This window comes from Botrytis sinoallii (assembly GCF_014898435.1).
Source record: "Botrytis sinoallii strain Bc 23 chromosome Unknown BSIN_001, whole genome shotgun sequence".
Lineage (NCBI taxonomy): Eukaryota > Fungi > Ascomycota > Leotiomycetes > Helotiales > Sclerotiniaceae > Botrytis > Botrytis sinoallii.
The window spans coordinates 4,264,880-4,336,968 of record NW_024066028.1 but is presented as its reverse complement, the minus strand read 5'-3'; the positions used below and the strand labels follow the sequence as shown (position 1 = coordinate 4,336,968).

General features: G+C 37.2%; 12 protein-coding genes across 12 annotated transcripts; 3 read left to right on the top strand and 9 right to left on the bottom strand.

Annotated features, from left to right (window-relative positions):
• Positions 1-32,016: 32,016 nt before the first annotated feature.
• On the top strand, positions 32,017-32,862 carry EAF02_000973 (uncharacterized protein; the record flags this gene model as incomplete). Its single annotated transcript, XM_038897021.1, has 1 exon — positions 32,017-32,862. One exon carries the CDS (start codon positions 32,017-32,019, stop codon positions 32,860-32,862), a length of 846 nt encoding a protein of 281 aa, XP_038763880.1.
• Positions 32,863-35,325: 2,463 nt separating this feature from the next.
• On the bottom strand, positions 35,326-36,354 carry EAF02_000972 (uncharacterized protein; the record flags this gene model as incomplete). Its single annotated transcript, XM_038897020.1, has 1 exon — positions 35,326-36,354. One exon carries the CDS (start codon positions 36,352-36,354, stop codon positions 35,326-35,328), a length of 1,029 nt encoding a protein of 342 aa, XP_038763879.1.
• Positions 36,355-37,059: 705 nt separating this feature from the next.
• Positions 37,060-37,708, bottom strand: EAF02_000971 (uncharacterized protein; the record flags this gene model as incomplete). The annotated part of the gene is made up of 2 exons (XM_038897019.1): positions 37,060-37,238; positions 37,318-37,708. The coding sequence occupies 2 exons, from the start codon at positions 37,706-37,708 to the stop codon at positions 37,060-37,062; spliced, it is 570 nt and encodes a 189-aa protein (XP_038763878.1).
• A 1,041-nt stretch (positions 37,709-38,749) lies between these two features.
• EAF02_000970 (uncharacterized protein) lies at positions 38,750-39,493 on the bottom strand (the record flags this gene model as incomplete). The annotated part of the gene is made up of 1 exon (XM_038897018.1): positions 38,750-39,493. The coding sequence occupies one exon, from the start codon at positions 39,491-39,493 to the stop codon at positions 38,750-38,752; it is 744 nt and encodes a 247-aa protein (XP_038763877.1).
• Positions 39,494-39,628: 135 nt separating this feature from the next.
• EAF02_000969 (uncharacterized protein) lies at positions 39,629-40,565 on the bottom strand (the record flags this gene model as incomplete). Its single annotated transcript, XM_038897017.1, has 3 exons — positions 39,629-40,111; positions 40,187-40,453; positions 40,521-40,565. 3 exons carry the CDS (start codon positions 40,563-40,565, stop codon positions 39,629-39,631), a joined length of 795 nt encoding a protein of 264 aa, XP_038763876.1.
• Positions 40,566-46,598: 6,033 nt separating this feature from the next.
• On the bottom strand, positions 46,599-46,967 carry EAF02_000968 (uncharacterized protein; the record flags this gene model as incomplete). Its single annotated transcript, XM_038897016.1, has 1 exon — positions 46,599-46,967. One exon carries the CDS (start codon positions 46,965-46,967, stop codon positions 46,599-46,601), a length of 369 nt encoding a protein of 122 aa, XP_038763875.1.
• Positions 46,968-47,609: 642 nt separating this feature from the next.
• On the bottom strand, positions 47,610-49,659 carry EAF02_000967 (uncharacterized protein). The gene is made up of 2 exons (XM_038897015.1): positions 49,262-49,659; positions 47,610-49,212 (listed from the first exon to the last, which is right to left on the bottom strand). Exons 1-2 carry the CDS (start codon positions 49,605-49,607, stop codon positions 47,966-47,968), a joined length of 1,593 nt encoding a protein of 530 aa, XP_038763874.1. The 5' UTR covers positions 49,608-49,659; the 3' UTR covers positions 47,610-47,965.
• A 1,990-nt stretch (positions 49,660-51,649) lies between these two features.
• Positions 51,650-53,603, top strand: EAF02_000966 (uncharacterized protein; the record flags this gene model as incomplete). The annotated part of the gene is made up of 3 exons (XM_038897014.1): positions 51,650-51,835; positions 52,139-52,799; positions 52,915-53,603. The coding sequence occupies 3 exons, from the start codon at positions 51,650-51,652 to the stop codon at positions 53,601-53,603; spliced, it is 1,536 nt and encodes a 511-aa protein (XP_038763873.1).
• Positions 53,604-54,292: 689 nt separating this feature from the next.
• On the bottom strand, positions 54,293-55,207 carry EAF02_000965 (uncharacterized protein; the record flags this gene model as incomplete). The annotated part of the gene is made up of 2 exons (XM_038897013.1): positions 54,293-54,946; positions 55,052-55,207. The coding sequence occupies 2 exons, from the start codon at positions 55,205-55,207 to the stop codon at positions 54,293-54,295; spliced, it is 810 nt and encodes a 269-aa protein (XP_038763872.1).
• Positions 55,208-55,975: 768 nt separating this feature from the next.
• On the bottom strand, positions 55,976-64,061 carry EAF02_000964 (uncharacterized protein). Its single transcript, XM_038897012.1, has 5 exons — positions 63,794-64,061; positions 63,667-63,731; positions 62,660-63,608; positions 56,829-62,607; positions 55,976-56,782 (listed from the first exon to the last, which is right to left on the bottom strand). The coding sequence occupies exons 1-5, from the start codon at positions 63,856-63,858 to the stop codon at positions 56,345-56,347; spliced, it is 7,296 nt and encodes a 2,431-aa protein (XP_038763871.1). The 5' UTR covers positions 63,859-64,061; the 3' UTR covers positions 55,976-56,344.
• A 332-nt stretch (positions 64,062-64,393) lies between these two features.
• Positions 64,394-65,386, top strand: EAF02_000963 (uncharacterized protein; the record flags this gene model as incomplete). Its single annotated transcript, XM_038897011.1, has 1 exon — positions 64,394-65,386. The coding sequence occupies one exon, from the start codon at positions 64,394-64,396 to the stop codon at positions 65,384-65,386; it is 993 nt and encodes a 330-aa protein (XP_038763870.1).
• A 1,048-nt stretch (positions 65,387-66,434) lies between these two features.
• Positions 66,435-66,947, bottom strand: EAF02_000962 (uncharacterized protein; the record flags this gene model as incomplete). Its single annotated transcript, XM_038897010.1, has 1 exon — positions 66,435-66,947. The coding sequence occupies one exon, from the start codon at positions 66,945-66,947 to the stop codon at positions 66,435-66,437; it is 513 nt and encodes a 170-aa protein (XP_038763869.1).
• Between the last annotated feature and the right edge of the window lie 5,142 nt (positions 66,948-72,089).

Genomic DNA, 72,089 nt, shown 5'->3' with positions numbered 1-72,089 from the left:
CCCAATCGTCTTACAAATAGACTACATACAACCAAAAATATTGTTCCAGCATCGCATTAGCCCTCTCGATTTGTCCATCAGTTTTAGAATAATAAGCGATTGAAAGCTTAACAGCTACACCCAAACGCTTACAGATATATTTCCAGAATTCAGAGACGAATTGAGCTCCACAATCAAATATAATGATCAGGGGTAAACCGTGGAGCTTCCAGATATTCTTCCGGAATAGGTAGGTAACCTTTTCGAAATTGCAGATATTATAATAGGGTAAGAAATGTTTCATTTTTGTTAATCAATTGACTACTACCATAATAGTATCGAAACCAATACTTTCAAACAAATACATAATGAAATCTATTGAGATATCTTGTCAAGCTCTCTACAGGATTGGGAACAAACAAAGAACTCCCTCCTGGCCTTTGCAATTCGGGGCAGTGCAATAGTAACTATAACAGTTACAGACTCATTATATAATATAATTGTAATATCCAGGCCAATAATAGTTTCAGGATAGTAATTCGAAGGTTCGGGTATGATGCAAATAACCAGCAGCAGACAATTCGTAATACAAACAAAGCAGATAGATTTTCAGAAGATTGTGATCGGGAATGTATAGTTTCTCTTGATAGTACAACAGATTATTGTTTTCGGTATACTCAGCAAAAATGATTTTCGGGTATTTCGAGAATCCCTCTCGTAGGGATTTCAGAACAGATTCAAATACAGGGTCGGCTTGATAGTTTTTGTGGAATAGGGTAAGCAAATCAGCAGGAAGATTTAGAGAGTTTTCTGGATTCTCTAGTTGTATCGCAAGGTTGGGTATAGATATGGCATATGGAATTACAGACTTTATAACTTTGTTATTTTTTAGTAAAGTTATGGTATTATCGGAATCCAAATGGTTGGTGGTATCGATAGAATTGGGATTTCTCTGACTACAAGTAATTATAGCAAAGCATACTTTCTTGGTAATCTTGGGTTCGATTAGAGTAACAGTAGCGGAAAACAAATCAGGATCCAGATTCTCTTGTTTCAGGATAATACAGCTTTGATACAGAAGACATTTATCCCCCTCCTTAGGAAGATCTTTTGATCTCCTAATCAGCACATCAAGTTTAGCACCTAACTTTCCAGGGTGATAAGTAATTCAGAAATTAAATCGAGATAGAAATTCAAATTAGTAGGCTTGATGGCAATTCAATAGCTTTATTATAATAAAGTATTCCAGATTCCTATAATCAGTGATTACTTGAATTGGTGATGTGGCGCTTTCCAATTCAGAACGCTATTCTTTAAAGCAACGGATAATAGCTAGCAATTCTTTATCGTAAATCTCATAGTTACATTCAGTTGCCGAGTGTTTTTTAAAGAAAAATACAATAGATCTAAATATTCTATCATTGTTGTATTGAGAGAGTACTTTAGCAGATACATAATCAGAGGTATTGGTTTTTACAATCATTTCCTTTTTCCAATCGAAAGAAACCAGGATAGATACTTCAGTAAACATTCGTTTCAATCAGTCGAACGCTTCTTAACAGACAAGGCTCCACAGGAACAGAACATTCTTTCTGGTCAGATCTACCATCGGGTTAATGATCTTCGAAAAATCTCTAATAAATTATTGGTAAAAGTTCGAAAATCTAATAAATACTTGAACATTAATTACACTAACAGGTAATTTCTAATTTACAATTGTTTGGATTTTCTCTAGATTCATTTGGATACTATCGCTTTCTATAATAAGGCCTAGAAACTTGGTTTCGGATTTCAGGAATTCGCACTTTTCGAATTTAGTGAACAAGCCGATTTCCCTTAATACTTGTAGGACCTTCTAGACATAACAAACATATTCCTCTCAAGTTTAACTATATATTAGAATATTGTTTAGATAAGCAGTGTAAAATATATTCAGGTATCCTTATAAGGAATTATTAATAAACCTCTAAAAGATTGTGGGAGCCTTTATCAGTTCGAACAGTATAACTAAGGATTCGAATAATCCGAATCGGATATGGAATGCAATCAGATATTCCTGCTCTTCTTTCATTTTTATATTATTGAAAATAGAGATGATATCGATCTTACTAAAATACTTCATTCCTTTCAGATTGTTCAAAGATTCTTTTGTTAATAGCAAAGGGTATCGATTCTTGACCAATAAGTTGTTCAAAGTATGATAATCTATATAAAACTGGAGGCCTCTATTAGCCTTCTTGACAAATAAGATAAGAAAAGTAATAGAAAAAGAGTTCAGCTAAATGAATCCTTTTTTAAGATTCTTTTCCAGCTATTCTTTTAGAGCTTCTAATTCAGGACAGGATATAAAGTACAAGACACTGAAAGGAGGAACAGCTTCTTTTTTGAAATAGATCTTATAGTTATACAGTTGATAAGGAAATAGCTTCTCTATATTCTTTGAGGAGAAGATATCTTTTCAATTTCGGAATTCGGATAATAGATCTTTGGGGTCGAATATTTTCTTCTTTTTATTTAGAATATCATCGATTTGTTCAATCGATATCTAGAACATTTCATATTTCCAGCAGGCATAAGTCGAATAGGCTTTCAGAGAGATTACAACTATATCCTTATTCTTTAACCCTTCAGGACGGGCAGACAGATATACAAATCAAGCTTTTGAAGGAATATCTAATAGAGCTTTTATACAGAATAAGTGGGATAGAATATTACAAAATTCATAATAAAACAAATTATCGAACTGAAACGAGTTTGTTGCGAAATCGATACAGAGATTATATTTCTTAAGCCAAGTTATCCCTAACATAATAGGATAATAGGCTAGCTCGGTTATATACAAAACAATCTTCTTTTCAATATAATCATTAATTCTGAATCCTATTTAAATATAAAAGATAACTCGATTATCGAGTAAAATATTTCCATCGAATCCTATAACTTCGAATACCGTAGATAGTTGGTATACTGGTATTTTCTGGAAAAACACTTAACTTCAATCTACAAAGGCAATTCCTTTGTATCCGCTATCGATTATAGTGTATATCGAAAGAGTGTCTTTTTCCAAAAGCAGGGTAACGAATAGAATTATTAGATTTGTACGATTGTTTAGTTTATTTTCCAAAGGAAGGCTATGAGTAGCAGCAGTAGATAAGCGGAGGGTACACGGAGGATCGTCCTGATCGCGGTTTAGATTAAACATATCCTGTTTTCCGAATTGATTGAGCTGATTAGCGAGCGGAAAGGAAAGCGAGGTGGAAAACGGATAGGGACTCAGTCCTTCGAAGGACTATTCGATATAGAGCTAGTTCTCATAGAGCTGATTGTAATAATGATAATTCGAAATTGAACAGAACAGGTATCAGGATACGGGTAATCTCGTATCAGATAGCTGGTAGAGTTGTAGTGATAGTATTCGCCACATTCCCATTGCGAACCCAGATTCCTAGCAATGTATTCCTTTTTTCCTAAGCTCAGATCCATTGGGTCTCCAGGAGTAGACTTTGGGTTAGCGAGTTGTAAAGACGGAGTAGCGATTATTCTCCGGGGTGAAGTTTCAAAAGCGATAGGATGAATATAATGGACTTATTATTAGTGTTGACAGAATCGGTTATCAAGTTATTATAGGTGGTTAGCATATTAACGAAATTTATAGGTCAAAGCGAAGTTATACAACAGTATATCTTATAATTCGCAAGAGATTCCTTGAAATAAAAGCGAGATTAGAATATTATCAGATATCTTTTCTTTTAAAACGAGTCTCTGGAATTCCACAAAGAAGGTGCTAAAATCGAGGTGTCTTTGCTTCAATACATATAGTTTGTTCTGTATGTTTTGTATTCGATTAAAATCCTCAAAGACGGTTTCAAGATATTTGAAGAGTGTGGTATAGTCGGTGAACTAAGAAATCCTATAAGAGATTTTAGATAATATAAGCTTGTATACCTTTCTAATAAGTTTTCTAGTAGTGTAAGTCAAGTGGGTAGAAGTTATTGGGAATCTATCATTATTCGCATTCAATTTTCCGTATATCTGTTGAACAAATCTGTGCAGATCGAAGCAGGTGCTATCAAACTCTTTCGGATCGGGAATGTACTTATTTAATTGAATGGTTAGAGCAGGTATAATGGATTCAGGAATAAAATCAACAGAAGTTTTGGGGGATACAGTTTCCAAATAAGCAGGTATAGTAGGTGTGGATTCAGCAAGGCGATCAAATAGACAGGCATTTTGAGTAGCAATCTGCTTGTGCAAAACGGCTTGAATACGTTTGCGGACTAGGAATTCGGAAATTTCGTGTTCGAGCGATCTGTTGATCTCCTCTAGCTTGGTATAATACGCAGATGCCAATTGGAGGTATTGATACCAAACCTGGGGGTCCTCCGATACGGAAGCGCCAAATTCTGAGGAGTCCCTAGGCCGGCCAGGTGAGTGCGGAGTAGTTATCGCGAAAGCGATATTTTAATGGGTAGGAGCTACGTAGTATTACGGGGTAGGCGGGCGGGATAGGGTTTTAATAACTTTGCCCTAATCTGGCAAGGTTATACTGATTCGGGTGATAGGTTCAGATTGAGGATTAAGATGTAGCTCAAAGAGCTATGATACAGGATCTTCCAAGTTGAAGATATACAGGATTTTGCTAAGCGAGCTAGCCCGATCGGGCCCTAGCTCACTTGCGCTCCGGCGCGAGCGCCCAATTCGGTCCCCTCCGAGGGGACCAATATGTCACGTGATCTCACACCGTGACATGTGGCAATAATATTTATCCAAACTGGATAGGTAATTATAGTTTTCCTAAAAGCCTGTATAGTTCTTCTTGCAAATAAGTAATAGGCTATAGCAATTACTAAAACTATAAATCTTGTAATTAATAAGCTATGATATATATATATAGTATCAGAAATCCTGATAATCATTATCAATCTTTTAGAAATACCTATAGAGATTGGGGAAAAACAAATGAGGAAAGAAATCTGATATCAAATAGAATTATATTTAATATGAATAGCGAGATCCAAACTCAAAGTAGATAAGTAGAATCGGATTATCTAAATATTATCCTTTTAGGAGTAGTTATTTTATTATAATCTATTTAATGAGATTCGAATATTTCTAATAAATAAAAGATAAGCCTTGGGAAGATATAATCTAGGATATTAGTAATATTATAAAAGCTGGAAATGTAAAAGAGAAGTGGTATGTAGAAAGTGTGTATACCTATTATCTATTTATAAGTTAATTAAGAATTGTAATTATTCAATACAATATATAGGATATTTATTTATTTATTTATAGTGATTAACGTCTTGTAGAGGACCTCCCGAGGGGTATGAAAGACGTGGCTAGATCTAGAGTTACAAATACAGAAAGGCGCTGATGCGCACGCTAGTAAAACCTCACAGGGTAAACCCAGTTCCTTCTATATATCCTAAACAAGCCAGTGTAATGATCGCAAATAGGGCCGTTTGATTGGCCCCATATTCCTAGTGCTTCCTTCTGCTCATGGAGAGGAGCGCTCTGATTGTACAATTACTTCTGTCATAGAACCATGTTTTATGGACAGGAGCGGTGTGTACAGGTGTGCCGCTTCAAAGAAGCGGGTGTGTGTGTGATGGTGCTCCAGAGGAGCGGAGGGTTCGGCTATTGGGCCGCTCGAGAGGAGCAGCCGGAACGATGGTTCCGCTGAGTAGCGGAATGGCGCATAGGCGCAGTGGTGGCGGCTGGAGGGGGGATCAGTTCCCCCTCAGCATTCGATCGATCGCTTTTGCGGCCCATAATAGAAAAGCTCTATTAGGGTTAGCGGTAGATTGTCGGAGCTCAGTGGAGCTGTGTCAAGAGGTCCACACTAAGGTGGCCTATGAGGCGGCATATAGGGTGGATCCATGTGGATCAGATCGCTATAGCCTTAAGTCGTAGAACAGTGGGAGAGTGGCCCGATCACTCTACCACTGAACCAGCCGGGCTCCTTGCGGAGGACAATGGTCTTTTTGTCCAATATATAGGATACTATAAGCTCTTTCCAGCGGATTATAACAATTACCCTATCAAGTTTTAGTAGATAAATGGTAAGACAGTGCGCCCGAATCGAAAGCAGATCCAGATCATTCGACAAGTAGGGGAGATTAGTACTATTATTGCTTCAATACTAGTAATAATAGTTCAAATATCAATAATAGTATAAGAAAGGAAAGGAAATCTAGGATAAATATAGTCTCCTGATATAAAGATAACAGTAATTTGGAAAGCGATATTGGAAGAAAGCAAGCAAATAATATCTTGGGGAGCTTAATAAATAAAGAGCAGGATATATAAGATTAATATATCATTTGTAATTATCACGGTGCAAGGGATAGGTACTAGATTGGATATATGATATTCTACAAAGAGGTTGAAAGTGGTACGATGTAACTTTGCCATATAATGGCAAAGATGACTAAGCATTCACTATGCTAATATACTACGCTAGTGAACCTGTAATAGTACCCCCCTCTTTAAGACTTGCTTGTTTTAAGCAAGCTGAGAGAAAGTATACTATGTAAACTATACTTTCTTTTATCGTAATGAACACCTTCACTCTCCAAATTCTTTTGCAACTTCTTGTTCAGGGATCGAAATTGCCTTAGCCTCCGGGTTTTCTAGTATCCATTTTGGTGGATCTAATTTTTTTGGGTATAAGTAATAGTAATAAGCTATAATCTTTTCATTACCCTTAAGATTTGAGGCTAATTATTAAGTTAGAGTATAATATCTCTATTTAACTAAGTAGTAATATCCATCCTTATTATAATTATCTAAAATGCCTTCGAATATCTACTTTTAGATTAATTCCTTTTCATTGTCTTTCCTTTCAAGGACTCTATTCCATATAGTAATAGTTTCTGCTTTATTGATTTGGGATTATATTGAAAACTGTTTGTTGTTATATATTGATAGGAGTAAAGAGTAATGAAAGATAGGGAAGATTTGTATATTCTTTGATAATTGAATAAAACAAGATTGTGAGTAAACTTTAATAACTTTGTAAAATCCAATCCATTTATTATCTAGTTTTTTCGCTTTTCGAGAAATCTTCATATTCTTTATATTAACGAATACTTTCTGTTCTATACAATATCGGGGTAAGTCAGTTTAATATCGATTTGCATACTCTTTGTATATATCTATAGCTTGTTTAGCAAATGCTTAAAGTTAATTCAAAATCCTCTCTATTCTATCCGTCGTTTTATTACCCTTAAAGAATTTATGTTTTTAAACTAATATTATTTCTAATAGGCAGGGTTTACTTGACTTTATATTAATGTTTGGGTTAAAACTATAATTAGCAAAAAATAGAGAATATTCTATAATTTCCGAAACCATATTATTAAAGGCAAATTCTATTAATAGTAATTATTCTATCCAATCATCTTGATAGAAGTTGACAAAAGCATATAGATATTACTCAAAAACTGAGTTGATATGCTTTATTTACCTATCCGTTTATAAATAAAAGGCTGAAAAGTGTTTTAAAGTCATTACTAGTTTTTTCGATAATTGCACCCAGAATCCTGATACAAACTGTATGCCTTGATCCGAAATAATATTATCTGATATATTATATAGAATATATATCTAACTAATAAATACATTAACTAGTTCTTCTATAATCAAGATTCTTATATCAATAAAATAACACATCTTTTGTCACGGGATCACTTCTGGGAGTATTCAGAAGCTTTACCGCTGAGCTAAACGCCCAAAAGACTAGGAGGTAGAACTGGAAGTTCTACCTTACTCTCACATATATAGCAGGACAGGACAGGACAGAAAGGGCTTAGTGTCACCCCGTGACACCACCCCCCTCCCTAAGGTATGGTCTCCATACCATCACCTACTAGGAGGTTTCAGGATTCTGGATTCTAATGCCTCAGGCATTCAGACAGGCAGACAGGATCTATATATGCTAGCCCCCAAACCAATGAAGGCTTGTAAGCTATAAGTGGGCCCCCCACACAGCTCCACTTATAACCAAGGGTAGTTCTACCTAATGTCACGGGATCACTTCTGGGAGTATTCAGAAGCTTTACCGCTGAGCTAAACGCCCAAAAGACTAGGAGGTAGAACTGGAAGTTCTACCTTACTCTCACATATATAGCAGGACAGGACAGGACAGAAAGGGCTTAGTGTCACCCCGTGACATCTTTATCAATCTATATACCATTACCAGAATGTACTTATATATCGAGTCATAGTATTTACTCTCTGAAAAAAGTATAATATAATCGATTAATATATCAGACTATACTCAAAATAGGATTGGGAAAAATCTTAAGAACTCTGGTGGAACTGATTTTGATGATTTAGTACAAATATATAACATATATGCTTATATATATACATCAATCTCCTGATATATGTTTGATCACTAATAGATTCGAGAGATGATATTGATAGTCTTAATATATTCAGGATAATCAACCGGACCGGAAGAGTACATCCTATAAATAATTTGTACTTTCAGCTCATCATCAGACAATATTCAAAGCTTGTTATAATAATATATCCTATTATTGAATACTCTATAGTCCTGTATAGTGATTCTTATAGTCTTTCAGAATTCTGCTAGCCATTTTCGTATATACAGATCTTTAATTGCTATTAACAATTGTTATGTCATATCGGATTTCGTATAGGCATTGTTAATCAATTTGTTAATAAGCTTGTTTTCTATAGATATTATTAAATTCATAAGTATTAGTATTACTTCCCCTATTAATTCTTTATATAGATCAATATCGAATCTTTATATTAATAAGACTATTCTTTTTCTATTCTTCAGCTGCTCATTGTCAGGATTCGAAAGATCTGGTTTGTTTTCCTGCTTATAGCTCAAGGTATCTGGATGAATAGCTTTAGTACCTGGTTTGTATATAATACAGAAATTGTATTGAGATAGAAACTCGGATTATCTAATTTGTTATTGATTGAGGGCCTTTGTTGTAATAAAATATTCTAAATTCTTGTAATCTATAAGAACCTCGAACTCCTATTACAAATTTTGAAGTTCAGATTGTTATTCTTTTATTGATTTGATTATTGCTAGAAGCTCTTTATTATAGATTTCATAATTATACTCTACTATTAAATATTTCGATAAAAAATAGATTATTGATCGCAAAATATTCTTATTATTATATTGAAAAAGCATTTCTCTAAAAGCTTAATTTAAAGCATTAGTCTTTAAAACTGTATATTTGTTATAATCAAAATATATAAAAACAGATGCGATTATAAAAGCCTGTTTTAGTATTTCAAAAGCATCCTTATATATTTGATTCTATACCCATGTCACGGGGTGACACTAAGCCCTTTCTGTCCTGTCCTGTCCTGTCCTGCTATATATGTGAGAGTAAGGTAGAACTTCCAGTTCTACCTCCTAGTCTTTTGGGCGTTTAGCTCAGCGGTAAAGCTTCTGAATACTCCCAGAAGTGATCCCGTGACAACCCAAAAGATATTCTTGTATAACAAGTTATTTAAAGGATAATAAATCTTCAAAAAGTCTTTTATAAATTGTTAATAGAAATTAGCAAATCCTAGAAAATACTATAGATCCTTTACCGAGAAGGATTGCTCCCAAGATATAATCGCTTTGACTTTATTGATATTTATTTTGATATTGTTTGTAGTAATAATTAGATCTAGATACTATATAAATATTATCTCGAATTTGTATTTACTAATGTCGATCTGTAGGCCTATATCAATGAGTTTTTGGATAATTATTTGTATATATTCTTGTATTTTGTTTTATTATTGAAATAAATAAGAATATCATCAAGATATACTATACAGTATTTGTTGAGTTTATTGAAAAGTATATAGTTGATGTAATACTGGAAAAAATGCTGGTGTATTGTATAATCTAAAGGGTATAATAAGGGATTCAAATAATTCAAACGTATAATGAAAGCTGTTTTCTATTCATCTCCTTTTATAATATATAGTTTATTGAAGGTAGCGATAATATTCAGTTTGAAGTAAACCTTAGTATTGTATAATATATTAAGAATCTTTTGTATAATAAGTAGAAGGTAATAGTTCTTTATTATAACATTATTTAATCCTCAATAATCTTGACAAATACAGATTCCACCTTCTGGCTTTACTGTCAAAAAGAGTAATACTATACTACAAGATCTTGATTCCCGAATAAATCCTTTAGAAAGATTGTTATCAATCCACTTCCGAACTATTTCGAATTCCAATAGTAATAATAACCGGTTTTTGAAATAAAATGATTCTTTGTTTAGCATTAGTTTGATTTTGTAGTCCCAAGCTTATTGTAATAATAATATCTCAATATTTCGAGGAAGAAAAGCTGGTAATTTATTTCGAAGCCAATTAAAAAATGTATTTTATATCTCTTTATTACTGAGATCTGGTTTTCCTACTAAAAACTTTAATATATCAATCTCAGAGATCCTTTATAAGTAAATTAGTTTATAGTAATTTCAAACAAAGTTATATAAATATAATAGCATTATAGAAAGTGCTTTTGTCAGGCTATTATATTCCTGAAGTATATCTTTATAACTTTGCTTATTTTTGGCAAAGTTGTCTATAGAGATATAATCGAGCTTATATTTAGGTGCTATAGCCTGATCTAACTCGTTTTAGGTGATTTATATTACACGAATATTATTTTGTTAATAGAAAGAAACAAAACTCGAGGTATGTAATTATCGAATATCCTTCATGTTTGAGCTTGTTTTGTATTCTCGAACTGTTAATAATAATATCAAAAGGGATAATAATAATTCTTTTGTTAGGTTTGGTTTTTTTTTGTTTTTGTTCTACAATCTTGTTCACTATTATTAAATATATCTTCGGCTGGTTTTGTATTATTTGTATTTGTATATCTATATTCCCATTATAGACTCTTGTACAATAATAGTTTGTATTAGAGATAAGCATTGCTTCAATAAACATATCTTGTTCTATATCAGAGTCTTCAGATCCATAACCATTATCAAGTTCATTATTATCCTCTATATATAATAATTAATAATCTTTCATTTTATAAGCTTTTTAGAAAATAATCTTTAATAACAATAACATATCCAAAACCCTTTTAGTCTTTAAATCAATACTTTGAAGAATTGAGATATTATCAAATTGTTACTGGATCGATTTGATTATAGATACTTGAGGATACAAGCTCCCCTTGCGATAACATTGTGTTATATAATATCGAGAAGTAAAAGAAAGTGTTATATTCGCCCAATCTATATACAGATTGTAGCGTTGTAATTATAGCAAGCCAAAAATGACTGATATATCGAGAAAGAGTTTCGTAATAAAGAATATCCAGGTTTCTAAATATAATCCTATTACTAGATATAGTAAAGTATTCCATAATGATATCTACTATATTACCATCAGTTAAACAAAGCTATTAGTGATAGAATAAGAATTGGATATAAATTTTATATTAATTAATAAATAATCGATTAGCAAATACTTTATTGGAGTATTCGCTATCAATCAGACTGGTTATATTAAAGAGGGAAGTGTGCATTAAAAACATAGTAGTTTGGATAAATAGAGATTTGCTATTTATAAAGCTGAGTTGTAATAGTTTAATACTATTTATAGTGTATCTTATTTATTTCTTATTTCTTAATAACCTCTATAGTCGACTTATTGCGGAGGTGATACATTTCCCGGGAACTCGTATGTATTGTTGAACAATGATGGTGATGTTGTATTGTTATATGGAGAGATATTAGAGGCACTTTCCAAAAGTACTAAAAAACCATTCTCGATATAGCCATGGACTATATTAAGCTATTATTGTATATAGGGTTGTTGTTGATGGCTATATTCCTGAAAGTCATTCTGATTGTAATTGCTATTGCTTCGATATTGTCCACCTCAACTAAATTATTGATTTCCTTTTCCGGTATTACTGTGACTGTATCCTGATATCCCTTTTAGGGGTTCTGTATTATATTCTCTGGTTACTTGCTGTATATCAGCTTGTTTTTTCGTATTGCAATTCTAAACAGAGTAACCTGGTTTCTTGTAGTAATAGTAAAGGCCGAGACGGCGCTCCTTCTTGTATTGTTATACCTTGTTTTGGAATTTGACTGTATCAAGCTCCATAGGGTTACTATATGGAGCGATGATAAGTGTAAAGGGGGTTGTATTGAATCGAGATTGATTGTGGTTGTTTTTTGATAGACCTATATTGTAATAATCATTCTCCCGGCAATTCTAGTTTCAAATTGTGAATTTCTTTTTTTACTTTTCGATATCATCTAGTATATAGGGGCTTGAGTTTATATGAATTATAAGTTTTAATTCTTTAGAGATTTTTTGTTTTAAAGCAAGAATTATTTTTTGGTTAGATTTGTAACATTGATTACCTAAATATTCTAACTATATATAGAATATTATAAAGGCCTGTTTTTTCAGCATTTTAAGTTTATCAAACTGAATCATTGTTTTCTGCTTGGAATTGATTGTAATATAAAGGCTATCAAGCTTTTTAAGAAACAAATTAATGGTTATATGGATTGAGTTATTTTATAAAATGTTGTTAATATCTTTTAATTGTTCTTGATATGCATATCCTCCGATAAGGAAGGCTATATGCAAAAGTTTCTTCTTTTCAGTATTAAATACAGTGATATCAGATATCCAGCAGATTTGTAATCCTTGTTTTCAAGCTAGATACTTATTCTATTATGCTATTATATCAGTTTTCTTTCCTTTAAAGATTTCCAGGTTTTTGGAGATTTGTTGCCAAGCACCAGCAGATGAGTTGAAGGTTTGGGCTAATATGTTTTACAATAGTTGGGAAAGCTGGTTTTGTAATACTATATTCAGTTATATTTGGATTTGTAAATGGATTTGTATATCGGCCAGGGCTGTACGCTCGTTGCTTAGATCTGTGTTTATTCTAATCTGTATGTTATGAAATGACTCTAATGAATTATTAATAATACTATATAAATAGTGTAAATATAATTGTTTGTTCTCAGAAAGGCTGAGCGCTGGGTTTCGAAAATCAGGGTTGAAGATGCTTGAAAGTTCACTCGCAAGCTATTGCTATTCAGCAAAGACAGTTCGAATACTTATTCTAAGATTATCGAGTGTTTGAACTTTGTTTTCTGCAGACAACGAACCAGATATATCCATCATTTTAAAGGTGAAAACAAAAATAAGGATAAAGATGAAGACGAAAACGAAAACGAAAACAAGAACGAAAACAAGAGCAAAGATGAAATCTCTATCAGAGTATTGTTGTCAAGATTGGATTGCTATTGATGTATAGCAATGGGATCTTTAAGAAGATAGAATATACTATTACAGTATAAGGGATAGGTATTAGATTGGATATATGATATTCTACAAAGAGGTTGAAAGTGATACAATGTAACTTTACCATATAATGGCAAAGATGACTAAGCATCCACTACGCTAATATACTACGCTAGTGAACCCGTGACAGTAATAGGGTAGTAAAGATTAATAAGAATCTCAACCTTGAAGTTTTAAATAATCAGGCTATAATTAGAGGATATGATATAATAATGGAAGATTTATATGAATAAATCGAATCTATTATCTATTGTCTAAATAAATATATGAAAAAGCCTCACACTATATGTAATAGTAACCAGTATTTGTTTTCACCTCCCCCATTATTTCATTCCCATTGTGTATTTCAAAAGTTATCCGCTAGCGCCCTTATGGCCTAGCCGTCTTATATAGTCATGGACTGAAGCGGGACGTTAAATTAAATCAATCAATCAATCAATATGTAATAGTATTACAATAAACGTTTAAGGAAAAGATTAATATAATATATATATAAAAGCTCTGGGTATTCAATATATATATTCAAATATATAATGAATATCAATACCTATCCCCAATGACCTTTTGAAGAGTGAATAGGATGTACAAGGAAGGGTAGGGATGTTTATGAGTAATAATATATATTAGAATTGAGACTAAATTATAAGTATTATAATTAGTAGGAGAGGAGTATAGAGATTATATATAGCTTTCTATAAACGGAATTAAACTATTAAACCTATATAGGGAACCGAATACCTCAGGAGTTCTGGAGATGATCCTTGATCTAATACCAACTAGGGATACAATTATTAGGGGAGATTTCAATGCTCACTATACATTATTCGAGCTAGGTATAAATATAGTATATAATAGTAATCGGCTTACAAAATAATCCAGCAATAGAGGCCTCAAGTTCACGAATATTCTAGGTCAAGCGATATACAGAGCAGGATATATGATTGATCTAGTCTTTTTCAATATCCCAGAAATATATATAGAAATAAGGGCTGATATATATTTATTTATTTATTTATTTATTTATTTTAATTTACATCCAGGGGGCAAGCCGCAGGGGCTCGCCACGACCTCCCAGGGGGTACTAGGGATGGACTATGCTAGCGGGGGTGCCGGCATAGCCACGCGTTCCGTTCTTCTACGGCTGTGATGCAGGCTGGGGGAGAAGCGGCCAGGGGTGCTGTGCACGCTTCTACTGTTTGTCTCCCGCTTGCAATATCGGTGCTATTCAACTCACTTTATGTTGAATAGCTTAGGTTTGCGGCTGGCTAGAGGGCCCTATATTGTTAGTTTTTGTTTGATGCAGTTTGTATATGGCGATGGAGGGGGGAAAGCAGCTCCAAAGGGGAGTGCAGTCCCGGTTGGTAATATGAAAGTGGGAGATCAGAGGATCTCCGGAGAGATTAAGCGTAATTGCTCGAAGTGATTGATGATCGTTAGGAAGATTGCGAAGTCTGTTGGGGTCTTCAGAAGAAGAGAGAGATAGTCGATTGCACTCTTTGTGTCTCGCGGAATTGAGCCGGGTTTGTTTGGCCAGTTGTCGAATTGGGTGCGAGAGTGTCGGCAGAGCACCAGGTGCTCAGGCTCTTTGCTGTATCCGCAGGAGCATTCGGCTGATATATATTACGGATTCGATTATAATACCCTCCTTATTATTATACAAAAAGCGAGCTTAGTATTGAAATCCTAATACACATATTACATCAGAAAGGAAAATCTATTTCTATTTCAAAGAATAGTATCAACTAATATAATAAGAATCAAACAGGAGGTACAGATAGCAGTTATAAGTATAGCTCTGGATCGAGCTGTCGAAAATATGTAGAAGGTACTATAATAGGTAATCAGAACAACAGAAAGATTGGATTGGAAGACAGGAAAATCGGTTTCCTGATGGATATCTGATTGCACAATCGCTCGAGATGTATATCTCCAAAGCCATACAACCAATAGCAATTACTCTACAAAATATAAAGTATTCTTATCGTATATATAATAAGCCAAAAAAGGATACTGAAGAAAATTCCTTAATAAAATGAAATCAGATCAAGATCTGTATAGAGTAATCGGATGATACAACCTAAACCCTATATATCGCTCTTCATTAATTATAATAAACAAATATATTATTATATCAAATAAAGAAAAGGTTAAGTTGCTATACTTAAAGATTTTACAGCACTTCAAAACTATCAATAATCTTCTGGATTCCGGATATAATCAAAATAGGGAAAAACTATTCTGGGAGGAGTCTATCTTTATAAAGAAAGTGAAACATAACATTATAGAAATCTTGAATATATCCTTGGGGATAGACCGGATTATAGTGAGATTACTGAAAGCTATCTGAACAGAAATAGGCTTAATTCTATATATCATTTTTATCGTAGGTCATGAGCTAGTATATGAGTATATAGTATATAAGAGGGAATAGACTAATATTAGTCTATTATGGGAAGCTGGCTCGTATTAACAACTAAATAGCTATGAAACACGTGATTTTCATGAAACAGTATATTGATATTCTTTTTTTCTTTTTCTATATTCGAGGGGAAAAGGCCTTATTTTATGCTTTTTCCTACTAATCTAGCTTTCCACTTTCGTTTATTTCTCGTAGATCTCTTCCTAATCCGGCCATTCCATCAAATAAAGCTTTTCTTTCTTATTCCTTATTCGATTTCGCTAGTACTATGTCGATCTTACTACGAATGGATTGAAAGAACTAATAAAGAGCTAATAAAGAATTGATTTTCAGGCCGTTCTAGGCTAAGAGCTCTCTTAAGCGACGATCATGTGATCTGATCATGTGATATTGTGATTTGCTCTTAGTATACTATATGAATATAGAACTATATATATATATAAAAAGATATATTATTATATTATTTTTTATATAAAAACAATAATTTTCAATAAATGTTTATAGCTTAATCACTTCCCTATAGTATGAAAGTAAGCAAAGATAGTTATACTACCAAAAATGGGGAAGACAGATCGAACGTCCTTACGATCATAGTGGCCTATCGCTCTCCTCTCCTATATTGAAAAAAACCTTAAAAGAATTATAATAAGATGTTTAGTGTGGATAGCCTTAATACAAGAAATACTCAGCCTATAACATTACAATGCCCTTCCGAAATGATTGGCTATAAACTTAATAATATCGATGGGATGCGAAGACTCAATATCTGTACGCGGTGCATCCTATGAACTTCCAGCTCTTTCTTGAGAGTTTGCAGAGCTAAGATTGAGTTACAAATGGAATTGGAAGAATTAAAAGAAAAGAGGTTCAGAGATATAGCGAAGAATTATATTACGATTTTACAACAACAATATCTACAAAAAGTTGAATACCAGCTTTAGATGTGGATATAAAGATTATAAAAATTCCGATTAGATTCAATATCTATTATTGATTACTATTTCAAATATAGAAATATGATATACAATAGGTCTCTTCTTTTAGAAGAGTCTTTTCGATATAAAGCTTGCCGCTGCTTTACTCGTACTACAACCCTTTTTTATACCCTTTGGCTTTCAATTATTCAAATACTACAACAATATAATATAAAGAATGCCATTACTTTCAAATTAATATTATACTCTGGACATCAATATAATATAATGTTTTTCTTTTAATTTTCAAATTTTCGAATTTTCCGAATTGATTTATATATAGGCAATAGGGCTTAGGATTCAGCCCTGCCCCACTATTTTCAACAGTTTCGACTATACACATCTAATAAAAACTGGAGGATATCAAGCTTATAAAGATATACAAGAGATTAGTTTAAAAGAGATAAAGATAAAGAAGAATGATGCCTTCTTCTACTATCTTACTAGCAAAAGGACTTTTTGCTATATTGAAGACAATTCGGGAGGGGATAACTCTTGCTTTTTATAGAAAGAGAGGAATAACAAATTGGATTTAGGATTTTAAAAAGAGAAATTGGATATTAGGATACTTTAATTGGATTAAGGGTAGGGGAAAAGTAAGGAAGGAAATATCTCAAAGGATGAAGACTATTTAATCTCTATTTGCATTCCGAATAGAAATCGGGTATAGCACCCCAGCATTCGTTTTTACTCCCCCAAATTGAATATATCTACTATAGATATCTACTAGCAGTTATTAGGTTCTTAAAGCCTAGCCATCCTAAATAGTCTTGGACTGAGAAAAGGACGTTAATTAAATCAATCAATCAATCAATTAATAATATCGTTTATTTATAATACAAAAGTAGTACTCAATAAAGACTATGAGATTACAATAATTATATTAGATATACAAAGAGTGTTTGATATTCTACTTAAAATAAATTTCTGAAATGAATGAGGGGATAGAGGTTTCTATAGAACCTGATTGCTCTAATCGACTCCTTTTTAATCCAAAGGCAATTCAGGATTAGACTTAATAAAGCAATAACTAGTTATAGCATAATAGAATACAATACCCTACAAGGCTTATTCCTTTTGCTAGTTCTGTATATACTTTATCTTACAAAGCTACTTTAGCAAAACCCTAAACTCCAATTCAGATATACAGATGATATTTATCTATACCAATTATCGATAAGCATTCAATAAAACATCGTAATGCTAGCAAAAAATGTAAAAAGCATATTCTACTAAAAAACTAGGGGATACGATGACTCTCACCTGTACGTGGTGTATCCTACGAACCTTCGATCATGCGATCGGAGAGCTAAATAGAGTTAGCTGGAGCTGGATGGTGGTTGTATATTAATCGGAGGTTGTACTGGAAGCGAAGGTATACGTAGCTGATTACTAGAAGGTGATTACAAAGATGCTCGAAATAGAGAACTATCAGCAAAATGGAGATGAAAATTATTCAATAGTAGAAGAGAGATAAAAGCGGGATTGATATGGAACCATACCTTTACAAATCTGTATAGAAAGCAGAGCCAGAGTATATCGTGGTAGAGTATTTGCGAAGCGGAATTAGTCCTTGAAACAGCAAATAATAAAGCTTTTATAATATAGCTAAATCTAACTGAAGCTTATATTGGAAGCAAAGCCGATATCCTTAACTTGACAAACGAAAATCGATAAAACATTTTTGGGGTGCTAGTGTGTAGAGTTTTTACAATCCAACAATATATACGATCTGTAAATATACTAAATCGGATATTTACAAATGATAAAGGAAATAATAGGAAGTATATAAAGATTAGAACAATATCTATTAAAACCAACGGGAGTATATATAGAGTAGGAAAAGGGATGTTTTTAATATCTTATTTTCAAGTGCATAAAAACAGTATAGCGGCAGAGGAGCTCCAATATAGGAAGAACACTTTTAGCAAACCACATTCAATAATGCTCGATCAATATTATAGCAACAGAAAATCTCAAATAGAAACTAATCCTACAATATACATATGTAATACATTCCTAACACTCTACTTTCGACTACAAACTATACATTAGAGGAATAGATTTTACAAGCAGAGCTTTGGTTAGTGGGTTGGAAACACTATAGAAAGATTGCCTAACTAGAAATCTGAAATAACAAGCCTGTGAGATATAATCGGCCTTGTTATATAGGAAAGATTCGACAAGATAACACAAAATAACTATTAGCTGTAAGGTATAGTATATAATGATAATAACAGTAATACTGTTTATATAGCTCGAGAGGATAGATATATATATCAATCTATAATTGAATACTATAGAGCAGAGAGCATAATAAAGATATTAAATAGACTTAAAAAGTAAACAGGAATAAAGGCATAAAGGAATAGTTTTGATTCTAACCAGAATTTCCGAAGATAATCATACAATAGATAATTTAATATAGTTAGAAGATTCTACAGAAGCCTAATACTAATAGCTTTATCACAAATAAGCTAAGAAAACATCTATAGGTATAGCAAACCTACTTTATATTATAATATATTCTAGAAAGTAATTATAATATAATTCATTTCTGCTTGAAACAGCGGATAATGAAGCTTCTATAATATAGCTGAATCTAACTGAAGCCTATGTTGGAAGCAAAGCCGATATCCTTAACTTGACAAACGAAATCGACAAAACACCTCTAGGGCACTAGCGTACAGAGTTTCACAACCCAACAATACATACGATCTGCGGGTATACTGGATCGGATATTTACAAATGATAAGGGAAATAATAAGAAGTATATAAAGACTAAGACAGTATTTATTAAAACTGGTAGGAATATATATGGAATAGAAAGAGGGACGTTTTTAGCACCTTATCTCTAAATACACAGAAGCAACATAGTAGCAAAGAAGCTCTGGTATAAGAAGGATACTTTTAGCAAGCTACACTTGACAATACTTGATCAATATTACAACAACAAAGGATCTCAGGTAGAAGCCAATCCTACAATATACATATACAACATGTTTCTAGTGCTTTACTTTCGATTACAAACTATATATTAAGGAAATAGATTTTACAAGCAAAGCTTTAGTTAGTAGATTGGAAACACTATAGAAAGACTACCTAACTAAAAATCTGAAATAGCAAGCCTACAAGATATAGTCGGTTTTATTATATAGAAAAGATTTGACAAAGTAATGTGAAACAGTTACTAGCCGCGAAGTGTAATATATAATAACAGCGATAGCGATATTGTTTATATAGCTCAAAAGGATAGATGTGTGTGTCAATCTATAATTGGATATTATAGAGCAGAGAATATAATAGAGATATTAGATAGACTTAAAGAGTAAATAAAAATAAAAGCATAAAAAAATGGTTTTAATTTTGACCAAAACTTCCAAAGGTAATCATACAATAAATAGTTTAATATAGTCAGAAGATTCTATAGAAACCTAGTATTAATAGCTTTATCACAAGTAAGCCAGAAAAGCGTCTATAGATATAGCGAACCTACTTTGTATTATAATATATTCTAGAAAGTAGTTATAATATAATTCATTTCTGCCTACGCGGACATCACAAAGACCCCGAAAAACTCGAGCACATCTACAAACGCGAACGTGTATATGCAAGGGCAGGTCAACAAGTGGAGATCAATCAAACCCCGGAAAACCAGAGTGGATATCTATCTATTAGCAACAGGAATTGTTGTATCGATAATAAACTGCTCAAACGTCTATATATTAAGAAAAACAATCGATAAAGCTATCTTTAGTCTGAAAGTAATCGATATAGTAGCTATTACCTTTATAGTTATTGGTTGGGCAGTATATATTGTTAGTGGTGTTATATATAATAAACTTTTCGAAGTTGAGAATACGGAAAAGATTAAGAAGATTCTGAATTATAATAATCTAGAACAATCTATAATCTGGTATCATTATATATTAGAAAGAATTCCAACTTTTTTTGATAATCTAAATAGAAATAGAATACTTATCATTAAGAAAATAATAGCCGAGAAAGTATCAATACAAACAAACACTTCTTTGATCGATTATCGAATTATTATCCGAATAGTTGATTTCTATAAGCAGATCTAGATTATTAGTTTATTGAGAGAAATCTCTTTCTTCAAACTCTTTGATAGTTTCAAACAAGCTTAGTATATTAAGCCAAAACAGCGTATCACTTATTATAATCTAGAGTGTTAAGGTTTCTGTAATCCAATAATATACAAAAGTATCCCGAAATACAATAACTACAATATCCTATAAACGAATCACAATAGCTCATTTAAGTCTAAATATAAGATTAAGACTGAATACACAAACTGTGCAGGATCGTTCCAGACCGGATACAACAACTATCCCGCGATGCCACACCGAGTCAATAAGAAAGTTATACACCTTACAAAATCGGAAATCCACGAGATTAAGAAATATAGCCGAAAAACTCATCTAATTACTGAAATACTAGCTAACAAAATACCTGCCTCGATTGTGATAGTTCCTCGGAGTATTATAATAGAGATCCCCCTTTCGATCTGCAGAAAACACATTATTACATATAAAAATCTGAATAGCTCCCAATATACCCCTCAGAACACCTTCCCGACTAATAGCTTACCCGAGAACCTTTACTGTTTTAAAAGAAAACGCCCAAATGAGAGTAGCCTGAATAAAAAGATGCTCTTCAATATTATGCTATCACAATATATCAGTATAGATATCGATATCAACCTGAATAAGTAGCCACTCCTTTCAGCATTATAGCACCAACCGCTAGATAATTGTAGCCCAATCCATATAGATCGATTAGGCAAATATATAGAAAAAGATAGAAACGCATATCGCAATACTACAAATAATATATAAACAAGACTTAAAGATCCTATATATATAGGAACTCTCCATATACCCTGAAACTCGAACCTAGAACTATCTGGAATATAATCTCTTTGTATCAACGGATAGCTGAAACAGTTTGAACAGCCTTGAAAGAGAAAAGGAGAGATTAAAAACAATAATGTATATACGTAAAAATAAGTGATTATATATTTAATAAAAATATATTCAATTATATTAAAATCTTTTCTGAATAAAAATAAATGATATATAGATTATTAATATATATTAATAACCAGGTATTAGGGAGATAATGGATCTAATAGTTTTTATAGTATTCCCCAATCACATAGTAGTAAGCGGCAACTTCAATATCAAGTATAATCTATTCGAATCTAATATAACTTCAGCCAATCAAAAAGCTTTTCTTACAGAATAATCCATTTCGAATAAGATAGATTTTATCAAAACCCCAGGAATCCCTACCCACAAAGTAGGTCACATAATTGATCTGACCTTCTCTAATATCCCTTTCGCTAATACTATTGTTAATACTAATCTGAAAAGCAGCTCCGATTATAAAATACAAATAACTATAATCCCAAACCTTATCTTATCCATTATCAAGCCCTTTAGTTATATAATCAACAAGAAAGGCTTTTCAGTCTTTTAGGGAATTATAAAAAACGGAATTTCCCACTTTTCAAACTTAGCAAATATATTTGCCGGATAGATTAATAAATTAATAGGAATACTGGATTCTTTATTTGAATTAATAATTTGCTTAATAAGAAAGGAGAAAGACGCTTTTGGATATTTTGCCTTTTAATAAACAAGCAAATATAGAATGGTATATCAAAACTATAAAACAACCAGAACTAAGGATACCAATCAGGTGGAATAATAACGATAGAGATTAATAATTATAATTAGAAAAGCGAAATGCTAATATTAACATAGGATTATTGATAGGATAAGCTATAACAAAGATCTATACAAAATGATTGGTTGGCATAAGCTCGCTATCAATCTTAGAGTATTACCTTTGATTATCGATAGTGTAGCGATTAAAGATATTGCGGAAAAAGCCTGAGTTTTATAAAAGGAGGTTTTCGAGTACTTCAATAACAGTAATAATTTCATAACGAATCTATTCTGACTAGATTGTATATCTAATAAACTCTTATGGAGTACAAAAGTATTCTTTGAAAAAGTGGAAAAGAGTATTATAGGAGTTTCGAGTATCTCATTGGGGTTCGACTAGATTATTGTTTGCTTTCTAAAGGCTTGCTAGGATTTTATTGAATTAGTAATTATTGGGATTTTTAATAAATACCTGTAATTTAGTTACTTTTCAAACAAATAAAGATGGGCAAAGATAATAATAATCTTTAAGATCAGAAAGAAAAACAAATCGTTAATACGATCCTAACAATCGATAGCTCTACTTTCATATATCTCAAAGGGTTTGGAATATATAATCGCTCAACGCATCTTATAGATCACAATGATAGCAGATATACTCAGCCCCCAATATAATGAAGCACTCCCCAAGCAAGCAATAATGAATCTAATCACTTTGTTTACATACAATATCGAAAAGGCCTTTACCTACAAACAAGAAATCACAATAATTATACTGGATGTACAAAGCGCGTTCGATATATTCCTGCCAAACAAGCTACTGGAATATATGTGTTAACAAAAGTAGCCCCGCTCCCTTCTATAATTAGTCTAAGCCTTTCTGAATAACTATTTAATAAGAGTTCGGCTGGAAAATGTAATTATAGAATATAGCTGTATTAAGTACAGTATTCTGTAGGGTTTCCTATTTTCACTTATACTATACATTCTATACCTTACTGAGCTTTTGAATCAAGATACTAAGTTGCATTTCGGATATACTGATAATATTTATATCTACCGTATATCTAAGAATATTTATAAGAATATTAATCTCCTTAAATACAATCTCTATTAGATTTTCCAGTAGAATAAACGAAACCGTATAATATTTGTATCGGAAAAGCTAGAGATAATATACCTTTTCCGAAGAAGAGAGATATATACCCTGTACCTGGAAATGAATGATAAGATAACGATCTGCTTAATCAATAAGACGGGTAATGAAATTGTTCAACCAGTCTTACATTAACTAAAGTTTGATTTAATTAGAAGTTCTCTTTTAAAAGATATATAGCAAAACGAAAAGCGAAAGCTTGTAAGGTCGCGAAGTATATCAAAGGACTTGTACAAATATATTACAGCTTGCTAACTACAGTGCTACATAAAAGGATAATCATCTGTATCCTTTCCTTTGCTTTTTATAGATTCAAGATATAATATATAAGCTGAATAAAGCCAAATCAAGTAGGGGAAGCTGTTTGTAGTATAATGATAAGTATAAGGTTAAGTAATTATATTATTAAAATTGATTGAGCGATTATTCTAATAACAAAAAAGTTCTATCTGCTTGATACACAACTCCGATTATTATGATCCTAAAAGACTTTGGATTACCGCCTAATAAGCTAGTATTTGAATAGATACGAATAAGATTCGCACTCCGATTCTATAAGGTAAACGAAAATTATTTATTAATAATTTGTTTAATATGGATACTTCAACACAAGATGAATAATACCAATCTCTACAGACTAGCCGAATTGATTCTGAAAGCATTAAGACCAATACTTTTCCTACTACACTTCTCTACAAGGAGCCACAACAATCCTACAGAAAATATAAAGAAAAAAGCAGCCGTGCTTGAATTCATACAATAGTGAAACTATCTGCCTGATAATCATATCATAGTCTTCTCGGATAATACTGAACAGTATCACCGAGAGCAAAAGATAATCGGCTATGATTATGCAATCTACCAGAAACAATTTCCAGTGGCATTCAGTTATAAAGCGATCAATCTGCTTTTGTATATCTTTGATACTAAGGTAATAAGTACTCTAAAAGGTTTAGAGCATACTATTCGACTGGAGCTAGCTAGACAGATCACTATATATATCAACAGTATCTCAGTTATTTGGTATATTAGGGACAACACTTTCGACTCATTCCAATAAGCGTTTCTATATTATTATGAGATTATAAGGAACAGATAAATAGCGATCCGATAATTACCTGGATATACTGGAATCCTTGGAAACGAGAAGGCCGATCAGCTTGCCGATCTGGATGCTCGCAGCAATTGCATCGAAAACGATAACTTATTGCTTCCCATTATCAGTAGGATAAGCTTAATAATCAAAACCCTCAGACAAAGGGCAGAACAGAGATGGTGGAAGTGAAATGAGGTTACCTTTACCAGCCAATACCGTTGCTAACACCTCAACTGTCAAGTCAAGGAATCTGAGGAATTTACTCTCCCCCACCCTATTCTTTAACAATTGGTAATACTCAGAACCGAATACAGGAACTTTACATCCTATCATCAACACTTTTAGCACAATAATGCTATCTTAAAATGCTCTTGCGGATACAGCAAAGAGTCTAAACACCTAATGCTTTACCAATACTCTCGTATTTAATTCAATAATTAACTGAACAAATCTAATTCAATTCTGTAAGATATAAAGAGTGCAATCGATTATTTTTCTCTTTTTCTGAAGACCCCAACAGACTTTGCAATCTTTCTAATAATTATCAATCACTTCGAATAACTATATTCAGTCTTTCCAAAGATCTTTTAATCTTTTATTTTCATATTGCCAATCAAGACTGCACCCCCTCTGAAACTGTTTTCCCCCCTCCACTACTGTATACAAAGTGCATCAAATAAAAACTGACAATATAGAGCCCTTTAGCTAACCACAAATCTAAACTACTTAGTATAAAGTAGATTAAACAATACTGATATTATAAGCAAAAGATAAACGGCAGAAGTATATATAGTATCCCTAGTTGCTTCTCTTTCGGCCTGTATTACAGCTATAGAAGAACAGAATGTATAACTATGCCAGCACCCCCGCTAGCATAATCCATCCCTAATACCCCCTGAGAGATCGTGGCGAACCCCTGCGGCTTGCCCTCTGGATGTAAATTAAAATAAATAAATAAATAAATAAATACTAAAAAACTAGAAACAAAATAATCTTTGTATTTGAAAAGATAAAGATAATCTATATAACATAGTATAAGCATTCTATCAACCTGTTACAACGGATTAGTAACAGACTGTAGAATCACTGACTTATAGGCTATAATGGTATTATAGGCCTCAGTGATTCAGCTACAGTATACCGGGGGATACTAAACACCCAAGAAAAGCCTCAAGTATGTATATAGTATTAGTTATAGGATATCCTAGAAACCTAGAATATAGTTCCCAGGACAGTAGGTCCTAGGAAAAACAGAATATAGTAAGCAAGAAGGCTTCATTAGGATTAGTAATGTCCCAGGGGATTAAATCCTAGGACAAAAGGACAAGCTAGGATAATAGGAATCACGGGACAAATATCATGTGATCAAAAGTCGATCGATTTATCGATCGACTTGCTAGTCGATTTGTTGGTCGACTTCAGAACGAAGGTCTATATAGGGAATGGGTTTCATTACAATATAAAGCTTCATGCTCAAGAACAATCATTAATTTCATCACTATAGTTACGAGAATTGCAACCAATTACAACCTTATTGAATTCCTATTTGAAGTTTAGTCTAAACCACCTCGAGAGATCTCTAGCTACTTCCACGTGACCCTAGAGGCAGCTCCCGTAACACATATGCTTTTCAATAAACTCGACAAATACTGTATAGTATATCTTGATGATGTTCTTATTTATTTCAGTAATAAGACGGAATATAGGGAGCATATACAAATAATTATTCAAAAACTTGCTGATACAAATCTATAGATTGATATTAGTAAATACGAATTCGAAATAATATTTATATAGTATTTAGGTCTGATTATTATTACAAATAATATCAAAATGAATACTAATAAAATCAAAGTGATTATATCTTGAAAGTAATCCTTTTTGATAAAGGATCTACAATGTTTTCTAGAATTTGCTAATTTCTATTAATGATTTATAAAAGACTTCTCGAAGATTTATTATTCTTTAAATGATTTGTTATACAAGAATATTTTTTGGGTATAAAATCAAATATATAAGAATGCTTTTGAAATATTAAAATAGATTTTTATAATTATATTTATCCTTATGTATTTTGATTATAATAAATATATAGTTTTAGAGACTGATATTTTGGATTGAGTTTCTGGGGGAGTGCTTTCTCAATATAATAATAAGAATATTTTGTAATTAATAATCTATTTTTTATCAAAATACTTAGTAGTAGAGTATAATTACAAAATCTATAATAAAGAACTTCTAGCAATAATCAAATCAATAAAAGAATAGTGATCTGAATTTCAGGGTTTACAATAGAAATTCGAGATTCTCACAAATCACAAGAACTTAGAATATTTTATTATAACAAAGGCTCTCAATCAATAATAAGTTAGATAATCCGAGTTTCTATTTTAATATAATTTTTGTATTATATATAGATTAAATATTAAAGTTATTTATCCGGATGCTTTAAGCTGCAAGCGGAAAGATAGACTAGATTTTTCGAATCCTAATGATAAGTGGCTAAAGAATAGAGAAAGAATAGTTTTATTAATATAAAGATTCGATATTGATCTGTATAAAGAATTAATAGGGGAAGTAATACTGGCATCTATAGATTTAACAATATCTATAGAAAACAAGCCTATCAACGAATTGATTAACAATACCTATACGAAATTCAATATGGCATAATAATTATTAATAGCAATTAGAGATCTATATATACAAAAATGGCTAGTAGAATTCCGAAAGACTATGAGAATTGCTATATAGGACTATGGAGTATTTAATAATAGAATATATTATCATAATAAGTTTTGGATATCGCCTGATAATGAACTGAAAATATAAATTATTTACAGGATATACTTTTCCGGTCCGATTGGTTATCCTAGATATACCAAGATTATCGATATTATCTCCCAAATCTATTAATAGTTAAATATATATTAAAAGATTGATATATATATATAAGCATATATATTATATATTTATACTAAATTATCAAAGTCAGTTTCACCAAGATTCTTAAGGCCTCTCCTAGTTCCATTTCGAGTATAGTCTGATATATTAATCGACTATATTACACTTCTTTTAGAAAATAAATATTATAATTTGATATATAAACATATCCTGATAATAGTATATAGATTGACAAAGATACATCACTTTATTGGTATAAGAATCTTGACTATAGAAAAAACTGGTTAATGTATTTATTAATTGGATATATATCCTATATAATATATCAAATAATATTATCTCAAATCAAAATATACAATTCATATCAGGATTCTGGATATAATTATTAAAAAGACTAGCAATAACTTTAAAACACTTTTCAGCCTTTTATCTACAAACGAATAAGCAAACAGAGTATATCAACTCAATTTTCAAGTAATACCTATACACTTTCATCAATTTCCACCAAAATGATTGGATGGAATAGCTACTATTAATAAAGTTTGCCTCTAACAATATGATTTTGGAAATTACAGGATATTCTCTATTCTTTATTAATTACAGTTTTAATCCAAATATTGATATAAAGCCAAGCAAACCCTATCTATTAGAAATAATACTAGCTCAAAAACGTGAATTCTTTAAGAGCAATAAAACAGTGAATAGAATAGAGAGGATTCTGAATCAACTTCAAATATTTGCTAGACAAGCTATAAATATATATGAGGAGTATACAAATCGATATCAAACCGATTCACTTCGATATTATATAGAACAAAAAGTATTCGTTAATATAAAGAATATAAAGATTTTTCAAAAAACAAAGAAACTAAATAATAAATAGATTAGACCTTACAAAATCATTAAAATTTACTTACAATCTTATTTTATTTAATTATTAGAGAATATACAAATCTTCTCTATCTTTTATCATTTTTTACTTTTATTAATATATAATAATAAATAGTTTTCAATATAATTCTAGATTAATAAAGCAGAAGCTATTACTATACAGAATAGAGTTCTTGAAAGGGAAAACAGCGAAGAGGAGCTAGTTCAGAAGTGGGTATTCAAAGGTATTTTAGATAATTATAATAAGGATGAATATTATTACTTAATTAAACTTGGTATCTTTTTTGATCAACGCCTAACATTCCTACAACATATCAAAACGCACACCGCGAAAGCTATGCGTATTACGTCCCATATCCGATCAATAGCTTATATAGCCTATGGACTATTTGCAGTCTACTTGCGAAAAGCGATCATTATCTGTATACTTCTTGTTGCCCTCTTCGGCTTCGAAATATAATTCGATAAGCTATACAAATAATGCCCAAATGTAGATTATATTCCGGTTGGTATTAAGATCAAAAAATATGTTGATTTAGTTAGTAAAACGATTTACAGTATAGTACGGGGAGCTTTACCTATCTACAAGACAACCCCGACGACCGCACTCCTCGTAGAAGCTGGCCTCCCAGTTGGAATTGTTACATTAGAGCAAGCTAGATTGAGATTCGCGTTTCGGTTTCAGATAGTGGATATACAATATTTACTTGTAAATCGATTGAAATTGTGTATCAGGAAGAGAGAACGAGGCATAGGTATTCTGAAAGGTCTCAATACAAAACTGTAAAGAATGGGACAGGCAATCCCTGCCACTGAGTGCCTCAGACTCTTACAGCCTCACTTCTCTCCCGAATACTGCACCAATCCAACGAATAATATAAATAAAGAGAATATTATGAAAGTATTTAAAGAATAATAGGATTTAATCTTTTAAGAAGATTACTTTGTGTTTTCAGATGGGTCTGAATAATACGACGAATATAGTTACTACATGGGGTACAGCTTTGTAATCTATTGCAATAAGTAATAGATTAATAGCGACTACAACTATATATACAAATAGTCGCATATTTTTGATATTGAGGCGATCAGCGCGTAGCAGGGACTAGAATACTTTCTGAGTATTATTGATTGCTTTTACCAAGAATGAATATAGTTATGTATTGATAATACCTCAGTAATCTGAGGAATGTAAGGAAGCGCTATTATCTCCTCTCAATGGGCATACCACAAATATCATCAAGTAATATAATACTATAATATTGTAACCAAGTAGTCCCCTAGGCATATTGAGATTAAGGGCAATGAGGTAGTTAATCGCTTTACTGATTAGGGCACGGCTAGGCTGCTTGATTCTGGCCCATCCTGTTTCCCCATAGTCAATAGCTCTTGTTTTGTTTTATATATTAAATATCAACACTCCAAGAGTAGATGGTGGAAGGAAAAAAGGGGCCTGATCTCCGAAACGTATGATACATGGAAACCGGTATATAATACCTCGAAGCTGGAAAGCCTCAAGCTTTTTTGTAGGGTACTATACAGACTTATAGCGATGCGAACCGGATATAATAACTTTGCAGTCTATTATATTAGATTCAATCACAAAAATAATACGAATACCTGTATATATGGGATTGAGAAAAGCCCATTACACTTCTTTCAATATTCAATCAATAATCAGATACATAGCGACTAGCTGCTTACACCAAATCGACTTCAAACCGAATAGAATGTAATAGCATATATCAATCGTATTCTGTGAATACAATATAGCTTTACTGACCTTCTCATTAGATCCAAATTCTATATTAGGATATGCTCAAACTATACGAAACTATACGAATTCCAACCTGCTCCAATATCCCGAAAATAAACTCTTCACTCCAATCAACCTAAAACCCACACCGAATAGTTATAAACACTCCAAGCGCTCTCCCGATCAATAGCGATTGATCTGATCATCCGCCGACACCCGGATAGCATACGAAACAAGGCTCTCTGAAACAGGACCACAAACCCTTAAACAAAACAGCTACAAGATTGCCATAAGCAATACTAAACAGGGGAATATCAGAGGCAACAAGCCTTTGATTAGCTAACATTACACTACTATGAGCGGCTAGAATGCTAGCGGCCCGTAGGCCCGCTCCTTAGTACATCTAGAATACCCCTTGGGAGATCAGATATTAGACATTAATCACTATAAATAAATAAATAAATTACTTAATTAAATAAAAACATTATACTTTAACTTAACAATCAACTTTAGATTTTAAAAGTAATAAAAAGATTATAGCTTATTATTATTATTTATACTCAGAGAAATCAGATTTATTGAAATGAATACTAGAAAACCTAAAGGTTAAGGTAATTTTGATCCCTAAACAAAAAGCTACAAAAGAACTTGAAAAGCAAAGGTGTTCATTACAACAAAAGAAAATGCGATTTGTATAATATATTTTCTCTCAGCTTGTTTGGAATAAACAAATCTTAAAGGGAGGGATACTATCACGGGTTCACTAGTGTAATATATTAGCATAGTGAATGCTTAGTCATCTTTGCCATTATATGGCAAAGTTACATCGTACCACTTTCAACCTCTTTGTAGAATATCATATATCCAATCTAGTACCTATCCCTTGCACCGTGATAGGTAGAAAGTGATATTCTGCTTCGAATATAATAAAGATTAATGGGTTTTTCCAAGAAAATCTTTCCTTGGTTTTTTCGTGTTTTTCATTTGAATTATTATATATTTATAAATATATAGAATAAAGCATGGTTTTGATAAGGAAATTCACTTAAATTTTAGCCCGACATTTATCAAAAACACGCTCTTATAGTTAAATAATAATAGTTTAAATTCTTCATTACTAGATAGTTTATATTTGAAATTATTCGAAATTATAATTATTAAATAATAAAATTTTAAAAATATAATATTAAAGATTTTGTTATATGAAAAACGCGAAATATGTATCTCGGCTCTTATTTTTTGTAGGTTACTATAGAATACAATTAGATATTTAGAAGCTACGAATACGTGGATGCTACGTCTTCCGTATCCTTCTTAAATCAATAATTAGTTCTTGGAGATGCTGAAGCAAAAGAAGAATAAGTATTGAAGAGTTAGATAAACTAGGTTTCTTATTTTTCCAGACCGGTCATCTAAAATAAGTTATATATTTCTGATACTGCTTTACATCCGAAACTATGTTATCGCTTATTATATAAACCGTTTCTGTATCAATGGAAGACAGAAGGGAGAGTTCGAGTCTCCATAAAATCTAGTTACGAAGTTTGTAGCCATCAGAATGTGCAATTTAGAGTCATCGTAAGCCTTGCTTTCCGTGTGTAAAGATGGATCGCTCACGTGATACTTTGAGACCTGAAAAGCCGCCATGATTTATAAGCGCAAATGGCCATGCACATCTGCCTTGATTTGTGCTGTTCAATATCCGGATGTAAATTGTTACATCGTGAAAATATCGAAGCTTTTCTCCACTTGCACGAAACAAACAGTACTTTATTCAGCAATCATGACTACAACAACCGACGTCTCCCCTCTTTGCGACTCTTTCAATACACAAGCCTCAGCCTATGAGCGACGACTCGGGGGTAGTACTCGTAGAGTCATTGAATACGCTATTTCTCTTCTATCTGACTTACCTGAAAACCCAAAGATACTCGACAGTGCCTGTGGACCAGGTATGGTGACAGAAGCCATTTTAAAGGCATATCCCAATGCCCAAGTTCACGCCGCAGACATTGCACCAGGCATGATAGCTTTGCTTGATAATCTTATCAATAAGAATGGCTGGCAGGATCGAGTTAAGACGGGTGTTATGGACGGTGTGAGTTTAAGCTACGCCAATGAGATCTTTGATGTTTCTATAACAAATTTCGGGATTTTCTTCTACTCTGATCCCATTATTGGTGCAAAAGAGTTGCATCGCACTTTGAAACCCGGTGGAAAGGCGGTTGTTACATGTTGGAAGGAAGTACCATTTTATCCAATTCTTCACGCAGTCCAGGCGATAATCAGACCCGGTACCGAGCCTGTCGCCATGTCCACACTCGATCGCTGGACTCAAAGAGAAACGATGGAATTGACGCTAAAGTCTGGAGAATTCCACGACGTGGAAATCTACGAGAAGGAGGTTATGTGGTGGAATGAAGGTGTTCACGAGGCAGCTAAAGGATTTACAGATAATTTCATGAACATGGTAGGGGATCAGTGGCCAGAGGAAGAAAAGAATCAGCTCCTTGGGGCCACAGAACTTGTTCTGAAAGATAATAAGAACGATTTTATAGTGAGGTCTGGCGATAAGATTGGCTTTCGCATGGTTGCTTGGGTAGCCATTGCAACCAAAACTGTGTTGTAAGATGGTTGAAACACATATTGGTCAGCTACTTATCCTAGTTTCTATATTGACTTCATATGTACATGTGGCAATCAATTATTGGAAGATTCATGCACATCGACGATTTAGTCTATACTCTTGATTCACTGCTATCAATTATCACACAAGTCGGTGCATACATAATTGTATCTCAACTTCCTATTACAATGGACCTCTATGATACTTTGGCAAGGTGATGTCTAAATACTGAGGCAAAATACTTTCTACGATGGTGATGTTTGGAAATAACATGCCATCTATGGAACTGTTCCTATTACTCTCCTGCTTTCCCATAAAATACAACAGCTCTGATCTCAACACTCTCTCGGGGTCTTGCGTTGGCAACATCGCCACAATCAAAGGAAGCATGGGGACAAACTATGAAAAATAGTTGTTAGCACAATTTCACAGGAAAGATTCACAGAACAAGTACCTACATCGAGATACGGAGTCATCCGAATCAAAGATTTTGAAAAGCAACATTTCGTCCGTCTTTTGCCCATCCAAAAATTACCATTTATGCTAGGTATTCTGGAAGACTTGTAACGTCGCTGACACTGTTTCGGGAAATACGCTGTCTGATGGAATAAGATCTCCTTCAAGGTTGATTGAGCGACTGTCGCATAGTGCTAGTGGCCAGTCATTAAATCATCGAAGAGAGGACGCCATGTACTTCAAAGTCTGAATTAGCTTGCAGGCGTGTGATAGATTGTGGTTGAAACCTACTTAATTATCTGTATTCTGCCCTCGAGACGTGCTCGCTCAGCTGGTGTATCACAGATATAAACAGCGCGCTCAATGGCGCTTGTTGGCGAGGAATCTATTCGGCATTTTCGTCAGTCCTTAGAATTGCAATGTGTGCAATTTACATCATGATAAAGATGAGTTTGAGTTACGAACCAACATGAGCTCCTCTCACATGCTGCTCGAGAGCTGAGCGCTCGCCAAGTGATCCTGGGAACTCTTGGTTTCTTTTCCGCAACTTGATCAAGATTAGGACCTTAGTAGAGTGACCGTTGAGGCTTAATCTTGGGACTACTCACTTCCTCGTCGAAAACAACAACTTCTTCTGCCCCAAGCCTTTGTTTCAAAAGTTTCTCGATCTCACTTTTATACTGTTCCATTAGAGTGTTATCCTCTCGAAGATTCTTGAGTGTATATTTGGCGTCCAAGGGATGCTCAAGAACCTCGAACCCGTTCTTGTTCAGCGTAAAACTGTGCTCTTGTCCATGGAGACTCGTTATAGAAATTTCCGAAGGAATATACTTTTGGTTGGTTACAGGCGCCCCATTTAGAATTTTCGGCGGAATATAGCAAAATCAAGGCTTGGTACTCTCATATAAGACATCACGCTTGAGGTAAAATACTGTTCCTGTAGTCTGCTTCATCGTATTTTTATCTGGAGATTCCCAATATGAGATCAAATGGTTTTGAAAGAAGAATTTTACTGTACAAACTTCAAAGTTGCGCTGCTGGCCACGGATGTTCTCTGATTCATGGAGGGTGATAAATGAGGAATCATCATCATACCACGAGGATCGCACACAATGAAGATCGAATTCCCGACAAGAACTGCGGTGAAGTACTGATCAAAAAGAGTAAACTGCGAACTATAGGGTGTGTGGCTCGGGATATCAAGGCTCAAGAGCTCCATGGACACGGGGTACTCCAATGTCGACCCACCCAAAAAATCTGGAACCAGACATTGCAGGGCTCTTGCTGGAACCCTATAGTTTTCATTAAATTTGCGCAACTACAAGGAGGTTTGTCATGAAATTTTCAAGTTAGGTTGATGAGCTGGCAAGAAGTGATCTTAGGTGTCGCTGCTTTCTCCGACTGGTCCCTATCACTCATTTCAATCTGGGTCATCAAAAATCTCCACTTAGACAAGAGAAACAAAATCATTCTATGCATCCTCATCGGGCTGGGAATAATGCCAGTTTGAGTTCTCTCTCTCTCTCTCTCTTGCTTTCACTAGTTTCTGCGCTAACGGGAAACTTTACACAGTACCGGTATATGTGCGATTGTTAGGACTGTCTATCTTATATCATACTTCGACCAAAAGACCCCACCTGTATAAGTCTTGTACACATTTCTCGTCACAATCGGACAATTGACTTTTATTACAGATACCAATATGAATCTATTAATATGGGCTAGGTGTGTATTCTACCTCCACACTTGACCTTCATTGCTAAAATCTCCTCAGGCTCGGACGAAATGTTGCCTACATCGTCGCTTGTGTTCCAGATTGTCGCCCTCTTGGCAAATAATTTGATAACTCACCTTGTAATATACAATTGAGCTCATTACTACTATATATAACTTTCAACTTAATTATAAAGCTCATCCCACTAAATTCCTGATTCCTCAAGACTGCGGATCGAAATAAAAATTTTCTTATTTTCAGATACATTTGAAAATCTACAGGTACTAATATAATATTCAAAGTTTACTACTAACTTTCTCCTTTGTTCTATTCTCTTGAGCTTTCCTTAATAAAGCATATAATGTTTGTAGCCTTGGCATTTCCAGTCCATGACTCCTGGCAATTCGGATTGGATTTCCCAAAATGACTTCAAGCTCCATTGTCTTCCCCTGCTCCCAATCCAATAACATACTTGGCTTACTTCCACTAGTATTCTTCTGTGTACTTTTCAACAGCTGCTCAGAAGTTGCAAATTCTTGTGGTAGCTTAGTCCCCAATATCTTTGGGGCTGTCTCTAAAACTTCGTCCATGACACCTTTCAAATGAATGTAAAGCTCTGGATCGAGCGACATATCATTATTTGTGCTCCCAGATGAAAGCACAGCGGAAGGATTCATACTCGCATTAATGGCGATTTTATGCCACCTCACCATTTGAAGTTTCCAATGTGAGTACTCCTGGGCATCCGAGATGCCACCTGTTTGTAATAATTTCACAAACGTATTGTTTCGTTGAACAGCCATGTGTTGATCATTACTCAACTTCGTCGATTCAACAACACCGGGTAAATATGGGCCAATGCTTATTCGTGTCCATCTGTTATGCTTAATAAGACCTGGGGAAGTCTGTTCGGCGCTCACAACAGTGACAGCACTTAATATGGTGGACCCTGAGAACCTGTTTGAATATGGTTCTTCCACACCGAGACCATTTTGGACCAAGACGATAGATGTGTGACCTTTCTTCACGAGGCCTTCAAGGATCTCGGAATCATCGTTAACATCTGGAAGCGCCTTTGTGCTTACGACAATATAATCCCATTCTTCATTCGAATCTCGAGCTTCTTGTGGGTTGGCAAAGGTTTGATGCGGAATGAATTTGTATTCTCCAAATTTTGGTGATGTGACATTGAACCCATTGGCGGTGACAGCTTTGTAATTTGATCGACATATAACGGAGACTTGAGTGCCTTGAACCTGAGCAATTCGAGATCCGTAGAATGCACCAACAGCACCAGCACCGACAATGAGGACCTTTATAGTCATACTGATATTTTACGATCGGATAATATCGAAACTGTTGTTATATTGAATCGTTGTGGATGTGATCTGACCAAGGGAAGTAACCTCGGCAGATAGACGATCAGTTCACCCCCGCTTACATAATCTATCAATTTCCTGCACGTGTTGTAGCAATCATTACCTTCGTACAAGGTTTACGGGTAGTTGATAAAGATACAATTTTGACAGGAAATAATTTATCTGGGTGCACTCCATCGTTCACCAAAGAAATCGCACAACGCGCACAATCTATTCCTCAATCTCGTCTTCTATTCACAAATTACTATGCGATATCGAAACATTCAGTTATCCCACATCGCGCAAACTGGCTACGTCGTTTTAGATACTCAGCATCTTTAAGCTCGTAGATAGGCTAATGTTTCTAAACAAATCTTAGAACAATCTGTACGAGTGACAGCGAATGGCCAATGACCAGCGAGCGACAATATGGCAGTAGTTGGCGCGCGAAAATCGCATATACGAACAGGATATAGGGAGTGTGAAATGCGGATCTCACACAATGCAAAGACTCTGGGTACCCGAATGAAACACTGAACATTTTGACTTTCATACCATTTCTCGCGCCCTTTAAAAACAACAAGACAGCGGCAGATGCTATCATTCCTTTTTGCCGAAAACAGTCGAACAAATCAAGAGTGTCGACAAAATTACCTGGGAGGATTTGAATGTCTATAAATCGACCTGCGACTTTTCGAGCTCCAAGACCTTCTGGACAGAAGGACGATTCACCAGATTCTCCACAAGCGCTGTGTATTTCGGATACGCTCTCTTCATATCCAAGCCATGTCCTTCTCCCCAACGATGGAACACGAAAAGATACGAACCGACGACTGTGAATGCACCTCCGACTGCGTAAAGGCCATTCAACTTTCCCTCAATCATATCAAAACAATTCTGGACATTTCCCATACTTTTTTTTCTCAATACCCGGCAATGCTGCTTTTTCATCACTCATTCTCTCCGGTCTTAATAGGCCACCGAATGCATGAGCATGCAATGTTCCGCTAAGCCAATTCATCCATTCATACACTCTTATTGTTTCCATTGTTGTTCGCCCTAAAAGATGCAGTTCCGGAGCAAATGAAGATATCGCTGTCGCAATAGCAGGAACCTCTGTAATATTTTCACCCTCAAGTGAGAGTACTGGAACACGCATCTTGGGATTTATGGAAGAGAAGTTTTGAGTAAATTCTACCGTCTCTTTTGTGATTAAGTTGGCAATTGATTCAAAAGAAACTCCAGTTTCGAACAGAAGAACATGAGGGCATAAAGAGCAAGCGCCAGGTGCCCAATAGAATTTAATCTCAGGATGAGCCATGGCTTTAAGTGTTTTTGAATACTTGTAAAGAGTAGGTACCGATCCTGTAGAAAGAAGTTATCGGTGTTACTTTATACAAATACGTGAAATTTTGCTCACATCCTACTCCTTGATGGGTGCGTTTAGTGGCAGTGGCAGGTTCATGTACTCGGGGTCTCGAGATTGGTCCATCAGGTCTTAGGATTGAATCACGTCATTAAATGCAGAGTCAACATTTCTATCACTACGATTTCGATATTGCTTAGAAATCTGGTGGTTTTGTGGCAAGGGTTTGAGGAAGAAATCCCTTACGTCGGCTTAATTTCAATTTGCCCCACTTTTAAGCTTACTGCAGGCTGTATAATAAAAAATGACGAATAACATTGAAGGAGCTCACGCTTCTTTATTAATACAGCGGAAAAATATCCGGAGCGTAGTATGTGTTCTAGATTTTACAAGGCGGGCCGGATTTGATTGCCAGAGACAAATATATCTCTTATCCTAATTTGCCTACTGGTACTTTGGCTTGCCAATCTGAAGGTTTGATGTACAAGTGCACCGGAATGAAGAATTGCACAATAGAGATTCGCTCAGTATTCCAAGGAGAAAATCGACAAGACCTCTGCAAGAGCATAAAATCTCCTTTGATGAGTCGGGGACTTTGTTGCACACCTTGCGTATTCGTAGGTCAATATGTTCGATTTCTTGGTCATGAAAACGAGATAATCTGCGACTTTTTAAAGTCACGAAGTAGTTTGCATGGTAGGATCGTAAGCATGACGCCAGCGCAGAGCAACGAAATTGGCATGTCAAGCTTCAGTCTATTTTTTGCCATTAGTTTGCATGTGAAGCTGCCCGGATGAATACAGTTGTAGCGGCCAGAAACCCCGACGAAGAGATAAGATCAATGGCGTAGCCTTCATCAAGAGAGTAATGAAATTGCTTTTTTGGCTTTGCCTTATCTTTTGCATTGGTGACTACAAGGAGGAAACAGACAGTTCTTTTCCAGTGCCAATCCTTATTAGACTCCAATTCTGATCTATAGAGTCTAGCACACATCGATCATAAATGAGCAATTGTCTCCAAGACCCCATCATCGACAAGTTCGCTGACATCTCGTAAACGGCTCTTCAGATATGATCGATGTTGCTCTAGAATCTCAGAGACTATTGTTGACACAGTCAACGGGCAGCAAAACAAACTAGCCGTGCTAGCCTTAACTGCATCTCTTCGTCCCTTGCGTACCATTTTCATACCTGTCCCTCCAAGTTCAACCCATCCCAGAACAAACGGTAGACTGGCGCAGAAATCCAGAGCTAGTTTCTCCATATTCAGTATAACGATATCTTCTTGGAACTTGGTGTCAGGTTTTGAAGACTCTATTTCGCTGTGAAAGACTTTCAGTATGATGTCATTCACGTGAAGACGGATAGCACGATATTGAGCCCACATTGCGGCATGGCTAATCGAGGGATATAGATGAACCATTTGATCAAAGACATCATTTGCGCCAGGCTCGCCATCATCATCTACCGTCACTCGAAAAGTACTCCAATAATCCACCATCGGTACTTCCTTGGCCCATCTGACCAATTCCGTTTCCAACTCTTGTGCTAGTACCAATAAGCCGCGCATCTTTGTAGTAATCTGCCCACTTCCTCTTGCAGAAATACCGTCGAGACCAATAGAAGCATGGCTCACACAATACCCCAAATCGGCGACTTCAACTAAACACTGATCAAGAACTAAGCTTGAGCCTATCTCCCCGAAGACTCTTCCATTCTTCAGCCAACTTGGTATCGGCATGCTTCTGAGCAGGAGCGAACGAACTAAGTGTCGCCTTGTAATCTTGTCTAATTCCGACCCAGAGTTTTTATGAGAGGTGCTAGAGTTGCTGGAATGGGTTGGAAGAATTGAATAATACGATCGATATGACTCTTGCTAGCGTTGCAGTCGTAAATTTAAAATTGCAATCGCGCCATCATGATAGTTAAAAGCCTTCGCAGCTATAATCTTGATGTCTTTAGCGACAAATTGAGCTTTTTGGGTCACGGAATTCTCAAAATGACTTAAAAGGAGAACGGTAAGAATGACTACATCCATTACGACTCTCTCTGAGTTTCTCAGCGCTAGATTCGTCGCCGCCAGGGCTTGTGAGTATATCTTACTCCCAATTGATAAAGCAGCAAGATTCTTTGTCGATCGCCCGAAAGTCGTGTGGGCAATTGCAAGAATAGCGAGTTGTAATGTGGAACAGGTAGATATGGCATGAGATGCTTGTTCCGGTGATGCAATCGTCCAAGAAGAAAGTCGGCAAATCGTTGACGATGCGAGGCTGAAAATTGAGGAGTGCTGAAAAGAACCGACACAACAATTTATTCGGCTATTATGACTAGTAAACATTCTTCCTGGTGTCTGGACAAACTGTATTGTATAGTAGGCAATAGCTTGATCTTGCAGAGGTGTTGTGGGAGGAGGTCGCGGCGATTAGAAAAGAACAGTGACATGTGGGATGCTTGGAAGTTTGATTAAATTGGCTTCGTCTATCGTCATATTGACATGTCTTGTCTGTTTTTCTGGCACGGGGGATTGAAATGGTGAATTTAGTTGCATTGACCGCCGCAGATTGGGACCTCGAGGTCGTTTTATCTTACCACTCGCTGCCTCGTTTTCGTTCAAGAACTCGTATTTTTCAATGCCACTATAGCCCTGACAATTGATTTTTGCTTTTGCACAACGGTCGCAGGATGGCTTTGTTTCATCGCACTGTGTTATCTTTGTAAGTCTCAAGACCAATGAATGATGATGAGATATTCTTAAGACCTGCCTTTACCCGTCGCTTCTTGCACGTATGACATCCACGGCTCGGAAAAGGCATGGCGACTTGGGCGATTTGATGTGCAATCACGGATGGAGTGAAGCAAATTGTTGCAAGTCAAAGAGATGGTATGATTATCATTTCGCCATTCTTCTGGAACGGAGAGAGTAAGCGCCGGACATAATCTTAAATCCGCGGAGTTGAGAAAAAGTGCCAATGCAAGAGTTTATCTGATTTTCTAATACTCACCGAGAATTAGATATGTTGATTTTCAAATAAACCGTCCTACAACTCTTCAGCTGTCGAGTTTTCTGAGAGATCACAGAATCCTAGATCTACCAGTGATGTAGGATCTGGCTCTTCCTGACATTTTTCATCCGATCGTGAATTAATTTCCGAAAAGAAAGAATGTAGAGGGTCATTATCATACTGTGCGCCACAATGATTTTTGAAAATAACATGAATATGGGAGAGATTGCATTATGAGTACCAATGCCCAAATACTATAGCTAACTACATTAAAGAAAAGCAGACACTAAACGACAAGCCTTAATACCATTCCATTCCTCATCAACAAAATCAAACATGCCAATTCCAGATTCTAGTAGGACGTCCTCCTCGACCACGATTGTAGCTCCGACCATTTCCTCCACCTCTGGGGCCGCTTGGCGGGTTTGTGTTGTCATTTCCAATTCCGTTGCCACGACCAGCACCACCAGTAATTACCCGAGGGATTGATACTTCTGTACGTCTTCCTCCTTCTCCCCATCCTCTTCCGCAGACAGCTCTAGTTGGATTTCGCTCACTTTCGTTCAACTCCGATACAAGGACAGCTCCACCTTGATGGATCTGTTCAACCTCAGTCTGAATGATTGGTTCCGCTGGTACCTGATAATTGGTCGGCAATCTATGTGCTCCTGAGGTACTGTACTCGCTCCGAGGAGTTACAATAATGCCACCGGATTCAGAAGACCTGGATCGCGACGAACCAATATCAAGATTGGGAGTGGCAAGTTTTGTTCCAAGTTGAAAAGATGGAGAGGAGGGTATTGTTTGCCAATTTGTATTGAATGGAGTGTCTCCTTCGCGGTAGGGTCTTCTTGTTCAGAGGTTTATCATATATATATATATAAGTGATATATAATATATACGCAAGTGGTAACTCAGATTTAATATTGTTCTTTCTTGAATATTGATTTCAACTTGATTATTTATTTATAATAATAAAGGACCTATATATATAGGCCTTTCAGGACTATCTAGAACCTTCTGTTTTATTTTTTGTATTTTTAATCAATATCGTCATCGCTACAAGACTAGAATCTTCTATAAGCCTCTGTCGATCCTGATTACCCTTTATTCCTAATAACCTTAAATACAAGGCATTAAGATTCAACAATCCCCTTCCTGTATCTTATAAATATTCCTATCCTTATTAGATCTTTAATAACCCTTTGATACAATTCATATATACTAATACTAGCAATAACTTTGTAAATAAATCTGCTAGCATATCCTTAGTTGGGCAATATTCAATAGTAGTCTTTCCATAGGCTACTAGATCCCTAATATAATGATATCTGATATCAATATGCTTAGTGTGATTGTGAGCTATAGGATCCTTAGCTAGTGCTATACATTCTTGATTATCATTATAGACTGGTACTTCTAAGCTCTTGCCTAGATATTGTTCCCTATGAAGCTTTTTCAATAGCCCTCTCAACCACTGTCCTTGCTTGCTAGCTTTCGATAAAACTATATATTCAGCTTCAGTTGTTGAAGTACTGATACAGTGTTATTTAGTTGAGTTTCAACTTATAGGTTCTTCTAATAGTAAATATAGATATCCTGATATCGATTTTCGATCCATTATATCCCCAGCATAGTCGGCATCACAGTATCCTTGTAGTTTTGTAGCTTTATCTGTTTGGCCGTATTCTAAACTATAATCAATAGTTCCTTTAAGGTATCGCAATACCCTCATTGCAGCATTCCAATGCTTTATTATAGGCCTACTACAATATTGACTGATTTGTCCCGATATATAAGCTATATCAATACGGGTACCTTTAGCTGTTCATAATATACCTCCTACAGTACTCTGATATAGGGCTTGATCTGTTTGAGCTTTATTGGGAAACCCTATAACCAATATATTTCGATCATTTGCTGATAGTTTCTCAGGTTTAGCCTTATCTATCCTGAATTACTCGATTAGATCTTCAATATATTGTTTTTGGTTTATATTCAGGGTCTTCTTTTATCGATCTCTAATAACTTGTAGGCCTAATATCTTGTCTACATCCTCTAAATCTTTTATTTTCTAAATCTTCGATATTCTTTTTATGATTTTTTGAATATCCTTTAAGTTGGGTTCTAATAGAATCATATCATTTATATATAATCCTATTAATATATCTGTTTCCGGATTTCTGAATACACTTGGGTCGCTATAAGTTGAATTAAACCTTAGTTTATTTAATCCTTTGCAAGTCTCAATATACTATTCTCTTCCTGATTGCTTCAAACCATATAATAGTCTTTTCAAAAGCAAAGCTTTGTTTTTTAAGCATTCTATTAATACTTCTGAAGACTTAAGGTATATCATAATATATAGTTCAGCTCTTGGATAGACACTGACTACATCTATTTGGCATATTTCCAGATCCTCATAGGCTCCTATAGCCAATAAAGCTCTCAAGCTTTCTTGTCTGATTATAGGACTGAATATTTCTAGAAAATCATTCCCTGGAATCTGCTTAAATCCTTGGGCTACTAGCCTAGCCTTGAATTTATCAATCAAGCTAATAGGGGTATATTTGACTGTAAATACCCATTTACACCCTATTGCTTTCTTTTCTTTAAGCAATTCCGTATATTCCCAAATTCTAAGAACTTATAACTTATTTAGCTCTTTTTGAATAGCTTTTTTCCAATATACACTATACACAGAATCGTTTATAGCTTCTTTATAGCTTTCAAATATTTTGATTTTCGATATAATTGACAAAGCATAATTTATTGGCTTTTGCTCCCTGAGTGTACATCCTATAAGCCTTTCTTCGCCTAATATATCTTGAGGATCCTAGATTTCCAGCTCTTGTTGAGTATCTTCAAATTCGCTTTCAGACTCTTCTTCTTCTTCAAGAACCTCTACCCTCCTAAATCTAGGGTTTTCAGGAGATCTAGATCCGGCTATCCAATTTCCTATATCTACCACTATTATATCACCAATATCTTCTTCTTCTGATTAGAGTTCTATAGATCCCTTATTATTACTACTAATAGGTAATACAGACTCTATTGGATTGAAAGGCACTGATACTTCTCCCTCATCTTTTGAGTCTTCTAGTTATTTTAGATGCTTATTTTCCAAGAATTTAGGCTCTATTAATACTATGATATTCCTCTTTTCAATATCATATAATCTATATTATCTATTTGTAGATATATAACCTACAAATACCGTTTTCCTAGTATTCGGTTTCAATTTAGAATGCTTTTCCTTTGGAATATGAGTATAAGCTACACAGCCAAATGTTCTCAAATATCCGATATATAGCTTTTTGCCACTATATACTTCTTCAGATATTTTGCCATCAGGGCCAATAGGAATTCTATTCCTTAAATAACAGACTATAGCAGCTGCTTCTGGCCAAAACTTTAATGATAGTTCTGTATCTTGAAGCATAGCTCTAGCTAGCGATATTAGGCTTCTATTTAGCCTTTCCGCTATTTCATTCTGTTCAGATGTATATGGCGTAGTATATTTGAATACTATGCCAATAATAGCTATTTAAGACTCTAATACCTTATATTCAGGGGTATTATTAGTTTTAAGAATCTTGAGCTTTAAACCTGTCTCATTCTTTACTCTAGCCTTAAAAACCTGAAATATACTTCGTAATGATTTCCTATCTTTAATGAAATAAATCTATGATTTGCGAGTATAGTTATTTATAAAAATAAGTATATAAAGCTCTCCGAATAAACCTGATATCTTATAAGAACCCCAAAAGTCATTATAGACTCTCTCTAATAGGCTTTTACAACATTCTAAAGCTTTCCGATTTATTATCCTTATTGATTTCGAGATAATACAAGCTTCACATAACTCTATTAAGCCTTTAATTGGTTTTTTCAAGCCTTTAATAGCTTTATGCAGTATATTAAGGCTTTCTGGGCTCAAGTGGCCTAATCTTCGATGCCACAATACCGCTTCCTTTTGTTTAGGGGCTTCTATCGATTTAAAAGCTTTTAGGCTATTAACCCTATACTAATCAGGTCCTTCAAGGATATAGGCATACCCTATTCGATAGGCAGTATTTATAGTCACTCCTTGATATTGTATCAATAGCTTCTTTTCAGAACTAATTGTAGTTATTATAGTCAGTCCTTTATCTTGAAGCTGCAAAACTGAGATTAACGATCCTGCTAGTCCTGGAATGTGTAAAACTCGAATTAAAGATGTAAACCTAATTTCCCTTTCAACCTTAACCTTTAAAACTACAGTCCCTTTACCAATAGCCTTAATTACAGCTCCTGATACTGTAGTAATATTGATAGGTTTATCTAATAGTTCATAATCACTAAATTCCTCCTTAGCATATATCATATGCCTTGAGCACCCTGAATCCATTATCCATATAGGTTCTTGAGAACACTTTTGGCTTATATTAGCCATCCAACTAATCTCGGCTGATTTCGCTTGTTCCGCTTTTGGTAATAGGCCTCTACCATTACTGGATATCGATAATAATCCAGTAATTGGATTATTCGAATTAGAACTATCCGGATTCTTTTTAGCCTTTCTATAATCAGTCTTTCTATACCCTCCCTTTCTGTAATTGAAGCATTTTCCTTTAAATCCTTTCGAATCTGTTTTTGCACTCAGAGCATTTTCTTTTATACTCTTTCTAGGGCCTATTCGATGTTCGAATTCCATGAATTTAGTTATTATAGTATTAAAGCTTAATGGTTTATTTCTGACCTTTAATTGAAGAATCAAGGGATTAAATCGCGAATCCATATTTTTGACTATTTTATAAAAGATCGATATCTTTAATGTGTTTGATAACTTCTCTGTTGGTGATATTTCACTTATTTCAGTTTACAAGGTATTAAAATAATTAGCTATTTCTACTACCTTAACTAAACTTCCTTCTGGTATTTTATACCCTATGAAAACTTGTATCTTAAAGCTTAATTATTGTTGCCCTAATAGCTGATATATATCTTTCAGCACTTTCCATTGCTTCTTAGTAGTTGAGCAGAGCAATATAAAGTTTAAAGCTTCCCTTTCGCAAAGGCTTATAATAATTGTGCTAGTCTTTGTGTCTATAACTTTCGGATCTTTTGATCCTAAAGTCTTCTTTTCGATATCTATATCTTTTTCTATTATATTCCAAAGGCTCTGGTCTTTAAGAAGTTGTTTTACTTGAATGCTCCATGGTCTATAATTCGTACTGGTGAGCTTACTGATCTTCGGCTTCTCGAAACTGTAATCTTCCTTTATTCTAGCTTGTAGTCTAAATGTATTAAGCTTTATAAGTCGATTTTATAAGCTCCTCTTCAGATTGATCGAATTGAAATATCTGAGTCCTGGCGCTATCCCGGGCTTATAACCTCTTGTTCAGAGGTTTATCATATATATATATATAAGTGATATATAATATATACGCGAGTGGTGACTCAGATTTAATATTGTCCTTTCTTGAATATTGATTTCAACTTGATTATTTATTTACAATGATAGAGGATCTGTATATATAGGCCTTTCAGGACTATCTAGAACCTTCTGTTTTATCTCTTGTATTTCTAATCAATGTCGTTGTCGCTACAAGACTAGAATCTTCTATAAGCCTCTGTCGATCCTGATTACCCCTCATTCCTAGTAACCTTAAATACAAGGCATTAAGGTTCAACAGGTCTGAATCCGGCAGGAACAGAGGAACTGTCGATTATGGTATAGCCAGAGACGGGATCGGTGAAAGATATGTTTCCATCGTCTTGAAGAACGCCAGGAATGGGGTCACTCCATGGAACATAATACCAGGTACGCTGGATTGGGGGACTTGTGTCAATCTAATGAATTCAATCAGTATTTATAGGCATACAGCAAGGGATGGCAGTTGGGCTCGGACTAACCTCATGTTGACACCAAAAGTGACAGATTTTAGCTTTAGAATGCTGAGGAGGCATTTCATATTCATTGGTAGCATACACCTGATACCTATGATCGTGGTAAAAGCGAGTATATACTCGTGGGCCATTCTGATGTGAATCAACGGCTTCTTGTGGATAGTAAAGGACTTGAGCTCCTTGGTCTCCCTTGGGACAGTATTGACAAACGTAGTCATAGCAGATATAGTTCGGAGCCTTGTAATCCGCTGTTGGACAGATGAGAATTGTATGAACTGGTGCCAAAGGTACAGCTCTGCCTTCATGGTTGGTGATGTCCATTGTGTATTCGATGGAAGCTGAAAAGTATGTCTTGTGTGCGGCAGCAGATGATTTGGATCGGGCGGCAAGAAGCTCCTAAGCTTGTCACAGCTATAGATTATTGAAGCTAAAATTGAATGTTAGGGTTGAGATATAATGTGGCTTCAAGATCAACCGTTGCTAGATGAAACAAAGGTTTATGAAGATTGTAAATATTGGAAGAACATATTAGATTGCCCAGAACAAAACTTGAGGAATCCTAACTGGTAATGTGTAAAGTACAGCTGCTCCGAGCAATAAAATTTGGACAGGTAAGGGGTCTTGAAAGATGGTACAGAGCTTTTTGTTTGTTGTGTAAGAAGAACAGAGATTGAGATTTAAGAAAAGCTCAAATTTTACACTGGGCAATATCCGAGAAGTTGGAAATTTTAGATGATTGTGAGATTAGTTCATTTACTAATTAGTGCGAAATCTATGCCGCTCTCTCTACTTTACTTTGGGCCCTTTCTTTGCTTATCGGTTGGTCTTGAAGGTATCATCTTGTGTCTGAAACCTTACTATCTATTCACAAGATATGGGTGAATTAGGGCTTCCATATTTACAAATTTGACCAGGGGCCCCAAATGCCTAGATGTCGTCATCTTTCGTGGTCTGGTAATCACAGTGAGTCTTTTCCATGATTAATCCAGGAGAAGGCCTACGATTGAGACTTCTCTTTCAATACTTGAGCTCCTCTCGCGATTCACATTAGCTTTTGTGACACGCAAATATCACTTCCACTTTTTTCTTTTGACTACTTTATCTTCGAGCACTCTATATTCTACCAAGTTGTCTCTCAGTGGCTGACGACTATGAACTCGAATGCTATAAGGTACTACTTGCTTAACTTTGAAACCACTCGAAAATAGCTGATGCTTTGATTGAAGCCAATTACCGCTACTAGACTTACAATACATAGGAGAATTTGAGTAAAATCGCCTCGATGACTACAGTAATGTCAACAAGAAGAATCTGAGATCTCATATCTTAGATTGTTTAATTTGAATTTGAGATTCAATGACCTCTCTCGAAAGATTCCACAATTCTAGACTTTGTTGAAATATATCGTCATCTCTGATTTGAATCTTTCCATCTGAAGTAAGAAATTTCACTTCCTTAATTGACCGTGTACCCCAAATGAAGTCATTACCTTGTATGAAATCAGCCATTGGCTTCAACCAGTTTCTCAATAAGACCTTCTCGTTGTCATTCAAGAGATCCCCGTTCCCAAAGAACCATATTGACATGTCCGTCCCGTGAGTGGCTCCAACAATTTTAGGCAACCTTTTGTCCACACTTTCTGTTCTCCAATCAATTCTGTATCGATTGATACTCTGAATTGGGACATCAGAAGATATGGCGACGAGGAAGCCACGCATAGTAGAATGTATTTGCATGTCAGCATACAATTTACCAAAAATTTCAATCCAATGTTCCTTCGGGTAGTTTGAAGAAGTGTGGCCCGGTTTATATTTAGCGCAAACGGCCGTGGCGATACTTCGTGGGTAATCCCATGAAAGACGGTTAATCAATCTCTCATACGAATGCGGCGGGAACACGTTTTTATAGAGCTGATATTCTTGTGTAAGATCCCCGATGATGGTTTTGATGCCAAGTTCTTTGAATCGTTTCCCGAACGTACCATCATAGATTCTAGTGAACAGATCCTTCGAAATGAACTCTCCATCGAGAACCGGACGAATGAAAATCTGCTTCAATTTTCCAACGGCAACTATTAATTCATCAGAGCTTTTAGTGCGAAGAACTTCCACGGTCTGCTTTGCGCTCAAAGACTGAGATATTCCCAAAACAGAAAGTAAATCATCAAATTGTTCTTGAGCTTCAGAAATTTGTTTGGGCTCAACTCCACATCCATTTGACCATTGAATGATTCTACGAATGATTTGGCGTTTAGAATTGGGGCCGATGTCGTACGCGAGTTGATGAAATGTGGAATAAGAACCAGCTGATAAACCACCGACTGTGATATTCTCATTATTGCCACCAAAGAACCCGATGTTTTCATATGTCCATTCAAGAGCAGCTCGTTGATCCCAGAGTCCTAAGTTTCCAGCTGAAGTCTCGTCCCAGAGTTCTCTACCGGCTAGAAATCCAAAAACTCCGAGTCTGTAATTGGGACATACAATAATACATTTCACATCTGTCTCGGCCAATAACGAAGAAGGGTCGTCTGAGTTGTTCGAGCCGTATTGAAGGAAACCGCCATCTGAATTTCTTAGTCATAGATCCTCAAATCGTCATGGAGATACACCTACGAATGTAGAAGAACACTGGCCAACCACCTGATGGCGGTTCACCAAGTGGGATGTAGATGTTACACTGTAAACAATCCTCACTCGAGCTGCCTGGTGATACGAGTAGCGGGGATTGCGGGCATGGAATAGACGGCTTGTTGTAAGTTTGCGGATTATTTTCGGAACCATATGAGAAGTTTGAAGGGAGCGGGAACGGCTTTCGCCATCGTCTTTTACCTGTTGGTGGTAAAGCATACGGTACTCTTGAAAAGCGATGGCATTTTGATACGTTCGTAGTTTTGTCCTTGATCACAGTGCCTAATAGAGCTCCTTTACCAGGAAGCAATATACGAAGGGGTGGATACATGATTAGTCAAGAGAAATTGCAATGCGGAGACGCAGTTGCTATGAGGAGTGAAGTTTAGTGATGGCTAGGTAATTGAAGTTGACGAGCACGTGCCGAGGTAGAGTCTACTACATTTGTAGCACGGCTCGAGCACGGATAAACAACGGCTTAGAACAACGCGTGATCGGCATGCTTAACCTACCGTGTCATTTTGAGTCTTGTGAAAAGAACGACAGTTTATGTTCTTAGAATTGAGTAAGAAGTCATAAAAGGCGTGAGCAGTTTCAACAAAAGAGTTCAGTTCATTGTTCGTTCGCCAGGTTATTTGTCTACATTTCAATCTATCGATGTTTCTATGCAGGCGCGGAATGGTTAGCACCAGTTAGGGTCTGATTAGATTAGATCGGATCAGATTAGATCAGATAAGACTTTTTTGTTCTACGAGTACACCTGACTAGACAATCCATACTAGAATGCTCGCACTAATTAACCTTAATCTAACCGAATGTGAAAGGGAAGAAAAATTAAGACTCTTTTTCACATGAAATTGGGTATTTTATCACATCAATCTAACCCAAAGAACTCAACTATCGCCTGGATATATCCGTTGGGAGACGATTCGACGCCCATTCAGCAGATGAGAACTTTGGTTTCGAAGGGTCAAACCATGCGAAAGTGCAGTCCTTCGGGCCCAAAACCCACTTGTGGTGAAGTGCTTGACAAAGCCTCACCTTGAAATTTGTGGTATCCCATCTGATAAGAGTGGGATATGTCGAGCGCTACTATTGGCGCACTCATTATGGGACACAAATGAGCATCTGATTAGATGTGATTGATAAAACGAGATGAGATGGTGTAGGGTGTACGAAATTTGAATATTGCCTAAGAGGAAAGGGCAAGCAAATTCAAGTGAAGACTAAAGTATGAGTCCTGGGATTCAGACATATGTATAGGTACATACGATACCCAATGCTCATGGTTGAAGTCGGCTGTTTCTCATGCCATCACGAGAAGTTCATTGCGGCGATAGGATTGAGTTATCATTTGGTCCAACTAGACTGAATATGGTACTGCAAGGGAGATCTTCGAGAGATTTTACTGGTGAGATTATTTGGACCATCCTGGAGGTTGCGCCTTGAACCAATTTCTTGGTTGTTTGAGTGTAATTCCGACATACAGATAATTTCTCACGCTTGTAATATCTTGCTCCACGATCCAGTTTTCAACTTTATGCTCAGTATCGGGGAGGGTTCTCAATCCGAGAGGGGCAGACGGAACTTTTAATGGTCTAGCCACGCAAAGTCAAATGCCACATAGCAGATTTAGTTATTTCTTCACGTTATCGATCTATCTTTCAACATCCATAGCTCGACAATGTCTTACTTGTCCTCACTCAACATTTCCCATCCAATATTCATCTCAGACTTTCAAGATAGAATTCATGTCGGCTGCAGAGTAGTGACCTACTTGTTTGATATATGAGGCTCAGTGCATTGGGAGTACTTGGTTTTATTATCGTTGAACGAATTTCAAACCAACCGACCATCTCTTCTCCGACTCTACATAAGCTTTAGTCATACGAAACGACTAGTCACACGATTTGATGATCTGATAAGATCAAAATGGGGATAAAGCCGGCCGCTAATTTGGTTGGATCCACTCGCTCCATCAGATTGAGCATGTGGACGGACTTCGATCTCCAAACTTAGCTTGCTTGTCAAACTGCATGCAGCCCGATATTGAGACCTATTTGGGGCAATGACCAGGACATATCATCGACATTTTATCTAGGGTCTAGCATAGTAGGCAAGTCCCCATGTTAACCGGCCTAAAGCTGCACAAGAACGGTGAATTATGCGAAAAATTAATGTTGAGTGTTCCTTGGCGCTCAAATTTTTCCTTTCCACTATTGTGATCTGGAGCATTGTCTATATTGCCACTTCTCAAAGTGTTCAGAATAAATACCCTTTCAATCCCTCTTTTCTATTCTTCGTCATTAGCTACATTTTCCATTATCTTTCAGCTTTGAATTATTGGTTTCTCAACCAACAGGCGATTGCAAAATGAGGTTTCGATTCAATAATCTCACTCCAAATGAGGTACCAATTGCGGAAGATACAGCCCATACCTCATCCGTAGACGAAGAAAAAACGCCTACAACCACAGCCAATGTTCTCTCGGAAAATGACAGCGAGGTCATCAACAAAGAGTTTCAGCATGGCGTGCAAGCTGCCGAAGCCATCAACCAAGTATGGACTAGAAATCATTTGATTCTGGCCTATATTTTGTTAGTGTAGCCCGTGATTATAAAATTGTTTTCGTCGAATCTTTTACTGAGGGTTTTTAATCTAGAATCTGGATTATTGAATTCCTGTTGACATTCGCGTCCGGATTGACCGGCACACTTACACCCTATGTAACCTCCTCTTTCCAGGCCCACTCCCTCACGGCAACAATTTCCATCATCTCGAGTCTCATAGCTGGTCTCATAAAACTACCATATGCGAAACTCATGGATATTTGGGGTCGTCCCCAAGCTTTCTGTGTCATAGGTCGCTTCATTTACTCTTAGTATGGTTATGATGGCCGGATATAATGATGTTAAAACATACTGCGCAGCTCAAGTATTCTACTATGTTGGTTACAATGGAATTGACTTCACGCTTACAATCTTCATCGCCGATACAACCCAACTGAAGAACCGAGCCTGGTGGATTGCATTCTCTTCTTCACCTTGGATTGCTACAGTCTGGGCATATGGACCTGCTGCTGAAAGTGTTTTGAACACGATAGGTTTTAGATGGGGTTTCGGTATATGGGCCATAATTTTCCCAATTATCTGTATACCTTTGTTCGGACTTTTCTACTATCATCAAAATAAGGCCGAAAAGCAAGGCTTGATTCAAAAGGTTGACAGTGGACGAACTTGGACTGAATCATTTATTTATTATTGCAGGGAGTTCGATGTCATTGGTCTATTGCTGATTGCTGCTGGCCTTGCTCTGTTCCTTCTAACATTCAGCTCGTACAGCTATCAGAAGGGCGAGTGGAAATCTCCGTTAGTCATTTGCTTCATTATCTTTGGTGGTCTATTAATCGTTGCTTTTGCTCTATACGAAATGTACCTTGCACCAGTGACCTTCATTCCTTGGGGTTTAATGAGGGATCGAACAGTATTCTTCACCTATACAATGATTGCTAGTCTTTACTGCGGTATGTACCTTTCTTTGTCCCGACCTCGCTTCCTAGAATCAGGATGTTCAACAGCCCCGATCATTGGAGACCTTCACAAGAAGCAATAATTTAGCAAGATTCTGACTTCAACCAGCTTGGTACATCTGGGACTCGTACTTTTATTCCATGCTTATCGTCGTATTCAATCAATCTGTTACGAATGCCACCTACATCTCAAACATCTACACTATTGGGTCTTGCTTTTGGGCACTGGTCGCTGGAATCATTATCAGATTCAATGGACGCCTCAAGTGGCTGGCTCTTTACTTCGGTGTGCCTATCACTATTCTCGCTGTCGGCCTCTTGATTAAATTTCGTCAGCCCGATACCAATATTGGATATATCGTAATGTGTCAAATCTTTATTGCTTTCGGTGGTGGAACCTTGATTATGTGCGAACAGATGACCGTCATGGCTGTCTCCTCTCACCAACACATCCCCGCTATTCTTGCCATGGAAGCCATGATTGCCAGTATTGGTGGGGCCATCGGATCCACTATTGCAGCTGCACTTTGGACTGGCATATTCCCTGTCAAGCTCGCCGAACTTCTTCCTGCATCATCTCAAGCCGACTTCACATCAATTTATGGTAGTTTGGTAGTGCAGTCCAGCTATCCACTGGGAAGTGACACAAGAAATGCTATAAACCGAGCCTATGGGGATACTCAAAGGCTGATGTTAATCTGTGCCACTTGTCTTTACTTCGTCACTCTTATTTCAACCATGTTCTGGAGAAATATCAATGTCAAGGATATGAAGCAAATCCACGGTCGTATTTGGTGAGGAACATAATTGAGGGGGATTGTGAATGGTTCGAAGCAGATGGCGATTCAAAAGAGGTTCTAGTATCTTTTGTGGTCATTCTTGAGAATTAAGTTGGGCTATGACAGCATGTCAGATCTAGAGCAAGACAATCATCAATGATGATGAAAAATTGTAATCTTAATTACTAATACGGCACGAAACTGCGGTGACAATCCAGTTCCTAGTTTGAATCAAGAGTCCATAGTCTAGTGATACATTTTTTCTCGGGATTCTCACTTGGTTGGGATAAGATACCATATCTATAGGCTGTTCTCGATTTGGTATACCTGACTTATTGAATATTTATTCAAAATGGAAATTGAAACATCACGCGAACAGCGGGAAACCTCAAAAGCTCACTCCGTAATGACCAAAGATGTGTCAATATTCCTGTGATTTAAGCAGCTGTTTATCTCCGGTTTTCTTTCTCGACTGTGAAGATTGTGAAGCAACTTCAATGTTCTTGGAGCTTTACTAAATTTCGCCTTCGACCGGTCATGACTACCAACCATTATTCTACCCGTGCTTTACATATCGTACGTTTGTCACAGCATAGAACATCTAAAGAACTGTTAGTTCCATGACCTGAGATATCGGGGAGTAATATGGGACTTACAAAGAACTCGTTCTGATCTGCGGTTTCTTTCGTTCAGTTGATAACCTAATTTCTAGAGTTTCTTTGTGAACCGTTTTGCACTAAGACACAACTGACAGATGATCAAGGCGCAGTATGGGCATTTATATTGTGTCATGCCTCTCTTCTGGCCACAAGTCAAGCAATTGAACTTCTTCTTCATTTGTTCCTTTGGCCAAAAAGAACAATGCTCGCAGCATACTTGCTTCTCAGCATCCGTGACACAACCGTTGGCAGAAAATATGAGTTCCATCTTCAACTTATATTCCATCTCAATCTTCTCTTTCAGACTAGCTGCAGCGTCTTCCGTTGTTTTCCTTACCTCGGCTTTGGCGTCACGTTTGGCCTTTTCGGCAGCGTTTCGCCTCGCTCTTTCGAGTCGGGCAGCAGCTTGGTTAGCTTCCCAGGCAGCCTCTGCTTCTCTCCTCAATTTATCTTCGCGTTCTATACGCTCCATTTCAGCCTCGAACTCAGCATATCGGTCATAGCTGGGTCTTCGTGATGCGCGAGTAAAGAACATGCGGAAAAACTGGTCGAACATCATCTCCTCCATCTCATCATACTCATACTCATAGTTTTCTCGTTGGTGGTACTGCTCTCCGAATCCACTAGATAGGTTGGAAAGAACTGGTTGGTCATACTCTCTGCGTTGACGCTCATCAGAGAGTATTTCGTAAGCAGCTTGCACCTATGCGCACATCGAGTTAGCTACGTTAATTTATGTAGTGAAGTATGAGCGGTAGCGTAGTGATATTTGATGCATTGAACGGCCCTGATAATATTCCTGACTCACCTTTTGAAATTTGGCAGTGGCATTGGTATTGTCAAGATTCTTATCTGGATGGTGGACTCTTGCTAGTCGACGGTACGACGCTGTGATATCTTGTGCGGATGCATCCTTGGGGACCTCAAAAGCCTCGTAAAGATCAAAATCTGGGACCAAAGGCATCGTTACAAAGGATTTAAATGTCTCTTCCTTGTAGGTCGAAGCTGTGGTAAGGTAGCGATGTATTTGGTAGATATAAATTGTAGTAAAGTTGGTTTCCAAGTGAGAACATAGAAACCATGCGAAATAAGGAAAAAAAAAATTGCTATAAGTACAACAAGCGAGCAAAAGTGACAGGTCAAAGATTCGATCTCTAGCAAACCAAAATTTGAATAATAGACCTTGTCGTTTGTCCCGTATATGGATGAATGCATACCATGCGTGAATAAAACAATTTCCTGATCGGCAACTTTCAAATTTTCTTTCTCATTTCGACAGAAGGGCCATATGGATTAGAAAATAGTGAATACTTGATGTGAATGTACAGCTTACCTAGCCAATCTCCCTTCTGCTATCATCTGCTTCTCTGGTTTAAAGGCAATTAAGTAAGAGAATGGAGAGGTCTCTATCCAACCAACGAGGGAGGCAGAGAGGACAACACCATTGCTGTAATTATAATAAGACAAGCATTCGAAATGTTCTCTTCGGTTCAAAATGATGCATATTCAAAAATACAATATTCAAAAATACAATCATGAATGTGTCTTCCGCCCAATACTTTTTCGGGCAGAGAACACACCCAATGTTATTTTCTTCTTTCGAATCAAATTTGTCGAGCAAACATGCGATAATTAATATTGAAAGAACAAAAACCATCACCCCCTCACCTCATGCTTATTCTGATTTAAGGTATCATCAAGTTTCACAACAATAAACTACTACCAGATTTTGACTAGTTCATTCGAGTTTATCTTGATTGAATTGAAAGTATGATCCTAGAAATATGGCCATCGACTCTCAACTAACATATGAATCGCTTCAAACCCCTAATTCCCAACGCCCCGTGCTCCAATCTGCCGTAAATGTAACAATGTAAAGCGGTTAACAATCTTTTTATATGACTTTAAACCCGGTTGTTTATATGCACAAGAGTATTACACAGTTCTCCCTCCCTTCACTTCGCATTATAGACCAGATTTACCCACCATATATCGCGAAGTCCCGTTCCTGAACGCCCTGCCCATGCATCATGTAATAACTTGGATATGCAAGTAAATCTTGTTTGCTACTCCCATTCGCCAATCACTCTCAGTGCAAGAGTTACCAGAAACTACACCAACCAATATAATGTTGACAAAGATTCTCCAACTTCGTTGCCTCAATCAACAACTTGTCAACTTGCTGAATATATGGTAATTCCTCGTCTGGTTTGAAGTCATGTCCCGTCAACTTCTCCTTGACGCGCACCAGTACTTGCACTGCCCTCGTATTCTGGTTTTCATGTGCCTCCATATCCTGAGGGCCTTGAGTGGTGGAATTCGTTCTTGCACGAGGACGTGAAGCTGGTGGGCCACCTGGAGCTGCTATAGGATCTCCTGCGTCCGCAGTTAACGCTGCAGGTTGAACAAATTCATCCATTGTTGAAGGTCTACGATTCTGAGCAGCGATAATAGATTCCCGGCGCTCGGATCGGAAGTTAGGTCCTACAGGTGAAGCTTCACCGTTCAAACGCCAATTAAGGAGGGGATCATGGATGAACTAGTTTGTCAGCAATGTGTCTCTAGAAGAAATGAATCAAACTTACAGCCTCAAGAACTGCCATCAAAGACTCCTTGTTCTCTCTCAATACTCTCATCACGTTTTCGCAGGTAATTCTAAAACTTCCCTCAATATTGCTAACTTCCATAGCATATGTCAACATCCTAGTCAATCTGAACGGAACTCGTTCGGGGTATTTTTCACGAGTCATAGCAACTTCAAAACAGTCTCCAAAATCGATGTGAACGATGTTACCTGTTATTCGATCGAGCATCAAATTCGAAGGGTGACGATCACCAAGACCAAGAATGTATCCGACCATAGACATCACTCCTAATGATCTAGTATAGTTTGTACGCCTCTCGAGCCATGACTCAGAACTCTTGCTCTTTAGCCAAAGAACACGATAAAGATCTTGACCAGTTGTGTTGTCGAGAGCATAACCAAAGACCTCAACCTTTTGCATGAGGGTGAGATTGTCGTAGTCGGGGGCCATTTGTAACATGATACGGTGTTCGATATTGAGCAAGATCTTCCTACTTTCTCTGTACTCCCGAATGAGGACGTGTAGAGTATCACTGTTGGGCACCCAACCAAGAAGACCGGAATTCTGGGACAGTGGAATGGCAGGATATCTCTGTATGTTAAGATGTCGTTTATATGACTCCGAATCGCTGGTGAGTAAGGTATTGCAGAGACCAAACAATTGCATAACACGTTCATCCTGTCGAATATCTTCGTGTCCCTTAAGACAGAATACATAAGCGACACCGTCACTTCCCTTAAGACTAAGCTTCCTTGGGCGTTGCTTGGAAGAAATAACACTGAAGTTGCTATCGAAATTGACGATCGATATGATACGCTTCCCACTTTGATACGTTCCAGGGACAGCCAACTCCAGATCATGAGCATTGAGAAGCTTGGGGGACACGTAAGCTAACTCAAGATTGTTAAGTTGCGGTAACTGGCGTGCGATTCTTCTGAAGACTTGATAGTACAGATCCCAAGCTTGGTTGATATCTCCAAGATCCTTCGTTCTTTGGTAGGTAATGCACCATTCTCGAGCCTCTTGAAGATCACGACCGAATGTTTGAGCGAAGGAGATTTCTCGCAAGGTCTCCGGGCCGTTATCGAGCATATCGTGCAAAGGCGCGAGTGTGTTGAACATGCCCTCGATGTTGTGGTCGCCGAAGTACAGTCTGGATGCCTCTTCGAGACCTTCATGCCATTGCTCATGCCATAATACTGCCACACGAATCAACTCTTTACTAACAAGATCTGCTTGGTCTACCAATTTCGGACTGTGTTGCCGCATACTATCCATGATTTGCATGGCTGATCGTGAACGACGTGTATTAGGGGCGGATTTCATAGCGACTGTCAATGGATAGACTAGCGCTTGCGGGTGAGCTCTGCCAACATCTGCAAGTAGATTGTGAATGGAAGCGCGAACACGAGCATTTGGTTGGTTGATGCGTGCGATAAGTTGAGGAATGACTTCTAACCAAGTATCAACGCTAACAGAAGAAAATCCTTCGGTAACGGCTTGATTGACTTCTACGTGACCACCATGAGCGAACCAAAGAGTAAGAAGACGCAATGTATCTTGCAAAGAGCTTCCTTGCGACAGAGCAATGGACTTGAAGAAACCACGGACAGCAGGAACGACGTGATTAACGACGACATTACCACCATTTACATCATGTAAATCATGCCCGGGGTCTGCCTGAACAGCCTGAACAATTTCAAAATTTGCCAAAGCCCAGGCATGCCATGCCTTGTACCATTGTGGATTAAAGTGAGTGGCTGCTTTATACGAGGCAAGGATATCGTTAAGATTGTCGGTTTGCCAGTTACCTTTCTTCTGGGCAACCTGCCACTCTCCTTGTTTAAGACAACACCTAGCAAGGAGTGTGGTATGATCAGCCAAGCCCTTTGGCGTTAGCAGACTGTGGGCATTTGCTCCGAGACCATTATTGTAACCATTTCCATTCATCATCCCGTTCGTACCATTGTGAAGGTTCATGGCATGCATATCATTTATGATGCCCCCTTGAGTTGCGATCTGTGCTTGTTGTAGTTTCTCTGCCAGACCAGATGTGAATATCTTGAGAGCCTCCAATGCTTGAGATTGCTTGCCGACAGCCCAGTGAAACTTCAATATAGCATACTGAACCGGAGCTTCAATATGTTTATTTGAAACCCTAACTCGTCGATCTCCGTTTGCATTCTCCACAATCTGAGGTAATACCACATCCAGGCTCTCATCGCCGCCCATTAAAGTTTTGAGGTGCTTCTCAGCCAGGCCCATTCTTCCCGACTTCCTACATAAGTTCGCAAATTTGATTGACATTTGCATGTTCTCCATTGGAGTTAGGACCAGAGCTCTCAACTTCAACATTCTCTGCCAAACCTCAACATTTCGTTGACATCCGAGCAAACGAGTCTCCCAGGTTTGACGCATAACTTCCTGCTTGGCTGGGTTATTGTTGCTCTGCTTATATATACTGAGCTCTTCCAACTCTGCAAGCATCTGTACCCGAACAACGACCGTGTAGGCTCTATTATAAGACTCACTAACCAAAGCACTCAATTCGGTGTCTAATCCTTCTCTGGCCTTTTGGACGAAAAGGGCAGCCTCGCGAAATTGATTGCGATGCAAGGCAAGAATTGCTCCAAAAAATGATCGATCTGGTGTATGACTCTTCATGACACTCAAGTAATCATCCATAAGATCCCACTTTCTGAGACCCCAAGCAGCTGCTGTGGCCAAAGGAGCAATGGCTCTCTTGATCTCGAGTGACGAGGTATGCCATTTATCTTCAGCCAAGGCCGAGAGTGATTCCCACTCTCCCAAGGCATGTAGACATCTCATTTTACCCATTATAACATCGAAAGTCTCTGCTTGGTCTGGGAAATCCTCCTCGCGCCTCTTGTAAAACTCGAGAGCCTCTTCCCATCTCTCGAGCTTCTCGAACCAAGTCTCTCGTAATGTGATACCATCCTTGTAGAGTTGCGCTTTTCGTAAAATACCGATTGCGGCATCATACTGCTGCAGCTGATTGTTAATTTGGATCAATGCTTCAACAGCTCCACTTGTTTGATCTTGACAAAACTCCAGTTCCTTGTAGTGAAGAGCCTTGGCCCAAGCATGGCACCTACCAGCCTCTCGTCCCAGAACTCTTATATCAATTGGTAAGGCTTTATCGTCGTGCTCCATGAACTCTGCAAGGTTCAGCAAGATGCCCAAAAGATCAGGAGTGACGTGAGGAGATTTGATCGCCATTTCAATATTCTGTATCAGATCATCCTGATAACCTTCGAATAGCTCTCCCCAACATGAGACAAAAGCAGAATTAAACAGTTCTCTTGCAAGAGGTGGATATACTGATGCCAATTGAGCACATGACCTAAGTGCGTGATTTGGTGACTCCAATAATACGGATGCACTAAATTTGCGCATCCATTCCTGCCAATCTTCCTTGGTGGATTTCCCTGTTGCGTCCCAAGCAGCCTTCAAGTGGACAGGATTGCTGTCCAGTTTTTTATTTGAAACATCCGAGAAGTCGACTTCATCGGATTGATTCAGATAACGTTCTTCAGCACTCAAATCTTGCGGCAAAGGTTCTCCCTTTTGAAGTTTACTAACCAACAGTTCGTAATTTTGATGCTGTATTTGGTGACTATTGAGAACTTTGTTAATTGTGCCGGCAAAGTGTAGATAATCCCTTCCGAGCTGGAAGATTAGAGCACAAAGGGTATCAAGTGATGCCAATCTCAATGAGCTATCACTACCAGCTAAAACTCTCGAGAGGGGATGTATGATTTTCGAGGCGTAATCGTTCAGGTTGACATGTCTTGAGATCTTACCGATAGTTTCAATCGCGGCTTTTCGGATAAATGAAGGCTGCTGAGGTTTCTCAAATACGTTAACGATAACAGGCACGATCAAATGCATGTATTCCTCGGCGCTAGGACCAAACACGAGAAAAGCATGTAGCACACGCTCTGAAGGAAGTCGTCTTGTTGTAGTATCCTTTTCGAGCACGCCCAGCATAAGTGGCAGTAGGCTAGCCAAATAAACCTTGAATTCGCCTTCTAGTGATCTCGAGATAGCCTCAACAAGGTGAAGTATGTTAGCTTGCAATGGCGGAGACTCATTCCAGTATTCTTGAAGTACCACAACAATCTCTGGTAAGTAATTACGGATGTGCTGTCGGACGATGGTTACCAGCAAACTTAATTGACTGAAGTATGACTCAAGACGGGTTTGTGGAGAGGTTCGAATAACAGACAAAAATGCAGGAATAATCTTGTCAAGAAAAGAAACGCACTCTAGTCCCAAGGTCCTGAAAATTGACATGATGGCTTCGATAACCATAGCATGGTGTTGGTTAAGGGATGGGTCTTTCAATATGTTGAGAAGAGCATTTATCACAACAGTTGGGAAGTATTCTTTGTTGGAAGGTGTCAGTCCCGTCATCATAAGAGATATATCAGTCATCTGGTTTGACTCTAGACGTAATTGCATCTCTGGAGATCGCTCTTCAACTTGTTGATGTCGATATGGATCCAAAGCACCAAGAATACCCATTAGTTTGATAGTCTCCTGTCGCAATGGTCCTCGTTGTGGTTCTCCTCGAATGATGTTTTGCAAGATTTCCAAAAGTCGAGGGTATTCCAGATATGGCTTAATGACATATCCTGAGTTGCTTGCCAATTGACCTAAAGTTCGTAAAGAAGCTTCACGCTTGGCAGAAGAGCTTTGATCCTGCAAAGCTTCGATGATTATAGGCATGAGTTGCTTGATGAATGGAATCATGCCCTCTCCTCCAACACAGGCAAGTTCACCGATAGCCTTCATAATTGTGGCGGCCACAGCTGGACTAGGATCGCGAGCTTTGGGCAATAAAACATCCATCATAGGAGTAACATATGGTTTAATCAATTTCTGTGAGTTTTGAACGAGCAAGCTAAGCAGTTTAGCACTTTCTTCTTTGTTTCTCGCTACGTCGGAGAACTCGAGTTCTGTGAGCATTTGAATGAGGACCTTTCTCAAAGAAGGAATGACATATGCAGGATTTACATGCGTCAAGCGGCCAATAATTGTGATAGCGACTTCACGGATTTGGAATACTTCGTCATTCAAAGCAAAGAAAAGAGTTCGAATGTTCTCTGCTTTGGCAAGATGTCGATCGAATCGTTCGTCAAGAGCAGCTAGAACCACTCTTCGAATGCTAGGATCCGGATCTCCAACACCGACGGTAAGTAATTTCTCAATAACTTCGCTAACGACTTGAATAGCATGGTGGCTCGTTTGATTAACAATAGGATCTCGGACATAAAGTTGACAGCACGTCAAAGCAGCTGCCTCTCTAATCTCTGGATTCTCGTCTTCGACATATTTGATAGCAACATCACGCACAAATTCGTTTAGAACATGTCCAGAAAAGTCAAAACTGCCAAGAGTATTAAGGGCTAGCTTGATTTCGCTTTGGCGGTGCTCATATGCTTGTGGGTCTTTTGAGTCTTTTGGCACGACTGGCGCAGCGGCAATGTTGTTTGGTGTAGGGGCTCCAAGCGGTTTGAATGGCTCGCCACAGAGAACCTTGCTCAACATGTCCAGCAGTCTTTCTTGGATGATAGGCTTTACTGGTGGTATATAGAAAGCCATGTCCACCAAAGCTTGAGTCAACTTGGGACTTAGCTCACATGCGAATATGGGGTCTAAAAGTGCCTCCATATACTTGCTGAGGGTTTGCCCAACTGCGACTGCTAATCTGCTGATGCAATCAAAGACTGGGTCCACTGTGCCGAGTCGCCTTCTGAAAGGAATGGTTAGCATGCATGTTTACATGAGATTCCGGCATAACTTACGACTTCAGCGACAAGCCTTCTCTAACATATATCAAAACTCCATCTAGGTAAGAGGCAATAGCACTTTTGACAGCATTGGCGATATTTCCAATGGCCAGAAATGCGTCATTTCTATCTTTGTCCTTCTTGAGCATACCGGATAAGAACACCATAAACCTGTGAAGGTAGGATTGAGCAAACTCGGTAGGGGAATAGTTCGCCAATTCGGGTATCAGCATAACAACGGTTTTACGAATCTGTGCGTCTCGGTGATCTTTATGTCGGAAAACAATTTCGCACACTTCCGGATAATGCTCATGCATAAACATACCACCTTGCTGAAGAAGCTCCTTAATTACAAGAAGGGATCCATGGATATATTCCACAGTCCCTTGTCTCACACCCTGAACAGCTTCATCATATATTTTTGCCTGCCATGTCTGTCGTAGAGTTGGATCTCTCTCCCTAATTATCTGGAAGCATGCACTTATAGCTTCTGCTGCAGTCTGTCGGATGAGAAGTCGCTGATCTCTCAAACCTACCCATATTTGATCGAATATTAGTCCAACAAAAGTGTAAACCAGTGTTGGAGAGTTTCTGCCCAATTCTCGCAAAACCAGAACCGCGCTATATCTTTTTTCTTCGATTCGATCGGATTGCAAGTATTCCAGGGCGGTTTTGATCTCACTCTCCACCAGGTCCGACACCAACGAACCTCCAGGCCTGCACATCTTCCCCAATGCCATTGCCGCCGGTTGCATAGGAGCAAGATCCTTCCCTCTCAATATATTTCGAAGGGATTGTCCAAATCGAGTGACTCGTTGTCCGACTTCTATACCGTCGAAATCGACCAGCGCATCGATAGCATATATACCACCGGTTCGCTCAACATCTCCATGGTGACCGATGAGGCTGGTGATTTTTCCACTGACAATATTGGAAAACTCCGTGTATCGTTCCTGGGGAAAGTCTACCAGAACATTGATTAGTTTCCCGTCCCAAAGACTAGTATGAAATGAGAGCCTCACCTCTGGAAGCCACCTCCAGCAACTCTCTCAACTCCAAGGCTGCTCTCTTTCGTTGTTCATCACTCCTACATCCGAATTATTAGCTACCAACACCGCATAGCAATATACTCAGTTGCGTCAAGCTAACCGTGATCGTAAATCTGCCACAATTCGATTCAAGGCATCAAATGCTTGATTAGATTGTTGTGACATTTTGGCCTCTTTTCAGAGCTTCTCTCTCAATGGGTGAGTTTGCAGTTCAACCAGCAACAGTGTTATGCGCATTCCATCCTCGTCCTCGTCCTCGTCCTTGTGCGGCTATCCAGCTTAGTAATTGTTTTCGTAGTGGTAGTTGTGTTTGAATAGACCTGCAATTCGATTATGGGCAGGCAAAGAGTTTGAAATGCTCACTGTCTTATAAGACACCTGGGTAGTTGTTAATGACGGAGAGCTCGATGTTTTGGTGCCGAACAGACGAGTTCGAGGTGAAAAGTACGCTAAATCACACATTCACTAATACGGTGCGTGGCGATAACGATCTTATCAGTAAAACGGTAAGACCGCCTCAAGCACTTCAAAGACCGCCTCAGTCAAAATGTCAAACCATCCATCTTTCCTACGTCGAAAAAAGAAAAAAGACTTATTATTTCGTCTCACTCATCAAAAAGTCGCTCCATGAAAACAATTCGATCCATATCTTCAAGGATTTGGATTTTATACCAATACAGAGCACTTCTATTTCCTCGTCATGGGTAACGATGGTGGAAGTATTCCTACTCGTCGCGAACTTGTAAAAGAAGCCGCCCGCAATCCAAATACTTCAGAATTAAAAGCTACCCTTCACGAATCACAGACACACGCCTGGACATATTGTCCTCTCTCCAATAAACCTCTCACTACGCCTATCGTATCCGATTGCGCCGGAACGCTCTACAACAAAGATGCCATTCTCGAACAATTACTTCCTAAAGACGATGATGTCCCCGCCTCTGTCATAAGGGAAAAGGAAGAGATTCTGCACGGACGAGTTAAGGGACTTCGCGATATTGTAGAAGTCAAGTTCTCCACGGTCAAGGAAGATAAGGAAGAAAAAAAGATATGTCCTATAACCAGTAAGGAGTTGGGAGCTGGTACCAGAGCTGTCTATTTAGTGCCTTGTGGACATGCGTTCTCAGAAGTTGCGATCAAAGAATTAAAAAGTGATACATGTGTGGAGTGTAATGAGGGATATACTGCGGAGAATGTCATATCTATACTTCCCATATCGAAAGAAGATAGCTCAAGATTAGCATTGCGAGCGAGTAAGCTGAAGGAAGGAGGACTAACTCATTCGCTGAAAAAAGCTCCAGGGGGAAAGAAAAAAAGAAAGCACGCGACAGAAACAGAGTCTGCGGTCCCCTCGGAAACCGGGAAAGAAGACTCTCTTCACAAAAGCCAATCTCGAGCGAAAGAAAATGGAGTGGCCGACAAGACCCAGGCTCGAATGCAAGAGAAAGGAAATGGTCCAGCGACAACAAAGTCAAATAATGGACCATCCACGGTACCTTCAGGTATTAAAAATGCATCAGCGGCAAATCTAACAGCCAAAGTTTTAGAAGAGCAAGAGGAACGAAACAAAAGACGAAAGTTGGGGATGAATGACAATCTTAAGAGTTTGTTCTCGAATACCGGATACAATGCACAGAATCAAAAGGGTGGGGATTTCATGACAAGAGGGTTCTCGATGAACAAGAAATCTTAAGAGAACATGGTACAGGAAAGGCGTGGCGTTAGGTGTTGTTGATTAGGGGCTTGGTTTCTGTGGGATATCGTCCCCGATTTGTAAGATACATCATATACCAATCGACAATTGCATGATATCGTTTTTTTTTCCAGAGCAGAATCATAGTTACGGAAGCTCTTGAGGGTGTGGATGAATCAATAGTCACAAACCTCTTCCTCTTCCCCATATCTATCAGAACCATGAGAGCCTCTCTGTTAGTACAGAATTGCTCTCCGTCTACTAATATACTTTCTATGTTTCGTATCCTCTCAACGCACCAGGTTCTGGCTTCACTCTCAATTCTATACATTCTTTGATACAATCGACTAGAAGTATGTTTTGCATTCAATCAAGCATTCTGGTTCATAGAACTCGACCAACCTGGACCTATCCCGAAATCCCTCTAATTTTTATATATACACTTTCTGCTCACCATATATCCCAGGTGATATTCATCTTCGGCCCCAAGCTTTCATTCCATATAGATTCTATTTCTCCAATTTCTTTGTTGCCCATTCCACTATTGCATACTGAAGTTGAGCTTGGCCGAACGATTGCAAGGGAAATTCCGCTTTGGTTAATCATCTTGCTTTATTAATATGCTTAAGTGGTTTTGAATCCCTACCTTGAATCTGCCGGGGCAATACATTATGGACGGCGATGTTCAAGTATTGCGTGCGATTGACGCTTTTACTTTTGTTAGCAGACCAGCATCTGCACTATGTTAAATAGCCCAACGCTCACGACAATGACGAATGAGGCCTGTGAAAGGACATGTTTTCAGTAATTATATCCCATCATCGTCTCTAAGTAACTCTGATCCAAATTCCATTCCATCTTAAATCGATTAGACTTTCACCTCTCCATTGAGTTTACCCACCATTCTCCCACCTCTTGTACCTGGTTCCAACTCCCCTTTTATGATCTAAATTGCCCTCCAAGCACTCCACTCACTCATAATTCTCTCCTCGTATTCTCCTTCTCCTAACCTTTTCATTGAAGCATTTTCCCGATCTCAACAGATATGCTAAACTCTGCCTCGTAACGCCCGCCCTTTTCCCGGCGCAGTAACAACACGATGGAGTGAGCTCCGTAATATTCCACCTGTCCATTCGACCATCATATTTCCGGTATTTATCAGTGCGCAGCCTGGGACCGGACGGATGTATTGCCAATTCTCATTACAGTTTTCTGCTGAGGAGGGAAGAATTTGTAGACCCCCTGCGATATTGAAGAGCATCATTATGGTTCCAATATCTGTATGGCCACCTAATGTGATCTGATGATCTTTTGTAGATAATTGAGCACGATTAATTAGCATACGTGGAGAAATATCTGATTCCTTGTCTAAAGTATTCAGGGACATTAGGATACCAGATGCGAGACCCAGATGTTCTTCCAGGTGGGTTAAAATGACTTTCAGAACTCCATGGACGTGATAGAAGAAAAATTTACATTCTTCACGGTGAGTTTCGAATGGCAAGGGGTTTGCACATGGTGAACTTGTTCCGAGTATGTCGTCTTGTCCGAGGGAATACATTGCTATGTTATGGGGTTTTTCGTCGTCGGTCTTTGATATACCAGGAGATTCATATCTAAAGGTAGTGGAGTTACGTTAATCGTCCATTTTTTTCCAAGTTTAAAATGTTGAAATCAGCAGTGGGTGCCCAAACGAACGGATCTCCGCAGAAACTGAAATAGGCAATATCTCTTGAAAAATTGTTTCAAGTGCTGCGAAATTTGGCTTTATAGTATAAGATGGATCAACCAAACCTTACGAGGTTTCAGTCTTCCTCAAGAGTCAAGAAGGGATTGATTGATTGATTGATTTAGTTTAACGTCCCGCTCCAGTCCATGACTATATAAGACGGCTAGGCTCTAAAAACTTAGCAATGCTAGTGAATATCTACAATAGATATGATCAATTTTGGGGAAGTAAAAACAAATATTGGGGTACTCTGCCCGATCTCTATTCGGAGTGCAAATAGAGATATAATGTCTTCATCTACTAGGACCTTTCCCTCTTCCTTCTTCCTCTATCCCTAATCTTATTAAAGTATCCCAATATTCAATCCTTTTTTAAACTTGGAATCCAATTTGCTATCCCTTTCTTTTATAAGGGGCAAAAGTTATCCCCTCCCGAGTTACCTCCAATATAACAAAAGGTCCTCTTACTAATGAAATGAAAATAGAAAACACTATTCTTCTTTTAACTCTATCTCTTTTAAACTAACCCTTTATATACCTTCATAAACTTGATATCCTCCAGTCCTTATTAGATATATATAATCGAAACTATTGAAAATAATGGGATAAAGTTGAACTCTAAGCTTTACAACCTATACACAAATCAATTCGAAAAATTCGAAAATTCGAAAATCGAAGGAAAAACGTCGTATCATATCGATGCCCAGAGTATAGAATTAATTAAAAGGCGATGGCATTCTCTGTATCGTAAAGTCGTATTCGAGTGGCTGAAAGCCAAAGCAGAAATGAATTATATTATAACTACTTTCTAGAATATATTATAATACAAAGTAGGTTCGCTATACCTACAGACGCTTTTCCGGCTTACTTGTGATAAAGCCATTAGTATTAGGCTTCTGTAGAATCTTCTGATTATGTTAAACTACTTATTGTATGATTACCTTCGGAAGTTTTGGTTAGGACTAAAACCATTTCTTCACGCCTTCATTCCTGTTTGTTCCTTAAGTCTATCTGATATCTCTATTATGCCCTCTGTCCTATAGTATCCGATTATAGATTGATACACACATCCGTCCTCTTGAGCTATATAGATAGTGTCGCTGTCGCTGTTATTATATACTATACCTTACAGCTAGTAGTTGTTTTGCGTTATCTTACCGGATTTCTTTTATACAACAAGGCCGACTATGTCTCGTAGGCTTGTTATTTCAGATCTTTAGTTAGGTAGTCTTTTTATAATATTTTCAATTCATTAATTAAAGCTTTGTTTATAAAATCCATTTCCCCAATATATAGTTTATAGTCGAAAATAGAGTGCTAGGAGTGTGTTGCATATATATATTGTAGGATTGGCTTCTGTTTGAGATCCTTCGTTGCTGTAATATCGATCGAGTATTGTTGAGTGTGGCTTGCTAAAAGTGTCCTTCCTATACCGAAGCTTCTCTGCCGCTATACTGCTTTTGTGTACTCAGAGATAAGGTGCTAAAAACGTCCCTCCTCCTACTCTATATATACTCCCGTTGGTTCCAGTAAATATTATCCTAGTCTTTGTATATTTCCTATTATTCCTTTTACTATTTATAAATATCCGATTCAGTATACCCGCAGATCGTATGTATTGTTGGATTGTGAAAACTCTGTACGCTAGTGCTCCAGAGGTATTCTATCGATTTTCGTTTGTCAAGTTAAGGATATCGGTCCTACTTTCAATACAGGCTTCAGTCAGACTCAGCTATATTATAGAAGCTTCATTATCTGCTGTTTTAAGGGCTAGTTCTGCTTCGCAGACGTTCTGCCGCGATATGCTCTGGCTCTGCTTCCTATACAGATTCGTAAAGGCATGGTTCCGTATCAATCCCGCTCTCATCTCCTTTCCACTGTTGAATGGTTTTCATTTCTGTTTTATTGGTAGTTCTCTGTTCCGAGTATCTTCGCAATCACCCTCTAGTAATCAGCTACGCGTACCTTCGCTCCCAATACGGCTTCCGATTAGTATACAACCACCACCCGGCTCCAGCTGACTCTACTTAGCTCTCCGATCGCACGATCGAAGGTTCGTAGGATACACCACGTACAGGTGAGAGTCATCGTATCCCTCAAGAAGGGATTAAATTTATCACAAAACATGGGAAGTTGTGAAATATCCCGGGATTCTCACAACCCACAAGTGAACATTTCAATAAGGAGTAAGATGAGATAAAAACTTACCCCAAGATACTTTTTGCGGGTTGATATGCGCATTTCTTCAATACTTCATGATCAAGAGTAAGTGTTGATTTAGTAATGACAAACATCTTCTCTGCATCGGATAGCAAACTTTCACCTTGATCGCCATTTCTCAGTTCCAAGAGGAAGAAACCAAATTCTTTGCATGCCTGAAAACCTTTTCGGACCCTTCATTCACATTTTTTTTTGAGCTGGTTGAATGAAATACTTGGAATGCTGGCAACGTTGAGATCGGCTGGATACTCGGGATACTATTGAAGTACTCAGAAGTACCCATGATAACGTTTCTTTGAAGAACAATAATATCGTGTAAGAGTTTGTTCTCAGGTCAAGAATATTTGACAGATTCATGAATGAGTATTGGAGCGTGAAGTACTCCATTAACATATACGCTTATACTCATCGCAAATCTACATCAGTGTTGCAAAATATAGAATGATGCCCATTTGTCAACTGGCCATATCGATCGTTTCATTCCAGAAAGGGAAGAACTTGATGAGTAAAAGAACAAACCAGGCATCAAATCCGCCGGCTTGCGTCGGCAACCAGTGCGACACTTGTCATCTTACACTATGGAGTTTCTATCGAAAGAGAAAACTGCACGACGGCTGTTGGTATTGGTTTCTCCATGACCTCTATTCGATTTAAGCTTTCCTGCAGTCTTTCCATGAGGCTTAAGTAGAGGTTTGGACAAAATAAGATGGGCCCAGCTAGCATCTTCCATCTTCCATCGTTTTGATAAGATATCATCGGATGAGTGGGGCCAGACATAAACAATGATATGTTTGCTCTGTATTTTACGAAGCAAGCAATCCAACACATATGGATCGAATCTGTCCACGCAATATTGTCTTATGTAATGAGACCGAATAGAAACTCCAGCATGGGAGCAGATCGAGTACGAATTAAAAGAAGCATATTGATGAGACTCTATCACTCCAGGAAATGAGCAGAAATGGTAGGTTTGAAATCTCACCCACTTCAAAGCATCAAACAGGATGCTATTAAGAATTAGAGTTAGATAGATTAAGTCTGCAATCACTTTGAAAAGCTTGTTAGAGCCGTATAGAAATTAAGCTACCCAGGTGTGCCCACAGACCCCTCCTCTGTGATCATGAATCATGAATTGTATGCAAATTGCACGATTCATTGAACAAGCGAAGTAGCAAGAAAGTGTGTGGTACAATAGAATGTAGCGATGCTGTCGTCTATGTCACAGCATGGTGCATAGCGGAGTACATATCGTGATTCAATGAGTTGCACTTATTCAATAAAAATCATCGGGCTGCATACCTTGTCACCTTGCGGATCTCACACGAATAAACTTGGGAAAATGAGAGCGAGTGATAAGACTCAACAATCATTACACTTTCAAGTTTTGTTGCTTGTCTTACTTTTCTCCTTTACTGACACCAGCAAACCTCAAAGTTAGATGGCATGAGTGTAGATTTCGAACTCAGACCGACGGAAAAACTTATGTTATACTGCTATACTAGTTGCCTCAGAGGCCGAAGATCGTTTGGTTACCTGTCGCCAACAAAAGAGCCTTTGGAGTATCAAGTTACAAATAGATTGTAATCTCAGATATATGTTTGAGTGGTTACGAATATTGCAATATACTTGAACATGTCCTAGCATACACGCACACGATATGGAACTCTTTTGATCAACAACAGCAGATTGTATTCAGATGCAGCAAACTGCATACCACCGAAGTTGATAACTTGAGATATAATTACAGCTTACAACCTGTCTTTGAATACTACTATTATACACTAGTTTTAAAATGATTTTCTTTGATCTCTATCCAAACGAAGAGCAATCTTTCAAATATTCTTTCTACACCAACCATGTTAGTGCACCTCACCCTCGTTCGTGCTATCACTCGACTACCGAACTCATATCAAACTCGGGCCCATGAAACGTATGAAAACTGTGCTTTGACTAAGTACACTCACGACGTAGTACCCCGCATGCAAGCGTCCTCAGACTACTGATATATAATCTCTTGTACTGGGGTTTGACAGCATGAAATTGTGCTCACGGGAGTTTGATGTTCGTACGGGCACTCGTACGAGTATGTGGATTTAACCGCGAATCCTGATTGTCGCACTGCACTTCGATATGTATGATGGATATCCCGCTTGAGAAGAAGACTTGAAGTGAAAGCTTCGGAATGGATAGAGGTACGTAAGCTTTTATGGCCAAGAAGATTAGGCTAACAAAGCAGCCGGATAGTGAAATTTTGGATGTGAGGTATTAAGAAGGTATCGTCCATTCAAAATATAGCATGGACTCAAACCACAAGATGATCATTTCTTTAGCAGGTAGGTTGATTTCCGAAAGAAAAGAAAAAGAAAAACAACTTATGGTGGGCAACTTTCCCCGGATTTATTAGATCTGCCTACCTGATCCTCTCCACCTCGGCATCTTCCCGCTCTCGCCATTATCATGCAATGCAACCGGCCTGATATCCTCTGCCACTAGGTATTTGGCAGATAACGGCGCATGCCGATACTTGGGTACTTAGCACTTTATTTAAATCCTAGTTATACATGAACCAAGAATATCCACGTTGTGTTAAATCTAGACTTAGATATCAAACAAGAATTGAGCACTTCCAGATATTCGAAAATTGTGGTTAGAATGGATGGGCCTATATTGTCAACTGAGCATGTGGGGACTTTCCTGAAAGAGAAAAAGCTTTGCTGTAAGCTTATCGATGTGCATTGTCCGTACCCTGCATTAC

What these genes read in the sequence shown, in the direction of transcription:
- EAF02_000967 (XM_038897015.1), bottom strand. Translation starts at nt 49,607, where the DNA reads ATGTATCCACCCCTTCGTATATTGCTTCCTGGTAAAGGAGCTCTATTA. An exon ending in GCCAGTGTTCTTCTACATTC is followed by an intron (nt 49,213 to 49,261) that starts GTAGGTGTATCT and finishes TAAGAAATTCAG; the next exon opens with ATGGCGGTTTCCTTCAATAC.
- EAF02_000964 (XM_038897012.1), bottom strand. Translation starts at nt 63,858, where the DNA reads ATGTCACAACAATCTAATCAAGCATTTGATGCCTTGAATCGAATTGTG. An exon ending in GTGGCAGATTTACGATCACG is followed by an intron (nt 63,732 to 63,793) that starts GTTAGCTTGACG and finishes ATTCGGATGTAG; the next exon opens with GAGTGATGAACAACGAAAGA. An exon ending in TGATGGCAGTTCTTGAGGCT is followed by an intron (nt 56,783 to 56,828) that starts GTAAGTTTGATT and finishes CTGACAAACTAG; the next exon opens with TTCATCCATGATCCCCTCCT.